Genomic DNA, 72,089 nt, shown 5'->3' on the forward strand with positions numbered 1-72,089 from the left:
TGCCTCACATATCAGCCATTTAAACAACACCAGAAAAGTTCTTTCGAGGACAAAAATACTACTCCTTTAACTATTTTTGTTCATTTTCAGCAGTACACTGCCTATAATTCTGACTTTGAATTTTCCACATTTTTTGATACAGATCAATTTGTATTTTTTCTGCATCAGAATTAAATCGGAGCATATGCGCTTTTAACAGAACAGTTGATTTTACAGCGGGGACTGAGAAACCCTCCTAAACTCTTCTAAACCAGGGTCACTCCATATATTAGACCGCCACCCGCACTTCCAAGTCCTGCCGAGGGATGACGCTAGAATCAAAAAGACAAAAATCATAATTGGGGGGTCTCCAGCTCTGCCTGTGTCACATGGAAGCACAGTAGCTGAGTCGAGGGGATGCGAGCAGAGATGGAGGGGGCTTGAGGAACTGTGGAGGAGAAACCTGGCCCTTGGAGATAATAGTGGAGATACAGCCGCGGCAGCAGAAAGGAAGGTTAACACTTCCCAGCCTCCCTTCTGGCTGGGGAGCAGAGGAGCACGGACAGGGCGCACGAGGGGGTCAGCGGGCGCTCGAAGGATGCCACATGCAATATGGTGCATTCCTGTTTTGTGAAACCCAGGAAAGCCAAGTTATCGCCTTTGATTGATTATGCTCGCGGGGAGCGACCGGTCCGAGGGGAAGCAGACACTGAAGGAAGCGACCAGGGTTGACGCTGCGCCTCCCAAAATCTCTGAGCTGAGTGAGTACAGGGATGCTATAGCGCAATGCTCTGTGCCCGTGGCTGTGTGACAGGCTGGAGGGAGGAGGGAGAGAGTGAACGGAGGGGGTCATTGATATGTGCCTATACATTCAGCTCGATAAGCTGCACACGTACTCAACATCCTTAATTCATCCAGGGTCTGTAGCCTGTGCAGCTTTGCTTGTTTTTCTTTGTGCCCGACCTGCCGTTTCTTCATTTCCCCTGGTCATACATTTAACACAGAGACACGTGTGCACCCACCTCAGCGTTACTGCGCTGTCTTGCGTGATTTAAACCCCGAAATTAAGGGATTCATCAGAGAACTTAGTAGTGATTTGACGAGAGAGGGGCACAGGAAACCTCCGATCGCGTTTTTCTCTGACTGTAAAGCGTAAAAGATCATTAACGTTAGACCTGCCCTTAACATTTGCAGCCCTCCCCCCCGTCTCCCTCCCTTCTAGCACTCATAAATTGGGGAGCTGGGGGTTGGGGCGGTTGTGGTGGTGGGGACAGGCTTTGTCGTGTAAGTTACCACCTGACCTCAGGGACACAACATCCTTTACCATCCTCACTTTGATCTGGAATTAATCGGAAACGCTTTGATGATTAGAAGAGAAGAAAAGGGAGGGAAAAATGTGTCGAGCTACAGGCTTAATGAAACCACGATAAAAGCACACTGCATCAGCCTGACATTTTTCATTTTCTATAACCGCCTATAGCATCTACCTGCACGGGCAACCTTTCCTTTCTTTTCTTTTTTAACCCCCTCCTCCACCTCACCTCCCACCCTAAATAATCCCCGTTCACACCCTGCATGGTTTTCGGTCTCAGGCGGCTTCATTTGAGTCGTGGTCTGTAACCTGTTGTCACCAGCATCACTGCAGTTTGCCAGAGCCGGAGGCGCGGCGAGCCGGGCAGCCAGCAGCCGAACCGTCACCCAGTGTGTGATTGATGCCTGCTGAGTGGGTGCCATCATGAGCCACATACATACAACCTCCCCTGAGACACACACGCACGCACGCAAGCCCTTCGTGGAGGGCTATCATTGAGTGTGAACACACCATTTCTCCAGCATCTCACTTCGGATAGGATGGCAGTCATATGATCTCAAGAAATTATATTTATTCTGATTTGATTTAGATAGGTAAGTGTCACATGGTGTCAGAGGCAGGGGCAGCCACGGATAAAGACGGAGCCTCTTCCACACGGGCTTCAGCGTTCTTCCTCACAGGGGCATGGTTAGTCGTTGTTGCAAGCAAACATTTGACCTAATTCACATTCTCACACAATAGCAGACTCCTCTCCCTCCCTCCCTCTCCCTCACACACACACACACACACACACACACACACACACACACACACACACACACACACACTGCTGTTATTTGTGTCACACAGAGGGTGAGGTTTTTTTTTTTGCTCCACATGAACTCCCAGGTGGTTTATCAAAACCTGAGCAGATTGGTGGAGAGGCCACTGTTGGCTGGCTGGGCTTGTTTGAAAGGAGCTCCAGGATTATTAATAATGAACAAACATGTGAATGCAGTGCATGTGCATGTTCCTAGAAAATTAAAGGCCTACTAGTATGACTTGCTGCTAGCGTTAAATGTAATTCTGAAGATGCATTTCTGTGGGTTTTACACCATAATTCTGTATTTTATCCCCATGGCCTTGTTTTATGCCACACATAGAGAAAATGAGCATGTTATTTTTTGAAATCATGTACATGTTAAAAAAAAAAAGTGACATTTTATGGTTATAGAGTATGAGTCCACATCAGTCCTGTAAACCATCCCTCTTCTTCTGCAGCCATTCTGATCAGGTCCAAGTCAACAGGTGACCTGCAGCTATCGACCGCTTTTCTGATTCACGCTGTGGTCCGTAAAACATCGGAGATCAGTGCAAAATCTCCTGTTTTCTCAAATATTTTTGCGTCATCTGATAAACACTCTAAATTTTTGCCAACCAGTTTGTCATAAGGTGGAAATTGCAGGAATGCAATAAAAACACAGCAAAATATTTCACTATTTTTATTAAAACATGCCACCAGTTTGACTCACCAGAGTCACCGCTTCATGACTCCTCATAGTGGTGCTTATCAAATGAATGAAGGTGAAGCTGAAGTCAGCTTGTGGTGAAAAGAAGAAACTGTTTTAGATATACTGTTACATAATGAGGTCAGTGCATTTCTAATCTCTGTGAGATGAAAGTTCAAACGGTTCTACACACTGTTTCAAACTGTTTTTTTCTACTCTTGACTCTGGATGATGTCACTGAGAGCAGATATTCCTGATAGGGTAATCACAGGCACCGATCTGGCTGTGAGAACAGAAGCTCCACCCACATGCTGTTTAAACTTTCTGCATATGAGGGGCAGCCAATCAGAAGAAAGTTGCCTGAAAGAGGGAGCTAAAACAGCTTGTTTCAGATACATGATGAGTTGAGCCCCAGAGGAAGAGAAACAGGGTTTGTTTTGAAAGCGGAACTATGCAAAGTTTGCCAATTAGACTCCAAGAATTAAAATATGGAAATGAAAATGAGCATAATGAGTCAGTCAAAAAATACAATATTTTCTTCTTTATTTACACAGTAATTGTAATGCATCACAAATGAACAGCTTGCATGTGTTGTAGAATTACTGTATTGTGATGCCATCATTATTGTGGTGAATGTATGATATTGCATTGTAGTAATATCGCACTGTCACTTTTACTCTTTCCTTAGACCAAACATAACAAATCCTCTCTGTGTAAAATTCAACTCTTAGTCAGTCATCAAATAAATTTTCTGTGAGTCAGTTAACTGAATAATCGCTGCATTCCCACAGCCAATGCGTTATGACCATGTGATCAATTCATGTTTTAAAAATATTTTGAACAAAACAGGTTATTTATTGACATCAATGAAACGGTGTCAGATATTTTTAACTGTTTTTTGTCTTTATCGGCTGACTGCTGCGGCGCTTGCAGCCTTTTTTCCCCTGATGCGTGCAGAGATGAAGATATACAAAATATGAAGACAAAACTGGATCCAAAACCTTACTTTCTAGCCTTGGGAGCTTTTAACCACATCAATAGCATTTTGTTACTCCCAAAAGTCAAGATCGTGCTCCCATGTGATATTTTGAATCATCAAAGAACCACATTTGTCAAAACCAATACTGATCAATGATGTTCCAGTTTCCTGGTCACATACGGTCTCATCTCATTTGTGATAAACAGTCAGGGCAACACCTGGCAAATCCACACCTGCAGGTATTGAAGGGTAGAGCCCGTGGTTTGTAACGAGCACACTAAGCATCACCGACAGGAGGGAGGGTGGGCTTTGTGTAGCATAAAGGCAGCCAGTGGAGGGCCATTTCTTGCTCTGAGCACTACGTCCAATTGGTTGGCTCATACGAAGCAGCTCTAGGGCCAGAGATTACACTGCAGTGCTGAGGCGTCACTCTGGCTCAACACCGCAGGCGGAGGCAAGGGGATAGAGAGAAAGAAGAATGGCCAGGGAGGTGTGGACACACTCACTGACACAGGGGAGCAAGAGGGAAGGAAGGAAGGCCGGGAAACCTTGTTAGGAAATGTGACAGCCTCTTTTCATCATCTGCTTTCAGTGTCTTCAAAAACACCTGCCACAAGACTCCCACACATGTCTTCCTCCCTCCTCTCTCTCCTTTCTATTCCTCCACACCTACATCTTTTCCCTTTCTTTTCTCTAATTATCTTCTCCCGCTCCATATCCACTCCTCTGCTCTGTTGTCAAATCTGCACACATATAATTACTCTATGAATTAACTGGTCATTGCCTCCTAGGTGACTATGGTTCTTTAAATCCAACATGATGTTTCAGACTACTTGCTCTGGAAGTTGTTCAGCTAAGGCGTAGCACCGGTAGATGATTAAGAGGCATTAAAAGCAGGTCACAGTCAGAATAGTTTTGACAGATGTGCTGTGAAACCAGATTCCTGAGACACACTCAGAGAATTTAAAAATGGCATTTTACCCACTGTGGGAAAATGTGACATGGATCTTACTAATAACAATCACTGAAGAAAACAAAGCTCGTTAGTGTAGCGCTCTGGTTAGATCACACTGAACTTGCAATAGAAAAATGAACCAGAGCGCATAAAAACCGATCAACACGACCGTGTAGGAAGTTTGGTGCAAATTAGATTTGATGGTGGGAACAGTTGAGTTCATCTCTGGATTTCTACTGGAACAAATGCAAACTAGCAAAAGTCAGCAAAACTCCTACAATACCATAGAGACATTCAAAAATGCCATATGTTTGTACTCTATGTGATTAACTGAGTTAAACGATATGTTCTGAGCAATCGATTGCAGGAAAGACTAAGAAAGCAAGACCTAAAATAAATGTTAAAAGCCTTTTTCTGACATTATGTCTGCCTTTAAAACTTGGGTCACTTTTATTTAAATCTTCTTCATAGCTTCAAATGCACATTCCCCCAACATGGAGACACATGCTCATGCTTTGTTAAGGGCTGTGGGAGAGATGAAGGTACATCAGATAACATGAAATGTGAGAGATTAGACTTTTGTTTTTTTGTTAACTTGGGATAAACGTCAGCATGAGCCACGAGAATCAATAATAGTCATTGTATTCAAGTATTGTGGGTTTACTGCAGCGACAATTGATATAAAAGCGAGAAGAATCCCACCATTCTCTGAGTTGTGCAGTTTCTCAGGCGACTTTAGAAACATTTGACTGTTTTTTTTTTTGTTTTTTTTAAACTCAACACTTCACGCAGCTTTTTTCATGTGGCTAATACTCAGTCAACATTTCCTTCAGTACAACTCCACTGGAGAACAACAAAGACTTTTATTGTGAAGAGGCCCCAGCAGGTTTTTTTAATTGCAAATAAATATCTGATAGTGACAGCCATCAAATTTGGTAAGATTTTCATGATATTCCCAAAGTATACATTCTACTGGTGATTCCCTCACTTTTCATTCATTATTGAGTAAAACAGATCAATATTCACTGAAAGCTGGTTTATGTTTAAAGTTTTTAGTTTCCACTTATTACAGTATATAGCCGCACTCAATGGATGTATTGCCATAAATTTGGTAGTGGTAATTATAATTCCCAGAAGGCAAATTTTGTCTGGCGATTCTCCTGTAGGGCCATCAGAAGGTCAAAGTTTTCATTATCAAGTGAAATCTACCAACATTTAACAAAAGATTTGACAAACCATTTCAGGTTCTCATTTAGGGTTTTAAACAAAGTGTCTTCATCCCCAGTCAGGATGAATTGCAATAACTGTTTTGTTTATAGGGATCTATCCATCCGTGTTCTTCCATTTATCCAATTCAGGATCACAGGGAGCTGGAGCCTAGCCCAGGTGTCATGAGGCGAGAGGCACACCGTGGACAGGTTGCCAGTCAGAGAGACATGCAACCATTCACACTCACATTCACACCTTTGGGCAATTTAGTCTCACCAATTAACCTATCCCCACTAGAGTAATCTGGAGTACCCTAGAAGACACAGGGAGAACATACAAATCCCGCACAGAAAGGCCCTAGCCAGATGGTGAATTCAAACCCAGGACCTTCTTGCTGGGAGGCAACAGCAACCTTCCCACAGGGAGACACAGGAGACCAAAATTCAGAACTTTTAACTGGTTATATACAGATGTTTAGTCAGACAGTGGAAACAAATCTATTAAGATAGGCAAATGCTCAAAAAAGGCATGAATTACAAATAAAACAAACAAAAACATTCATAAGTCGCCAAAATAGGGGACCATAAGAAATGGCACGAAATCCTGAATGGTGATAACAAATCGGGCAATCAGTCAACTCGGAGGAGTTATGTAGGAGTTGCGGCATGAAAAGGGCGGGTAAAGAAAGGTGGGAATTTGGAGTAACTCAAGTTCATAACAAACATAGATTTCAAAATAAAACAGGAAGTGACTAAACAGTAACTCGACATCATGAGAACTGTTATTATTAATTAGCTGCTTCCCTCCACTATCCTGGACTGAAGATGATGATGGTAGTCCTCCTTCTGTTCTGGAGATCTGTTGTAAGCTGGACTGGCCTCTAAAAGCTGAACCTGTGGAAGGTGGATAACTGGTTCTGGTTCATGCACAGTGATCCTAACAAGGAACAAGGACTACCTTATCCTCTGTAGTCTAAGACTTGATGAGCTGGATGAGAGACTGATTAGTAATTTATTTGTTACCAGGTACTTGGTACATAAAATATTTGTGGACAGAATCACCAGAAATACAGTTCAAATCTATGACTGTCCCAAAGAAAAATGAATCCCAAACTGTATTCAACCAAATCACAAGGTGACAGTGAATGTGCACAGGTAGAAGGAAGAATGAAGAAGAGTATAACAGCAATTCACACTTGATCTGAATCCTTATTAGGCCTCACACTCAGAATGCAGTGCGAGGGCCAAATTACCGGAGCCGCTTCAGGCTGATGTGTTTGTTTCTGAAAAACCCAGTGGTAATGTGGTAGTTCCTCCTAAAAACAGCCCGAAGGTGTTCAAGGCTTTGGTTAACCTTCAGAGAGGATACATGTTGCTCACAAGACTCCAGACAAATTGGTAAAGTAATTCAGTCTGTGGTGATTAAATCTTGAATAGAAGGAAATTGTCTGCGTGGAATCCAAAACTAAATTACGTTGTTTAAAGAGGATGCACATACGCAAACCTTACAAAGAGTCTGTCTAAAAGGACACAGTCCAATAGATTGTGTTGCTTAAAAAGAAATCCGTAGCTTTAAACTGAATAAACAGATAAGAATCAGATACATGCAAATTCAGTATGTTTCTTGCAGTCTGCAGCGTTTTTGTTGATACACAAGTGACAAACACGCATTAACACACATGAAAAGATGTTGTCACAGTAGACAGATGGCATAATTTGACAGAGATTAGGCTTGTTTGTTTGGTCTTTTTGTTATAGCTCCGTGTTTTTTATTGTTTACTTGAAACATATTATGCTGCCAAATGTGAAAATTGTCTGCCAAGCACCAAGCAGCAGAGAAGAAGAGGGAGATATGTGTGTGTCTGCTCGCTCCGCTTTCACACTTGTCTCCTTCGGTGTTTCAGGTCACTCTGCCTGCTGGCATGTTCGGCATGCTGTGACTCATTGTACCTCCTCAATATGGAAGTTTGTTCATGGCAGAACAAGCAAAACAGGGAAATTTACATTAACCATTTAGAGCAACCTGAGAAATAGCACGGTATCTCACAAAACTGCTCAGATTTAATTTTTTTTAGTTAGAACAGTGTATTCAGTGACATTAACGGGGGCCTATTATGTTTGTTTCAAACTTTATGTTTGCATTCTTGGACTTTACTAGAGTAGTTTTGTATAATTCATGGTTCTAAATAGTTTATCTTATTCTGGGTCTTGTTGCAGTCTGTCAGTTCATCGACTTTCTTTAAAAAAGGCTTCCTTCTCCTTCCTTTTATAACATTCTTCTAATTGGCTGGCCCTCACAATTTAAAGATTAAAACAGCAATTGGGTGGACATTTAGTGCTAACAGCCATAAGTTTTTGGGCTGAGATGCCATGTTAGGGATATCTGCTCTGTTTTTTTCCATCATACAGAGTCAAGAGCAGAAAACAAGTGTTTGAAATTGAGTGTTCAGAGAAGTGTGTAGCCTGAGATTTACCCACTCAAGTACTGCAATCTTTTTGAAAATCTGGCTATACATCCTTTTTCTGCTGTGTATCCAAGTCTGGGTGACCAGAGCAGCAGTCTAAAGCTGAGATACCCAGACCTCCCTCTCCCCAGCCACCTGCTCCAGCTCTTCAAGAAGAGAACACTTATTCATTCCCAAGCCAGCCAAGACACATAATCTCGCCAACGTGTCCTGGGTCTTCCCCGGGGTTTCCTCCCAGTTGGACAGTGGAGGCACCCAGTAGGCATCCCAATCAGATGATCGAACTACCTCAACTTTCTCCTTTGGTGCAGAGAAGTAGAGACTCTCTCTGCCAGAAGTCCTCCCACATTGCCAAATACTCTTCACCCTTATGGCTGAGCCCCGACAGCCTTTGATGGAAGCTCATTTTTGCCGCTCATATCCACCATCTTGTTCTTACAATCACTACTCACAGATCTTGGGCAATGACTGAAAGGTAGCAGTTGAAGGCAGGAGCTTGTTGTTCTGTTCCTTGGCTGCTCAAATTGGTTTAGGGACAACTTTGGTTGAGTTTTACATGTACTCACTGCTGAAAAGTAAAAAAAAAGTTTAAAAAAATTGTAGGTCCCGTTTAAATGTATTGTTGGATCGGTGTGGTAACGTTTAGACATAGATGCTATGCTGCCGAGCAGGTATGCTGTTGATGTCTATGTAGGTGTGACACAAAGCTCGGTAATCCCTCAAACAAGGTAAAGCAGCAGCACATGCCTGAGGCATAATGTCTGTTCACTTCAGTGCTTCATCCTGGATGGGAATTCACTCTCTCTTCAAACTGCTACTCTCCTTCTGCACCATGAATATAATATTTTGGCTCCGCTGCTTTGTTAACGTACTTAATGTTTCGTAAAGGTTAGATCACTTTGTAATTAAGCACTGCTCTGTGCCTTCTCCCTGCAGATCCCAGTGAGACCGTGGCACTTCCCGGCGTGCATGAGTGTAAGGGTGTGAGTGTGAGTGTGTGTGAGAGCAAGTGAGCGCCAGCGCTCCCACATGGCCTCCATGCAGGACGGGCTGAACTTCACGGCTCCTCCCTACGGCAAGGTCCTGCTGCTGGGTGCTATCGCTGCTGCCTCAGCCTTTGTAGTTACGATCCTCATTGTGGTGCTCTGCGTGGGCTGCCAGAGGTGAGCGCTGTGCACGCATGAATGACCGTACACACATGTTCAGAATCAGGATGTTCATTTTTAAGATCTGTATATTGGTTGCTCTTGGCCTTTTTGAATGATATTGGTATATTGGTGGATAAGTTGGGATTTATGGATGCCAGTTACTGATATTTGTCAGTTATCGCAGCTAAAGACTGTGTGATACGAGCAGAAAGACTTTTAAACAAGTCAGATATTGCTTTAGAAAGATTATTTTGCTAGAATCAAAGAAGAATTAAACAACAAAAACAAAATATAAAGACTAAAATCAAATTGGTATTGGCAGCATCTTTAGACCAAATTGTGATTCCCCGTGAGTCACAATCAATGAATCCTTATTTCAAACCTTTTAAATAAGCTTCAGCAGAAGCGCCAGTAAAATAAAGTAGAAGCTCTATTCCACTGGCAAAATGCAAGCTGGAACTACTTTTACCTACTTGAGTGGTTTAATCCTGTGGTTTCAAGCATACGTATCAGGCCCCCTGCAAAGGGTCAAAAGGTAGATGTGAGGGTTTATAACACGATTAATGACAAAAAAAAATGTTTTAAACTTTGAATTTCTTCTAATCTTTATTTTTGATGCAAAACTGATTTGAAGAGGAAAGAAGCAAAAAGGTTGACATGCCCGGTTTGAAGTTTAACAACTTGCTGTTTAAAAAAATGCATATTAATCTGAAATCTGGTTAAATGTGGTCGAAGGGCTCTTATAATCTAGTAGAGAACATCAAACCTGCACTACAGTGCTCGAGTGCTCAGTAATTCTCCACCACTGGTATGCACATGTGCAAATGTACTTTGAATGTCTCTCTCGCATATGCACAGTCATAGGATGACTCAGCCGCACACAAACAAGGCTCACACACACACACACACAGTGTTGAATCGTGTATGACAGAGTGGTTGTGTTTGTCACAGGAAGGGGAAGACACACAATGTCCCCGGCGAGGGTGGAAAACACCGCCTCATGGACATGGTAGGTATCAGACAACATGCTCCTCAGTGTTTTGTTTGTATTGTAGCAGAGGTAGCTGAATAAACTCAATTCAGCAGGGCGCACTATCATTCAGAGGGCACCTCTTCAGTCTTAATTAGTGTTTAACTGGCCCCTGTGTTTGTCTGTTTGTGTGCGTTTGTGTTGTCAGGGTATACTCAGGCAGTCGAAGCTGCGGTCCATCAGTAAATCAGACACTGAGATGAACAAGATGAACTGCAATGGCAAAAGTGAGTGCATCTTTTACATACTAATCCTGACCTGGGCTTTTTATATGGTACGCCGCTGGTGTCAGACGACAACCTTGCATCACCATGATATCAGCTCTTTAGGAGCCGACCAGCTGCATGACAAAGCACTTTTGATATTATGCAGGGGTGTTTGGGGGGAATTTTCAGAGGGATGGGGTATTTCATTTTTTCCTTAGACACATTAGAAGCTTGTAATTGTTTTGTTAATTTAAATCCATGTCGATCACCAAAGCTGGAGATACACTAGAGCGAGAACAAATTTGTGCATGAAATGGTAAAACAGAAAATAATTTGAAAAATGTAACAGCCAATTAACAGCATAACAAGTACAAGTACTATAAATAAAATGTAACCACTATCTGTTCTGCTTTGGCTTATGTAACTTTATAGTTATTATTTATACATTTTGCTTGACCATGAAAACATGTGGGAAAATATCCAGTTTTGTAATCATGTATTGGTAAAGAAACCCTTGGAAAACTGCTGGACACAAGTCTGGGTCAACTCCAAAAGTCAGTCAGATTTTAAGAAACCTTCAAAAGCAAAACACTTGAAAGGACTTTAATGGATTTTTTTTTAATACATATATATATTTATCTGTTTACTCATTTTATCCTCATTTTCAGCCTCCAGGTCACAGTCTGACTCAAATAGTCGTCTGAGACTGAAAATTCCCTCCCTCCTGAGACTTGTTTGTGATATTGTTTTGAGGTCATCACGACGATATCTCCAGATTTTTCTTATTTCAATCTGAAATGTATTTGTGAAGCTATGATGTGAAAATGTCCAATTTTGCCCTATCTGGTAAAGAATCCTCCCAAACTTCCTGGATGAAGAGCTGGATCTGGATTGACTTCAAAAGTTAATCATCTCTGGTAAAATTTTCATGCACATCCATCCGTAACCTTTAGAGTAATCCTGCTAACGAACAAACAAAGTAAAAAGAAAGAAAAGAAAGAAAGGAAAAAAGAAATAAACCAATGACATAACTTCCTTGGCGGTGATAAAAAAAAATATAATGTTAGTATTGCAAATAAGTGCAACATTTTTTCTCCACATCCGTACTATCTGATCTGGCCCTAAATCCACAAATCTTCTTTTCTGAAAAGATTTGAGGACATATTCGCGGAGAAATTTACCCTGAAACAGAATTCACATTACATTTACAACTCAGCCTTATTCCACTAGACGGTTCAGTCTTGATTTATGAACGTGCATCTCTCTCTCGCTCTCAAAGACACAAATCACAGTGCCAAGATAAATCCTGGAGCTCCATCGCTGACAGTCAACAGGGGAACTGTGTTTGTGGGCACTGTGACAGTAGCCTCAGAGAGTTTGAAGAAATATAAGCATATGTCCTGCTTCATACTTGTCCTGCTTCCACTGCAGTGGAATGAAGCCAATTTGGATGCATATTCTCAAACATCTATGTCAGTTCCCAGTTTACTGTCAGCTTCAGATTTCCTCTTACCAGTGAGAGATTTATTCATGTTCACAAATGTTTGCTGAACCTTCCGGTAAAAGAGGAGTATAGTGTGTGAGTTCTGCTCCCTAGGGGGGTATCGGCTGCACGGACGGTAGAACAGCAGGCTGTATGTGCCTTGCAGAGGCATCTAAAAAGAAAAGGCTAGCCAGCACGGACCTTCTGCTGCTGCCCAGCTGCCGGTCTAACTCTGACCTTCGTTCTCAAGGCAGGCAGCTTCCCCAGATCCCCTCTGGGACTGGAGAGGACGGCGAGCACACTTACTCTGAAGTGGGCCGGCGCTCCTCCACTTCACGTACTGATGATGCCCTCTACGCCATGGTAGGCAGGGCCGGGCAGACAGACACTCCGGCCCCTCCGGCCGTCCCTGCCAACACCCCGGCGCCCCCAGACCCTGATGGCGATGTGGAAGGAGGGCTCCCCGAACCTGAGGCCCAGGTCATGTCACCCCCTCACCCTCCGGAGACGGCCGAGTACGCCTGCGTCAGGAAGCTGAGGAAAGCAGATAAGGCGCCTCAAAAGAGGGACAGCGGGACGGATATGGGAGAACCACCGGCACCGCCTCCAAGACACGCCCCGCCTTCACATCCAGCTCCTCCTCCACCACACCCTCACAGCACCAAGTTGCCCCGTAGAAACGTCGAGGCCTTCAATGTCCCATCCTTCCCAAAGGTTGGTAGGGTTAAATGTTTTGCATGTTGAAAACGTAATCTTTATGATCTGATAGGAAGAGTTTGACATTTTAGATTAGAAGTTACCGTGTTTGGATCAGAAGTTGGAGTAATCAGTTGGTTAGTAAGATGCATTTGTAGACTGTATAAAGCCAAGTTGCAACAAACCTCAAAAAAAGATTGATGCAGCAGAAATGGGTAGCTATAACAAATAAGTCATAGAGAATAATTACCAGTATACTTTCCATGAAGGAGGAAATTTGCTAGATTGACCTAACCCATATTTTTTTGTAAAAATGGGCATTTTAACATTAAATTCTAAGCTTATTGACTCACTTTTGAATTCGGCTTCAAATGACCAAAAGAGGAACTGCAGTTTTTTGGCATTTCTACGCTGAGATTGCCTTTATTTAGACTTTAGACTTTATTTCATTCCCATTAAACTCCCTCCTGAGGTAAAAGAGAAAATATACAACAAACAAAACATAGGGTTATATAATACATATCATCAATAATCATCGTTAACAAAAAAGATCTGTCAACAAATCACCCACATCCAAATACAGATACAATTTCTTTACTAATTTTTGCAAGTTTAGGCAGTAATCTATCCGAAGTATTAAACAACTATTCCAAACCTTTGGTCTCAACCTAAAATACACAGGCAGATATTTTTGACTACATTCAAATAATGATACTCATCTCCAAGTTTTTCCAAGCTACAAAGTTCACATAAATGTTTAATATGTTCAACTCCATAAAATCTGCCCATATCTACTGGGAAACCACTAACATGCTAAATAACACCGACTACAATGATCTAAAATACACAAATAATTTTCCAGTTGGAGCTCTCGCTTAAATATTCTCTAATTTATACAAAGACTATTATTAAACATTTCAGAATTCCGATTTTGTCTCACAATATCAAATATCCTCATCTCAATTACTGCCTTTATATACCTGTCATTCACCACTCAGGTATGTTCCCATAAATGAGAAAGGCTTGCTTTAACGCCAATATTCACCACAACTTAAAAGCACCTTTATTATATTGATTTTTCAAAAAACTAAACATGAGAAATGATCATTAATAATGATTAATAATAATTTGCTTTAATAAACCTTCAGTTGTTTTTAAAGTCAAACCGAACTCCACTTATGAGAAAATAAATCAGCTGAACAGTTTCAAAAAGCAAATTGCTTTTTCCTGCAGGTCAGGATAAAAACCAAGCCATAAAGTTCAAGTAACTTTGTAGACTTCCATGATAAAAATGTGGTGAGGTCTAGATCAACACCATTTCTAAAGCTTCGATTCAATAATTTTGAGAAGGAGGAAGTTTTTGCCACTAAAATCAGCCAGAACGAATGGGATCAGCTGTCCAAATCCAGGTGTACAAAGCCTGCAGAGACTTACCTAAGACGATTCAATGCTCTAAAGGATGCCAGAGGGGCTTTAAAAAGCATTGAACTGAGGGTCAGAACACTTTTATAAATAAGCTTTCAATTTTTGATCTTAATAAGTTTGCAACAAAAATCTAAAGATCTATTTTCACTTTATAATTTTTCCCTTTCAAATGGAATCTACAACACAATAATAATGGATTGCATTTATATAGCGCTTTTCAAGACCCTCAAAGCGCTTTACAATTCCACTATTCATTCACTCTCACATTCACACACTGGTGGAGGCAAGCTACAGTTGTAGCCACAGCTGCCCTGGGGCAGACTGACAGAAGCGAGGCTGCCATATCACGCCATCGGCCCCTCTGGCCAGCACCAGTAGGCGGTAGGTGAAGTGTCTTGCCCAAGGACACAACGACCAAGACAGACAGAGCTGGGGATCAAACCGGCAACCTTCCGGTTACAAAATGAGCTTCCCAACCCCTAATAAGATGCGCAAACAGCTTTTGAGTACTTTCTGAGGTAATTACACATTCAAGTTTAGAAAAATAAAACTTTCTCAGGCACATTATAAAAATGCTAACACCTGAACAGCTGGTGTTTGCACCTGGAACTAGAGAACTGATTTGAAAAAGAGCAATTTACAACAGAAGGAAAGAAATAGAAATTTAATTCCCGATAAAACCATTCTTTTTCTCCTGCTGTTCAGTTTTATCAGTTTTAAGTGGGAATTTATCAAACTAGATCAAACAAATTAATTAGTGAGCCCTGATAATAGGATATTGTTACTTGTGGACAGAGCTAAGCTTCAGATTTCCCTTAGAGACATGAAAGCAGCAGAAATCTTATCATCTAACTCTTGGCATGAAAATAAGCATGGGTTGTTTCCCCAGATGTCAAACTATTCATTTAAAACTTGTCACAGGTGTGATTTATACTTGATGCTGACTCCACATGACTTTTAGACATGGTTTTTATACAACACATGTTTTTCAGTGCTCATTTTCATGAAAAGAGGAGAGATACTTTAAAAATTCAATTTAATCGAGATAATTCTTAAAAATAACTCCTCAGGGACAATGTAGTGAAATTTGCCCCCTTCTGATTTCTTATTTTTTCATGTTTTATATCATTGGACAAATTCTAATATTAGATAAATATAATCCGAGTAAATACAAAAGCAGTTTTTAAATCATGATTTCATTTATTAAGGGAATCAAATCATCCAAACCTATCTGATCCTGTGTGAAAAAGTAATTGCCCCCTAAACCAAATAACCCTGCAAGAGAACTGCAAGTTTTTTAGGGGCATTCAGTGGTGGACTCAATGATGTGGTTTGGATCATTGTCCTGCTGCATAGCTCGAGTGTGCTTGAACTTCTGGGCATGAACTGATAACCAGTGGTAATACACCAGCGGTAAAGGAACACAGACTTTCCAAAAAGTTCAGCTTTTGTCTCATCAGTCCACAGAATATGTTCCCATTAGCCTTGTGGGTCATCAAGGTTTTTGGCAAATGTGGGACGAGCATTTGTGTTCTTTTCACTCATCTGTGTTTATTTTTCTCCTTCGAACTCGCTCATGATGCCATTTTAGCCCAGTCTCTTTCTAATTGTTGAAACACGAACCCTGACCTTAACTGAAGCAAGCGAGGCCTGCCGCTCTTTAGATGTTGTTCTGGGTTCTTTTCCGACCTGGATGAATCATTGATGCGCTCTTGGTGCAATTTTGGTAGGCCAGCCACTTCTGGGAAGGTTTCATCACTGTTCCAAGTTTTCTCCATTTGTGGATAATGGCTCTCACTGTGGTTCACTGGGGTCTAAAAGCCTTAGAAATGGCTTTATAATGCTCTCCAGACTGATGAAAGTCCATGATTTTGTGTCTCAGTAGTTCTTGATTTTCTTTAGATTGTGGCACGATGTGTTGTTTTTCTAAATATTTTAAATCATTTTATCCAAAAGGATCTGTTCGAGTAATTTCTTGATTCAACAGGTCTGGCAATAATCAGGCCTTAGCGTGGCTAGTGAAATTATACTTAGCTTTCCAAAACATGCGGTTAATTACCTTTTCTCATATGATAGCATTGTCACATTTTGCAGCTGGGTGGCAAAACTTAGCAGCACTTTGCTGAGATGCACACGAGAAATGAGAGGACAAAGATTGACGGATATGCCCCTCTCCAAATCATCACGATACTTAGGAAAACATGTAATATTTATCATTTAAGCAATAAATGCAAAGTGATTCCTAAATAAATAAAACCCAAAGTAATGTTGATGCCTGACAGCTACATATTTCCTTTGCAATAAGCCACAGAAACACAGCATCACCTTAAGTGGTCGGTTTTATGAACTGAAGGAAGTTAAGGAGGATGACTAGAGGGAGAGAAAAAATTATCTGCTGAGTTTTTAGTGTCTTGTGCAGATCGGCCTTGGATTTTTTTCCACTCCCTACACTGGAGCTTGGTGCAGTATTTCAGGTCATCCACTTTCTGAAACAAGCAGTTTCAGTCCCTCCTGCTTTAAGCCCCTTTCTTCTGATTGGCTATTCCTCTAAACCAGAAGGTTAGACCAAGATGTGGGTGGGGTTTCTGTGCTCACAGCCAGAGCTGTGTGCCTGAGATGTCCACATTAGTGATATCTATTCTCTGACACTGAACAGAGCCGTGAGAAAAAAAATCAACTGTCTGAAACTGATCGTTTAGAGCAGTCTGAAGCCATGTATGAGCATCCACTATTGTACATATAGACATGACAGAAGCCAAGTAAACGGATAACAAGTTTCCATAGAATGTGTGGCCATCAGTTTCTGTTTGGACAGAAATGTCAGAAATGTCACTGTGATCATTATTTCATTCTGTTATTCTCTGTCAGCAGCAGTACGACGCATAAATATGCAGTTTGTGGTGCTGTGATCAGGATCTGCAGAGTATTTCTTTCACAGTTCCTGTTGATACTGCAGAGGATCTGCTCGGTTGTAATTGTGCCAGTGTTGCAGTTTCCAGAGCACTTGGCTACATCATGCATGGTGCTGTGATATGTTAGAATTTCTTTGAAGTCCAGGCACTGAGCGGTGTTTATTTGTTGAAGAGTTTTTGGTGATAGTGTGGTATTTCTGCTCTCAGCAGTGTCACCTCCTCCATATGTTCACAGCAGCAGGAGTGTAGGCAGACTGTCTGCTATTACTGTGGATGTAAGGCTTTATGCACCCCTCCAGGTAACAGTGGGAAACCATTTGCTGCCCCGCGTGAGGTCAGGCGGGTCGCTCTATCTGCTGTGACCTGAGTTCAACAGCACGCACAGTTCACAGGCTTACATGTGTAAGCAGTTTGCTCACAGGCCTGTTCACTGCTGATTTTCCTGTGGATGACGCAAGGTGTTGAAATTGAGTCATCCAGAATATAAGCAGGCTCCACCTTCCAGGGAAAATCTATTCACCCCTGTATGAAATCCATCCAGTATGTTTTTATGTGCTGCAGGATTCTTTAGAGGGGTTAATTTGCCGTGCATCCGCCCTGTTGCGTCTGTTTTGTAAAATCCGCTTTTTAAATTCATGAATGCTCATTTTTTTTCAGTGCAGATTCACGCATGACCATGTGACCAGCTCTGCCCCAAATGTGATTTATTGTTCTGTTGACAGGAAGTGATGTTTATGGGCAACGGAGAGCAGTACATCTGGAAGCCTCCAGAGGATGATGACATGCTCATGCTCCAAAATAAAGCCCTGGGCCCGCTGAGTGCTCACACAGTGGAGAATATACAGCCGTCTGCTGCTGCGGTAAGCTGGGCTTTCTATTTTTTCCGTCTATGGATCATCCCATTTAGAGCTCCCCATTCCCTCTTAAATGAATGCTTAACAAGATGTTTCATGCACATTCTTTAATTGATTTAATCATTTAAAAACTGGGTTTTCCTTAGAAGTTAGGAAAGGTGATCTCCCCCTATATGGGTTACTAGGTCTAGCCTTGGAAAAAAGAGTTGTCAAACCTCGCATTTAATGACATATACTGAGGTTTCAAAACTCATCATTAAGGGTAGAGGGGAGGTTGTCTTTATGGGGTAAAGAGGTAAAGGAGCCATCCAACTCTTTGGCTTTCTTACCAAGGGAGTTACGAGAGAATACCTCATATCTGCAGGACCAGGAGACACATAACTGAGCATAAATGACAGCAAGCAGCTTGCCTGGATCTGTGTGCATCCTGACTCCCCCAATGTACAGATAAGAAACTTAATTGATTAGTCTGTTGAAAAATAAAACTGTGTAAATAATAAACTGCCGTATGACCAGGACTACTTCTTGTCTGGGAGCAGTGATTTTTTACAACCCAAAACTCATACTCTTTTCTTTGGGTTTCTGTAAGGTTTAATAAATGATGTAAAAAAAAATAAATGGTGAGCTTTAGACGTACTAACTTCTTACCTGTAGTGGCTCTAGAATATGGGCTGTTTTTCCTTTATCCATTACCAAACATCATCCTGTTGAAACACCCATTTCTGTCCAAGTTTCAACCATGTAACTGTTAAATTGATGCTCTACTGGACCGGGAGTAAAATAACCCAAGAGCATGATGCTATCACCACCATGCTTGACAGCTGGTACAGTGTTCTTAGGTTTGAAAGTCTCACCTGAACTGCTCCAAACATACATCTTGTCACTGTGGCCAAACAGCTCCATCTTTGTCTGACTGTAAAATATTTCTCCAGAAGGCGTTTGGTTTGTCATGACGGCAACTTCAAATTTCAGCGGAGCCTTAAGGTGTCAAATTTGTTGCAGGGGCTTTTTACTTGGTCAGCACCCTCTTAGTCCATGATGATGTAAAACTCATTTCACTGTGGACAGTAATGCTGATGTTCCAGAAATTTCCACTTCATGCCAGGCTTGAGCCTTGATGGTTCCTGAATATCCTTACCAAATTCCTCTCATCTGAGAGTGACAGCTTGGCTCTTGAAGGTCTTGAAAAAGTGGTGACACATCTTAATAATGTGTATTTATCACAATATTTTGAAATGATGATCTTGGATTTGGCAGTTTTTTTATAAGTGGCTCCAAGAGACCTTCTCAAGTTGTGAAAATCTATAGTTCTCCTTCTTAGAGCTTCACTGAATTCCTTGGACTTCCTCACTGTTCCAAATATTGTTTAATCCAACAAGCGCTCTCTAACAAATCCTGCTGGCAAAGAGTGCTGGAGTCACTCATGATCACTAATGACAAGTTATTAAGCCTTGGCCTTGTCAAGACAATGTAGAAGTGCTAACAAAGAATTTCAGTCATCAAAACTGAAAAACTAATGTGTTTGACAGGCTCTACCACTCAGAAAAGCACATTATTTATCAGATGACTGCAGATTAAAAGCTTCCAAAGGTCAACAATATGTGTGAGAAGTACAAATGCAGGGACTCAAATTGGTAAAGGTGAAGTCTTGCAGAGATTATAAGGTTTTGGGTGCTCCTTGCTGGCTTTATTCTTCAGCTCTGGAGGTTTATGCAGCTTGCCTAACACAACTCTTAGCTATAGTGTGAATAAAATGGCAGGTTGAGTGAGTTATTTAAAGTCCTTTTTACAGAAGATAATCTCTGAACTTGTTTAATTGCAGGTGGCTGAGATGTACTCTAAGGTGTGTAAACCAGGAAAGAAGAAGAGAGCTGTGCCGGGGTCTCCCCCAGCCAACCCCGGCTTCCGGACCTTGGGTCGAGGTGACCGGGACCGAGACCGGGATGGGGGGTTTAGTGTAGTGGTCAAACCCCAGACGTGGGCACCTCAGGAGGGCAAAGCAGTTGGCGGGCCCCTTGACGACCACTGCTACGAGTCCATTGGGACAGAGGAGTGTGATCTGGCCTATGAGAACATGGAAGGTGGAGGCGCCTGGAAGCGAGAGAGACCCCCTAACATGTGTGCCACCCTGCGGCCAAGGAGGAAGAAAGCCCAGCAGCCCTTGCAGCAGCAGCAGCCCCCTCCACCGCCACCAACGCAGCAGACACCCAAGTTACAGCACCTGCCTGCCAAAGCCCTTCTGCTGCCGGGGGAGAACCTGTACGAGAGCATCGGCGACCTGAAGCAGGGCTCTGCCACCTCCAGCACCACCACCATCTTCACCTTCAACGATGGCATGGAGATGTATGTAACAGGGCTCTGAGGCAGCAGCTGCACTGTGACCCCCTATCCTTCCAACACAAGGAGCTGAGCTAATGCCACAAGGAGTGACGGCTGAGCCCCTGTCATGCTCACCCACACATACTGTTTACATTTAAGTCATAACGTCAAGCCTTTCACAGGCTCCAGAGGCCTTGAGGTAGTAAAGTTGCTCTGTTATGACCTGGGCTGAATAAAAAGTCCAATTTATTATCCTTATAAGGAATCCAAAGGTAGTGAAAAATAAATGAGCACAAAACCATTGCAGAGCAATCTGTAGGTAACAGTAGCACTTCTATTTTACTGATACATATGTGCAAAGCACAATAAAGTAAAAAGCCTAAATTCTTCCTCAATTCTAGCGGGTAAAAAAAGTCGTATATGTAGTCCGAGTAGGACTCCTATTTGGGGAAAAAAGGCAAAGCGTTGTGTGAAATATTTTGGTAGCACTTAGTCTGTTGTGAACAGACCTTCCCTGTAGTTGGTCAAGACGTGATTCAGGACGGAATTTAAAGGATATAAATGAACGAATTACTAATCAAAATACTTGAAAGCTCAGGGACCAAGAGAAACAATTATGAGAGTATTATAAATTAAATAAAAAATTTGCACATATTTTGCATTCCTCCTAAAAGCTTTGACTAATTTCGACCGTTTTCACATTTTAAAAAGCCGACCAGATTCTTCCCCTCCGTCATGTTGTTTCATTATACATGGACTGAACACTGTCTCCACTGCCGTCTGTAAATGAAGTGTTTTACTTTGTTGATCCTGTTTCTGCACTTTGCCTGCTACAAGTTGCATGCTAAAAAAAAAAAAAAAAAAAAAAACATGAAAAAAAATCAAGCACTGTCATGTGGTACCTCTATATGAATGTTTTTTTTTTTCTATTGTCGTTGGTTGTTTATTTTTTGTTAGTGTGTTGCTTTATTTCTCTGTAGAGCTCAAAGCCAGATAGAATAAGGATGTCTTTGGCTCAGTGGGACTCTGTGCAGCAGAGGGGAGGATTATTTTTCTCTCCTGTACCTGAAAGAGACACAGTACAGATGTAACAAGACTGAGGAGAACTGCTCGAGTCCTAAAGGTGGAGACAGTCCACTCAACCCCACCCCACACATACGCACACAGAAACACATACACACAATCCTCCCGTCTGTTCAGTCCTCACTCATGTCTGTGGACTGTTCATCTACATAGTACCCTCCTCGTGGTCATACGAGTCTGCTTTGGTTTCATCATAGTGCAGTATGGAAAGCTCCACTAGAACTGATGTGTATTAGCAAAACGTCATGTCTCATCATCACCCCATCGACGAACTCTCTCTCTCTCTCTCCGTTATCAGTGTTAAAAATATTGCAGAAATGTGAAGCAAATGGTTGGCTAAGCAGCCGAGCATCACCCCGAGGACACCGCACAGAAATTGCATACAAAGCCTGGACACCAATGACAAATTCATTTGACCAAATATCCCCAGCAAACAATGTGATTATACTGTATGTTGATGCAATGTGTATGTACATGACAAAAGAGAAAGAATAATAAATATATCATCAGTGTCAAGAAATCTATCTTTTTCTATTATGTTCAGTTGTGTTTTTGGAATGACTTTATCTTGTGACACAAACTGCAAAAACAGCTGCAATGTAAATTTCAGTGTATTCTGTTTGTTGTTTTTTCGAAGCCGTGGAGCTACGGTGTGTTCTTGGAAAGCCCTGCTAAGTTAAATGTGGCAGCTAATGTTGTGTGTTTGCTATTCAGACTACAGGGTCTTGTACTCAAAAGCGTGTAATTAAGTGCTAAGTGCAAAAGATTGTAATGTTTTATATCAAGATTACTATTCATGAAATGTCAGTCAAGTTTATACTTTTGTAATAAAGTGGCACTTTAAAAAAAATATGCTTTATCTCATAGTCTCGGTTATTAAAACAGAAAGAAAGCAGAATTTGCCAAGCACTGCTGATGATGATGGATTTCTCTAACAGTTGCCATCTTGTGATCTTAAAAGCTGCCTGTAGATTCAAGTATTTAGGCCTAGGAAGGAAAGAAGAAATATCTCTAGAAATGCATCCTAATAATTGTAATGGCCCTTTAGGGAAATGATTTATAAACACATAATGTTTTCCCACTGATTTAAATCTAAAGCTGTGCATTTTGTCCTTTGCTTCTTCTGTGCACAACCTTGCAGACCTCATTGAGGAGCATGTATGTGCATGTGTGTGAGGAGCATTCCCATGTTTTTTTCTTTTTATTTGTATGCATGTCTGTGTGCACGTGCACATGTGCCAGAGTAGCGGGGTCTGCGTCTGAGTGGCTGTGAAGTGTTGGGGAGGGAGGGGGAGGAAAAAAAAAATAGGTCACCCCTTAAAACAAAAAGCTTGCAGTCAACATCGCAACCGTCTGCTGAATTTTCATTGGTGGGCTTGTCTCCATGGTAACAGGTTAACCTTGAGGCAGTAGTCACATGGCTGAACGAGTCTTCTGCTGTCTTGGAGAATACAGCGTGCGTCGTATGACATCCGTGATCACAGTGTCACCCACTCGGCGAAGAGCTATCACAGGAAGAAAAAAAGGAAAACAGCCCAAAACAAACGAGTAGGAGATTCTGTAGGTGTGAAGATGATACCATGTTCACAGCTTATGTGATGTGATAATCTCGCTGTGAGGAGCATGAATGACTGAATAAACATGAATGAATGAGGCCGTCAGACGCAGTCAAAGTGCATGATGGTGAAAAAACAGAGGATCAGAGAGAGACAGAGGAGAGATAACACTCAGCATAAGGTCACAAAGTGGCTGGGGAGTCAGTTTTTCTCCAGAAGGATCAAGAGACGCGAACACGACAGGAAGGTGATCTTTTACTGCTCATTTTTAGCCCTGAAACATTATTATTTACATGTTCACAAGTGAGCATTAACACACCGCATCCAGCAACAGATCAGTCAGTTAAACTGAGAAGCACAAGGATGTTTCCAGCTGCTCACCTCAAACCTCTAACTTGTGATTCAGGTGAGTCCGTGTGCATTTCCTGTGCTGTAAAATAACACATTTCTCAAAGGTAATAAACACACTATAAATCATACTTGAAGAAGCTTAATGTGAGCTATACTGACCCCTTCAGGCCTTAAAGTGCATTGCAGAGAGGAACCAGGCGGCCTGTGCGTGAACCCTGAGAGTCAGAGGAGCTTTTAAAGTATTCAAGCATGAGCATGTGACCGTCCGTGACCCGGCACCTCACAGACACGCAATGTCAAACTCCAGCAGTAACTTGGAGTGGTGGATGTGAGAGCTGAAAACTGAACCTGTATCAAAATCTCATGTTTTTCATACCCTGAATACAAGATTTATATGTTTTACATTTTAATCCTTATCTAATCCCTCCTCTTATGTGTCTTTACTATAAATTTAAAACAACAGCTCTGCTTCAGACATAAGTTTATCCCATTTCATACAGAAAAATCCTTCTAGAGCAGCATAAAGTGTGAAAGTTCACTGAACACTTTCTTGTTGCACCAGCTATTCATAAACTCAGACTTGTTTCCTTTGTAACTATGTATTTCCAGTAAATTGTAATGCTTTAATTTGATTTATAAGACTCAATAAACCCGTCTGGATAAAAAGTGCTCACATTATTTACTTTTTGCTCTTTTTTTATGATGAGGACAAAAGAAAACTCTTTCAGTTGAAAAACAGTAGTGATCTACAACAATGTTATTTTCAATATTTAATTCAGTTCAGTGTATAGTAATAAATCACAGTAGTATTATTCTGTAAGACGTCAAACCCTACAGTATTCTGGAGGAAGTGACTCCTTATGACTCCTTCTCACTGTTGCACTTTGCAACAGTGAGAAGGAAAACCCCCCTTTAAACATGAAGAAGGTGTTGAGGGGCAATTTTCATGTAAAATATCTTTTTTTGCCTGTGCTGAAAAAAATAAAATTTTTAACTCTAATTGAATTCAAATTTACTTTTAAGAAATGCACGGGAGCACACGGCTGCGGAGGTTAGCATTGTTGCTACATAGCAAAAGGGGCATTGGTTCAAATTCACTGGCCAACTGGAACCCTTCCTCTGCCTGCGTGGGGTCCCTCCAGCACCCACGGCTTCCTCTCACAATCCAAAGACTTGCATGTTAGGTTCTGCATTGGCTGTAGATGGTTGTCTGTGTCTCTTAGCCTGTGAAAGACTGGTGACTTGCCAGGGTGTATCACACCTCTCACCCCATGACAACTGAAATAGGCCGCAGCCCCACTATGATCCTATGAATTGGATATGTGGAAGAAAGGGGATTGATGGAAAATCAAATGCTGTGTAAGTGTAATTACACTGTGTTTATGCCATTACTTTTATATGTTCCCAGTTCCTTTATTCATATTTCTCTCTTAATGCTGTTTTTACCTTCCATGTATTCCTCTATGTTTTGTTAATCCACCTGCCTGGACTGGAAAGCACTTTGGGTCCAAGCCAGTTGTTTTTAAATGTGCTATAAAAATACAAGTGACTCAACAACTACGTGTAAATGAACATATCCCCAATTTATAACAGGCTTCACCACACTAACATTTATAGCCTGTAAATCCTATACATCACTGCTGCGTTCTATGTGAACCAAATACCCAGACTATAATATTAGCCTGAGCCGTTTAGATGAGTGCAAAAGAGTTAATTGGTTTTAGTTTGCTGCTATGAAAATATGGTTGAATTACATTATAACAGTAAAGGTCTGAAATTATGCTCACAAAATGGTCAAACTAATGACCAAACACATGACCTATAATGGTGGTAGGGTTCATGCAATCAGACGTTTCACACTCAATCTAAATTGTGTGAAATGTCTTTCTTCTTAACCAACATTTCTCCAATGGAGCATAGTCAGAGCTATGTTTAGACACAACTGGTTTTATCGATAGAGATCAGTTCATCTGCAACTTCAAGAATCACACAAATACCTTAAAAATTGTCTGTTGTGCTGTTCACCCCCAAAAAGAAGCACCTCTAACTTTTCATCTAGCACCACCATGAGGATGAAATTTATGGGTTTTTGTTTGTTTTTTTTAATGTGAAACTTCCAAACAATTATAAGATGAATTACATGTATTCATTAATGTCCAGTAATGAAGAAAAATTTAATTATTTAACCACTTTGGCAAATGATCACCAGCGAGAGCCTTCTACAGCCACAGACAAGCTCACCAATCACCAGTTAACCTGACACATGTGTCTTAGAACTGCGAGAGGAAACTGGAGGAAAGCCCACATGTCTGTGCAGGCTCTCAGTCATCCAGGTCATGGTAGTCTTAAGAGCTTCAAAAGAAGGCGACTGGACTTCAAGTTCTTAAGAGGAAAGCCCACACGCGCACAGGGAGACAGCCTAGCAATCAGCAGAAATCGAGCCTAGAAACTTCTTACTGTTGGTGATCTCCTATGAATTTTTATTCAAATAATATCATATGTGAGCTTTTCTTTGGTCCAATCTGCTGTACTTTGGCTTGGTAATATGTAAAACTGAGACTGTGAACAAGGCAAACATTACCTGCTACTGTGGGCATGTTTCCATACTGATGCTGCCTCACGGTGCTGCTGTATTGAACTGGAACTCCCTATATGCATGACAGATTTACACATTACTACAGTCAAAACTACTGAAGACATTCACTATATTTTAATTGCCCAACTAAATTTAGTACATTACTCTTTGAACTTACTCTTTTACTCTTTGGCTCTTACTAAGTTCTGGATTTAAGAACAGCTGGTGCAACCTGGACCCATTTAATAACATTATTGCATTATTGCTTTACTGCACCTCAAAGGCAATGGCACTGCTTTACTGTTCAGTATTAAAATATTTAAGATGAATACTCGAGCAGAACAAAATATCCCTCATGCACAAACCTGGACTCAGACATCATCTTCAGAGGAGTAAAAAAAAAAAAATTTACAGTACACAAAAGTGAATATAACATTTTTTTTTGCTAGTCTACACCTGAAGAGGAGGATGCACAACAGTTTTCAAGTAGTTTGTGTTTTCTTTCACAGTCTCACAAATGTTTGAGTCAGTGTGACAGCTGCTCCTGGTCCTCCTTATCACTCCAGCTGTCGAAGCCATCAGTCCCAAAGTACCGGTCCCCAAAGTCCCCTAAAAAACACACAGCAGCGCACTCAGAGCGGGGCAGAGGTCGCCCCCGAAGCCAGGCAAGAGAAATATGTAACGATAAAAGAAAAGAAGACACACTGAAAAACACAGTGTGAAGAGGTAGTAAAGCTAAATAGCTGCAAAGGTTGAATGAAAGTTTAAACTGAATTTCTGCTTTTGATATAGATCTCCCTCTCTCTTTTTTCTTTTTTTCTTTTTTTTACAAGCAATGGCTCAATAAGAGAAAGCTATTTTTCCACTGGTATTTTTCAAGGACGTTAAATTGATTTTATGTTCACTTTTCACTTTCTAATTAAACTCAACTCGCTTCCTACCTGCTTGAATCTAAACAACAACTGCTTGGACAGACATCAGTTTACACACACAACGCTCAAACATTCAAGAGACTCTCAACTTCCAAATATGTGCTCGGTTACAGTGATCAAATGAAGAATTTCTGGTAAAAACTCTGTGCTTCTACAGATATTCTGTTATCAGTTAGATAAACAATAAATCTTCCTACAATACACAAATGCTACAGAATATCTGTCTGTATGTTTGTTTCTTTGTCCAAAAACCGCTCCTAGGTCGTCAGGAGTTCAGCAACCAAACTTGGCGCACACATACATCGTAGGTCTCGGTAGGTTCTTATTTGCATCAGATATTACAACATCATCATGTTGTCTAGCAACCGCCTTGCAACAGGTTAAAATGATTTGGGGTTTTTTTTGCATTTATGCACCTTTAGCACCTTATGAAAGCATCCTGTTGTTTTAATTTTATGACCTTAACATCTAATTTATATCCACAAAAGTTGAATTACACGTGATATATTATGACACCATCATGCTGCCTAGCAACCGCCTACCCACGGGCTTTAATGACCCATTTTGAGCATATAAAAACATCAACTACCCCTATTTTTTTGTCTCAGTGTGATCAAAAATATCAGTTTGCATAAACACACAGACACAATACTCTATGTATATAAATACATATGAAGTTGCACTACTTGATTGAACCTTATTATGCAGCCCCAAGACTTGTTTCTTTCAAACTATACACATTTGACCCACAGTTCATAACGAGTCTAAATTGATAGGTAGAGATTTATGTTACATCTACAGATTTGACTGAATGTTCACAACTACCAGCCTGCACAAGACTATCTGTTTTTTCCCCCCCAGTAAGTATAACATTTATAAACTTGTGCATTTCCCTGTTTGCATTTTCTTGCATGTGCTTTGACCTTAGAGGCTGTCATATGTTTTAATTCTTGTTTTTTCTCATTGAAAGAAAAAGTGCAGACCAAATTGTTCTTTAACTTCCCTTTTTTATTTAACAGCTAAACAATATCTCCTCCTGCAACTCTTTTGGACTCACTGCAGTCAAGCGTTTGGTCCTCAGCAAAGCTGAACAGAGACACTCCTGATTTTGGCTAAGCTGAATGGTGGGATCTCTGATATGTCCGCGTTCGGCACTGCTGTCCCTAACTGCATTTTCACACATGAACTTCAAACAGCATTGCTACGATCAGGCTGTGATCAGGTTTCCACAGCTATCTTTTCTGTTGTGCATGCTTCAGGAAATAGTCAGCTTCAAACACACTGTCACTACTAGAAATACTCTGTGTGGATTAGGTGGGGTGCTGCCAGGATGGCGCAACTGGAGGCAGGACAAAGGATGACCACTCATTAGCAGCAAATGTACTAGACGATTAGCTACACCATTCACACATTGGTGCAATCTGATACCAAATGGATCCTGTACTAGGCAGCAGGCAGATTAAAGACCGGCTAAAATGCAATGTGAGTGCATCGGACATTTGTGTTAACACTTGTCCCTTTATCAGGTAAGTGTGAGAAAAGTTCAGGACTGCAATGCCTATAAGCAAATGACTTTTATGAGATTTCAGGTATAATCTTATACTTCCTATACCTGCAAAAATGTTTGTGCCATCATGTGCACCTCAAAAAACAGCTGCAGTATTTTCACTTGTATTCTCTGCAGGACAAGTTACATAATCATATGTAAGTACTTCTGTTTGTAAAGCTAAGAGTGGGCCATCTGATGTTCATGTTGCTCACTCACTCAGTAGTGACAGAAAGAGAGGCTTGCTTCAAATCTAACATGACACAATCATAATATTACAAATTGCTGGTACAAGAAATTAAATTTGTCAACTAGAGAAACAGATGCTTATTATCTTTTTGTCTGCTGCTTTTTATTTCCTGCACAAAGCTAAAATCATGAACCCAACACCTGCACACTGAAGGCGGTGTGGTAAGCTAATGAAGATTTATGAACTTGCATTAAATTTTTATTTTTGTACGTCAGCTATAATTCAAAAGTTTTCTCCTGCTGACTTCAAACTGAAAAAAAAATACTTCAGGTAAAATGTGTGCACAGGTAGGAACACAGGCCATCTGAATTTACAAGACAGTACGTGAAAGAATGAAAAGATGCATGGAAGTGCTTACCGATACCAGGAATTACATGTAAAAAATCATCCAGGCCCTTGTCCACAGCAGTGGTGATGATTTTGACCTTTGGGAAGGCATAGGCCACAGAGTGCACCCCGAGCTCTGCCATCAGCAGCGACACCAACATGATCTTATCCTCCTGCACCTCATGATCCTGCTCAGCCACACACATCACAGCAACAACAGTTAGTGGCTTCTTGATCACTTTAAGAAGCTCAGTAAGTGGAAAGGATTCATTTGGGGTTTCCTTGCAGGAATAATACAACTCAAACTGCACCAGAGAAAAAGAATAACATCTACTCAATGCCCACACAGATGGGTAATAAAACACATGTGACTGCCCAAGAGGAGAGGGTCCCTACTGTTGCCTTACTGCAGGGTAATGATGCTAATTTCCACCCACCAATAGGACTCGAACTGCCATCATGGCAGCAGCGCCGGTGGAGACTGTGCTGTCCATTAGGATGACATGATCTTCACTGATGTCTTTGGGCAGACGCAGGTAATGCAGCTGGTGAGGCCAGAGAGGAGGAGACCAGTTACCATGGTTACAAAAGCAGGAAGGGTAGTTACCACGGAGACACACATCATGTGGAAGGGAAAAAAATTAAAAAACAATCAAAACATTTTCATCTTTTGTTTGATGTGATTTTTGAGACACACCCAGGAGCGCGTGAAGTCTTGAAAGCAAAGCACGCACATGGATTTGATGGTAAATGACTCATATTTTTCTACCTCTGGCTCGCCTGAGTCGAGGTTGGTCTGGATGAGGATCTTGCCGATGCGGACGTCCTTGCACACGGCCCTCAGGGCGGGCTCCATGGTCTCTCCTGCACGCAGGATCGACACACCGGTGATCTGAGGAGACGAGGCAGCGGAGTGAGCATGATGACAGAAACCCTGAGGTCATATTCGACTGGAAGCTAACGAGACCTTGTAAAACAAGAACATCACTTACCCCTTTACCGTTGTAACTGCAGCCCTCGTACTCATGGCCCTGTGGGGTCTGAACTGAACACGGCTGCAAAGGCAGAAGAAGAAATGAAGTTTTATTACACACCAAACACCCCACAAACAAACACACTGACATAAAAAAGTGGCACTAAATAAAAAATATACAAATATAAACCTGATCTTTAGCACAAACACTACATTTGCACTAAAGTAGAGTACTCAGATTATTATTTTTTGCTGTAATGAGTATCATAGTGATTTATTTAGTTACTTTTTCAGTAGGTAATCCCTAATCCCTAGAAATCCCTAACATGATCATCTCATGCACACAGCTCTGGCTAGCAAGAAGCTTTGGTCTGCACAGAAGCCACGCCCACCTGATATAAAATATTTTGTTCACAAGGGGCAGCCAAACAGAAGAAAGTTGGCTTAAATGTAATGGAACCTAAAAGGAGAGTAGCTTTGAAGATTTGAGCTGCACCTAGGCTCTTCAATCCCTTAAAAAAAAAGTTTATTTTTAAAATGTGAATTATCCAAAGCTACTCCTCAGAAATCCAAATATAAAAACCAGGAGGTGCAAATGGGCATAATGGGGCCACTTCAAGTTTTATCATATTTCCGTGTTACTTTCTTTGCCAAAAAAAAGAAAAAGAAAAAAAAAAGAAAATCCCCGGTGAAATTAATTGTTACTGTTTTATGTGACTGAGGAGAAGCTGATAATATCAGCTCATTATGCAGAAAGGTAAAGTCAGCAGATTTAGAATGTGAAGTATGAAACATGCCCTCTGGATAATATGACTAACATGCACGAGCTAACTGTGAAGGCAGCTCTAATGAGATGCTTTACTCAGTAAGCCTAACAAGTTTTATTACAAGAGTTCACATCAAAAAGGGCAGCTTTGCACTCCTCAATTCAACATAAATAGTGTTCACTTAGCTTTAACACAAGTACATTTTCAGAGAAATACAGAGAAATAATTATATGTTCTGTTAAGTGGTTTTGGTTGTTAACCGCTAGGCAAACAGTAGAAGGATGAAAAAAGTGAAAACAGGGTTGTCTGCAGTTCAGTGAATCAAAGATGTAATAAAAAAATCTTAAGAAAGAAAAATAATCGCAAAAAGCTTTACAGCTGTTTTGTCATGATAGAATATGACGATGAAGTGGTTTTCATACACAGTATGTAGAACATAACGCTATAGTTACAGAAAAAACTTCTTGTTTGGATGACAGTGACAGGCATCACTGAAATTTGGGAGCCGATAGGGTTCACCATGGCTCATTTTACTTTTTTAATTGATACAGCCGATTTACGAAACATGAAATGTAAAATTAGGATTATTTTTTAATACTTGCTCATACTTAGTTTGACTATTTAAAGGAACACGTGTATTGCACTTTCATACATCCAGCAGGCACATTGCAACTTTGTTGTTGTTGCTGTGTTTGTGTCCGTGTCCATCGAGGGGTGCAAAACACTGCAGTTCCTTTAGTGACCACTTGAGGCTGGGTGCTAAACGAGTAAATCCCCATATACTCCCATTTTAAAATGTCCAACTTTACAGCTTTAAAAAAAGCTTTTTGGGCTCTACGGATAGTTTTGACTCTTCCAAAAACTCTGAGACAGGTGACTTTTGTATAAGTCACCCACCAGGATGATTGAGTAAAAGATGTGGCTGCGCTGATTTACATGCAGCCAAACGGTATCTGCTCGGACTCATCACAACACTTCACTTCACTGTGTGTGCCGTTGGAGCATTTTGATTGATAACCTGACTAATGTTATGGCTTGCTGTGTAGTCAAGAACATCCCAGTAGTTTGTTATTCAGTTTTGGTGAGTGTATTTAGCATTAATTATCTGGTATGTTGTTTCTCAAGCCCTTTTATCCATGCAAGGTAACTTGTAGCTCTAAAAAAGAAACAACACGGTGGGGGCCAAAACGCTATTGTTAAAGCTTCAAAATGCAGTCAGCTTGAAACCAAAACTATGAATTAAAATATGAGAAACTCAATAGATTTGGAGGGAATTAATTACTGTTTTTTTGTTTATTTGTTTGTTTTAATCACTATGAGCAACTCTTTTCATGTAAGGGTAATCATATTAATAAAAAGTAATGATTCTAGATATTCAAACCAAGTTTACTCACCTGAGATGGTAGAAATGTTAGAGCATGCTCTATGAGAAGCCGCATTAACCTCTTTGAGTAGAAGATAAACTCGTCTCGGCTGGTTTCTTTGTTCCTGCGGCGGAGGGAATCAAAAAGTTTTTAAATTTCAAATTATAGGACTGCAGGAAGGACATCATGATCACATGTCACTACCTGATGATGGTGTGCAGGCCTCTGACCTGCGGCGTACTCTCGAGGACACTGAGCGTCTGGGGCAACGGCTGCGTCTGCTGGGCAGAGGCCAGGAGTGCCCTGAGACAAAGCAGATCAGATCGAAAGATTTAACTTTGTTAGTCCGACACACTATCAGAGAAAAGAGATTCTGAGGCGGCAGGGAGTTTTCAGAGAGGGCAGATGGGGCACAGTGTGGAAGCCATAGAGGACACAGTTTGAATATAAAATTTCCAATTAAAATAAGCGGACCAAAGTCACAGAAGTGAAAATATGTATCAGCATACCTGACACTGAGTTCACGCTGCATAAAGGGAGGACAGAGAGAGACGATAAATGAAAATAATAGTAGAGAAAAAATATGTTTTAGAAGATAAGGATGGTGATGCTGTTTTTCCTATTTAAAAAAAAAAACTTTTAGTATCCTGCCCTGACACTGCCAATGCAGCAAAAGCACACTTGGATAGAAAAACCAAAATAAAACACTTTCAGTCCTGGATCGGCCTCCCCACAGCCAGGACCTCAACATTACCGAAGCAGTGTGGAGTCATCATGACACAGAACAAAACAAAAGGCTGCCAAAATCCAATGAAGAGTTTTGAATGTCCCTCAAGAAGCTTTGAAAACTATTCCTAAAGAAAAAGCTTGCCTTACAGTTCAGGCTGTGCGCAAGAATAAAGGTGGTCACACCAAATATTTTGCATGTGCATGCATTAGAACTGTACAAACTCTATTTCTGCCTTATATACTGTGTGTTTGCATGTTTCAATAAATCACTGCAGCTCTTTCGCATTTAAACACCAAAAAAATGAGGGACGGCTCAAGACTTTGGCAGATGTATGATTTTAGTTGGTTTTCTTCTGTCTTTGTATTTTGATAACTAAAATCGACATTCACATCTAGTCTTTGTTTTTAGTTTTAGTTACTGAGTACATTTGTTCCTGATTATTTTTTAATTGAATAGATAATTTATTAAAACAGCAGGGCACTCAGGATTTTATCATATGTGACTCAAACACATATACTGCTTTAACTGGGCACTGTTTTCACTATGAGCCACATTCGACTGACTCAGCATGTTCATCACAATAAAGGAACATGTCATCCACTCCAACTGCAGGACTCACTTTTCACTGGCTTTTGGACAACAGTAGAGGTCACATGGCTACACACTTAACACTTGTAAAATCAACAAATCGCAGGTCTTGTGTTTTTAATTCAGTTTGCTGGCAATATTTTTCAAAGTTAAAGGGTTAAAAATGTGGAAGCTTGCTCAATGTATTTTTCTTCTGATGCCACTTATCCCACAAAGAATTGGGAGTCTGCATGTTTCAGCTTTCAGACACATGGTGGCACCATGCTCTCAAGTATACAGAACGATTTGGTGACTCACCTCCTCCAGCTGGCTGTGAACATGCTGGACAATCAGATCAATGGCCACCATATTCCCACCACCTTGGAGGGAACAAAAAGCCGAGAACAGCCAGTGTTAACAAATATGTCCAAACATTTTAGTTTAGGTGGTCTTTAGGAAAGACGAGGCCTGTCTGGCTCACCTCTTGGTACAACAATATCTGCCAGCCTCATGGTTGGTTCGATGTACTGCTCAAAGGCTGGCTTCACAAACTTGTTGTATTGCTTGATTACGCCTTCAATGTCCCGTCCACGCTCTGTGATGTCTCTGCGGAGCCGGCGGACGAGCCGAATGTCTGAGTCTGCGTCCACAAAGATTTTCATATCCAGGAGCTGCAGGTGCGAAGAGCAAACAGTTCAATAATGTTCATTTCAGCCAAGCAGCTGCACAAACAATTCCTAGTGATGATTAGTCTGCTTCACTCAAGAATTCTTCAAAAGAAAGGAAATAAAAGAATGCACTGTCTTACCTGAAGAAGCTCTTTGTCTGCAAACGACATAATTCCTTCAAAAATGATCACACTGGCACCGTACACATTTTTCTGCAAGAAGAGGAGGGAAAGTCGAGTCTTTAAAGAAGAAAGCAGGGCCACAAACAGTCGTTTGAGCTTTTATAAGATTAAAGCTGCAGTGTGTCACTTTGACACATAGTTTTTAAAAATTTAAATTTCATTTAAGTTTAATACATTTTCAGCTTTGAATGCTGCCTCAACACTGGGGTTCTTTCTGGTCCATCTCATCTTTGGCATAATCAACACTGAGGTTCCTTTCAAGCAATAAAGCCAAACTCACCCAGTCTTTATGTCTCCTGTGCGTGGTGAAATCATACACTGGGATCTTCACACTCTTGCCCTGCTTCAGTTTTCTCAGGGTGGAAACCAGCAGCTCAAAGTCAAATGCTCCCGGGTGGTCAAAGTTGTAGTCGTTCTTCGCGGCCAGAGCCTGCTCCTCGGGGGATAAAACCTGAAAGACACAAAATAAAGATGAATTTCAGAGGATCTTCCTCTTTAACTTGATTAACTATTTAAAGATTTTAAATGAGGGTTTATTTTATCATTTAGATGAGCTTATTACCACAAATATGAACCATTAAACTCCTGGGCTGAAAATGCAGTTTTATTATAATGCTAACAACTGCACTTCTTCTAATGGCCAATGACTTCTTTAGGCTCTGCAAACAAGTCAGTCCTCATAGACTCCAAAGTTAAAATACGAAACTTAACAGAATTCAAATAATGTTTTAACTCTGGCACAAAACACAGCTTTGATGTTTTAAGTTAATTTACCCATTTGTGACAAGTGTAGTGAGGGTGAATTTTTCAAAAACTGATCCATTTATCCTTTGCTAACGCCCAAAGTTAGGAACGTGGACCATCTGACTGAGACTTCATTTCAGCTCAGTCAGTCACTGAGATGGACGTCTCAATTGCATTGGTGCCTTCTTATTAATGCAATTACCTGACAAAACTACAGATTGCTGTGCTGTTAATTGTAACAGCAGATTTTCTTCTGTGAAATTGTGTTATTACTTTTAGATTATATTAGTAATTAGCTGATACCTTTGTCTGTGGATGTAGAAGAGAGAAGTAAGACTTCAGCATAGCTCATTTTGTCTTAATTTACTGATCCCACTAAACATTGGACTTCAGATAGACGTTCAGATCATGTCTATATTGGGTCCGTTGGTCAACGACTAGTTCTGGACAACCACACACAACCAAACTAGGTCTACAATTTGGACGTCCAACCATGACCCAGCTTGGACGTCAACATTTGAACTTTGGACTTCATCTGGACGTCTATGATAGGTGCAGGAAATTTATATGATTAATAAATGTAAAGGTAATAATAAAGGTAATAAAGGTGTAAACAAAGATCAACTGGTAGCCTATAGAAAACATGTCCTCCACCCTCTGGACACATGGGACTAAGAAGCCTAAAGAAGCAGTGAAAAAACGGTGTATAAAATGTGTCTAAGTTTGGCGTTGAAAAGTTGTCCACAATGACCACATCGGGACTACAAATAGACTGTACACGAAGGTCCTATGGACATCAACACTACATGTTCAGTAGATGTAGAAAAAAAGACGTTGCCTGCCATTACAAAACAACTCCTTCAGTGGACCAAAATTTGACGTCCAAAATTGACACATAAAAGACGTCAATCTGATGTCACTTTGCACAGTGGGAAGATTTGATGATGAGATGAGCCTTTATTTGCCCACAACTGAGATGACAGACCTTGCCGACCGTGGCATAAAGACGGGAATCAAAGTAGTTTACTGGGCTCAAAAATCCAAATTTAATAATCAATAGCACTGATTTAATGCTGGATGGCAGGGGTGGTGGATTAGCTCAATTACCATTTGGAAAGTTAGTGGTAATTAACATTTTTATGTATTTTATTTAAGAAATAAACTAACTAACTACAATTTTTCATTTACTGATCTTTTAAACTCTACAAGACACCAAACATTTGCAGTTTCTAAAATGTTGGACTCTATCAACAAAAGATGACATTATACTTTTGATACATCTTCAATGTTCTTGGCTAAACCACATTTTAAGATGTTAAATCTGATAACAGCATATGTGATTTATTCAAAATGATTGGTTTGTGTCTCTGTGATGGTGATGAATAATTTTTTTATTATGTGGTTCTGAACACTGGGACAGAAAACATGAATATTAACATTTCTCTTTGTAATTTACTAACTTAAGATTTATTTATGTGACAAATTTAATTGAGATCAAGAGTTCCTTTGCAGCAGGGCAAATAGTTACACTCTTTCACTCAAAAAAACACCCACAATGCACAAATATAATTGGAAACATGAGCAAGATTCAAAGTCTTATAGAGGACTGAACATCTCTGCTTATAAAAAGTTGGTATGAGGAACTTGTTATGACTCTCTATCTGTAATGATTATGTTTTCCCAACTGATCTCAGCTAAAGAAGTTAAATGTATGAGTCTATGAAAACAAGCACAGATCACAGATCAGTGGGTGCTTTCTGGACTGATGACTATGTAACTCACAGCTGGTGAGAGCCGTAGCTGTCTGCAGTAATGAATAGCACGTGGCACTGTGGTAGAGCGCATCCAGTGGTTTAAGAGCATTAGCGACAGCATGAACATACAGGATAGGTCCATAATCCTGTGTAGACAGTATGGTGGATCGTATAATGACTTGTTTTGGCTTGAGCATCAGATTGGAACTTTCTGTGTTTGAACAAGATGGAGGACAATCTACTGTCTAAACAAAATATGCAATGTTTCTGCACTGTATCAGTTACATGCCAGTTTAGAGCATGGATGGAAATTTTTAATTAATCTGACATCTTTTCTGAAGATTTAACAAACAGCCTAACATGTTGGTTTCCTGCTGGTACTCAAATTGATTACCTCTACCAAGAAAGTTATGTGATTGGCTCTGTTTGTTATCAGGATTACACAAAAAGTTCTAAAACAAATTTACATGAAAATTTTATTAGTGGTGTGGCTTAGTTTCACCTAGAAATCTGGATTCAGAGTTTTGTGGATGAGACTTCTTCACACATATTAAAATAAAAACTGTGAGATATACTTTTGGATCCAGAAACTCAATTCATAAAGGCTGTGGAGGGAATTTTTAGTCTTGGTGGAAACCTCAAACTCTTTCTTGTTTAGTATACACTGGGTGATTTAAATGAAGTTTAATTGATGTTCTTACAGTGTATTTTGTTCCAGGTTCCTCCTAAACACAAATATGTTACTCCATTGTTCTCTGTTCCTTTTCCCCTGCAGGTCTCTGTAGGTTCATTTTCACTGGTGCAGCACATGAATAGTCTGTCATTCGAAGGCTGTAACTTTAAGGCAAAACCACAACCTCTTGTTAAATCAAGTGACAGCAGTACAGTGATTACTTTGAGTCTGTGATGGAAATGCTCCTAAGATTACCGAAAGATTTTCTCTGCACATAGATCATTTCTTCCTTTAACAAGCCAACAGATAATCTGTAATAATTACCAAATCGATAAAGACAAAAAGCACAAACAGGCATCACCTTGTAGAAAGAATCCATCGACAGTAGCACAACCCACGGCACATCCAGAGCCTCAATGATCTTATTGGCCACGGTGGTCTTCCCTGAGGCGCTGCCCCCACACAGCCCTGCAGATCCACACAGCATTTCAAAGGCCCATTATGTGTGTTTTTCAGAGTGTGTCTAATGTTGTCTGCTGGTATGCATGTGTGATAGCACTAAAATGTTTATGGGTATAATATGAGAGAATAGGACATTAAGGACAGCTTCTGCAGCTCAAAGCCACGACTTGGCAGTCTGGAGGACCAACAACATCATCAGCGAGTGTCGTACCAATGACAAAGGCCTCTTTTGACTGAGCTCCGTGCTCGTCATACCAGGGCGGGCGGCCAGCGGTGTAGATGGTGCGTGTGCCTGTGCGGAGCAGAGGAGGCTCTGTTTTACTCAGCGAGGTAGCGCTCTTCCTGCGAGGGGCCCCGGCCGGGGGCAGGAGGCGGTCCAACGAGTCCTCCCCGCTCCCACTGCAAAAACAGCAAACAACAGGGCAGGTCACAGCCTGAACAAACGATCCATGGAAGGAACGGGAGGGAAACTGTCACAGCTAGGCCTATAGAGTTATTATAGCAAATGATGTAGTCTGTATTCTCTGATTTCTAATGCAAATGTATATTTATTTTGAAAATACTTACTGGGCCTTTCTGCATGATGCAGCTAATTTACAGTCACACACAGTGCTAACACTAACATCACTAACAAGTATTTTTTGTGCTTATGGTCTTAAGAGTTAAAGGTTAGCTAAAACTTATGGTGTCTTCAATACAGATAGATAGATGGATTGAATTGATTTGGTCTATATCTTTTGACTTATTTGAGCTAGCTTTCTAAGTCTTAATGTACTAAATAGAGGACATCCTGGGCTTTCCATTGATATCTCATGTTTTTAGGTGGCCTCTCTTAGCTCCAAAGAGGAAGGAAATGACAAAAAAAGTTCAAGTTCCTCAGTTCTCAGGAGGATATATTAACCAATTGTACAGAAGCAACTCAAATTTATGCTTGAATAGAAATGCAACTGGCCCATATACACATACATGTACATTCATACCTACATATTCATAGGAATACAAACAAACATATACAAATTAAATTATACATTTATACATATTAAAGTTAATTAGTTCTTTTCTTCCAATAATTCTGAATTTAGAAAGCATTAAATCTGTGCCATAGCCAACCATCCTTAAACATCCTGTTTAAATATTTTACTAAAAAATGTGGAGCTCACGGTCAAAAACAACAACAACAGCAAGATACAATTTCTAGAATGCCAACACCTGCTGTGCAAGCAGAAAAGAGTTTTGTCCCTTTACGCAAACACATTACTGTTTATCAGCTCTGCTGTTGATCACTGAGGATGAAAAATCTCATATAAGGGCCACATCCAATTTTTGTGTAATAGCAGTTTAAGGACATCTCCTGCACTTTTGACTGCATGACATTTTGGCACAACTTAGAAAAAAATACGACTTTCATCACAATACAAATCAAGAACATTTAAAAATGTAACCCAGAACTTTTGTCTATCTGAGCACTCTAAGCACTTCATACAACATACCTCATTCACCCGTTCTTTTCTATGTAAGTGCTTTCTATCTAACGTTCTCACACATTCATACTCAGATGGATGCATCAGAGAGGAACTTGGGGTTAGTATCTTGCCCAAGGGCTGGAGGAGAGTGGATTCTCACATTGCAAGAAATCACAGCTTTTCTTTGTATACAGTTACAGTAAATGTGAAGCTTAGAATATTCCTCAGATATAACAAGACATATTAAAGGATCCTTATCGCTTGACCCCTATAGTGAGAGGGTCTTGTGGCTCTGGGGTGTTTTGCTGGTAGGTTTTTTAGGTTTGCTTTGACTAAAAGTTCACTGTTGTGACTGCTCACCTTTATTCTTTGAGGAAAATCTATCTTGATGAGAAGGAGCTCTTTCAGTACTAAGATGATATAAATCATATGCTCTGAGATTTACAGGAACCACATTTAAACATAAGTGAGCGTTTCTGGGAGACTACACTGACAGTTTGTGCCACCATAATTAAGAAGAATGGTGTTTCATCCCTCCAGTGAAGTTCTGAGTCTTCAGGAATTACACATATGAATTACTGGAGCTTTTCTAGCATGGTGGTATGAGAACACTTTATTAACATAAAGAGATGGTGGTTTATAGTAATGTATACTTTATTGATCCCCATGGGGAAGTTCTTCTCTGCATCTAACCCATTCTCTCAGTGAAGCAGTGGGCAGCCATTGGGCGCCTGGTGAGTAGTGTGTAGGGACGGTACCTTACTCAGGGGTACCTCAGGGAAGCCGGATTCGAACCCCCAACCTTCCAATGACGGGGCCAATACTGAGCTATCCCCGTCCCTATGCAGGATGGAAATTTGCTACTACTGTTGTGCATTTTACAAATACAGAAATAAACATGCTTCAAGAAAGTATACAGCCGATTAATCCACAGTGAATACTGTTCCGGCTCCACCTCAGCAAGCTGAGAGTTTGAAAAGCTAACGTCACTGTACGCTCAAGATAGTGAATGCCAAGTTGATCCATAGGCATTTGTGCATGTAGATAAAAAGTGTGCGTGAGGGTGACTGCAGCTTGTAGTATAAAGGCATTGTGAGAGCTCAGTAGGAGTGGAGCTGTACTATTGTTATCGTAACAATGCTACAAACACATGCTGTGACTCTTTCTCTTCACTATTTTAAGTTCTGATACTGTAGCCACAAAACAAAAGCTTTAAGTTACACTGTCATTTCTTTTATGGTTATGGTGCAGTACTGGCATAAAGAATATGAATACTGCTTTACCTCTGCCTATAGTGTAGTAGTAAGACTGTAAGGTCATTTATTAGGTACGCGGCAGCTTAGATCACAGTGATTTAGATTAGGCTCACATCACCGTTAACTATGGAACATAGAAAAGTCAGCTTAGCTTTTGCGTCATGCTCTCTGGGGACTCTTTCTGGACTTCTACACTCCCACAGGCAATAATTAGAAACTAAATCGGTACCCTGCTTGTTTTGGATGTGATGCACTATTACAGCGCATGCATACTAAATGGGACAAATCTTGAATGGAAGTGAAGACTAATGAGTGTTTTGCATATTCGACTGAGGTCATTATAAATATGCAGTAATGACACATTTCAAGCAACCCAAATAAACCCAGCTCTCACACCACATCACTGCAAACTAATCCGGATACGGCACTCCCTCTGACCTGTCAACAACCCCTGGTTGCAGACTATTTATAGCACTCACACACGTATCCACAGTGTGTATGTGAGCTTTGTTAGGGGAAAACCAGCAGGGTGTCTGTGTTGAGAGAAAACAACAGCATCAACACTGCAGTCAGCCACATCTTACCTGCGGTCAGACCTCAACGACCAGCAGCCGGAGATTCTGGCTCCTGTGCAGTCCAGCAGAGTCAAATCTGCTTCGGACGACAACCTGTTACCCTCCAGCTCACCCGTCACTGTGGCAACCTCCCCAAAAACAACAGCAAGCAGCCCTCAGCACTGACCGAGGCCGTGAACGTGTTAATTACAGGTCTATTTCTAGTCTGTTTTCACTTTGTGCATTCACACGTCTGTGAAGCCTTAATCATCTGAAAAATCTGCTCTTCTCTCCGTGTCCTGCTTTCTCTCTCTCTGCGAGAGAGTGAGTGACAGAGTCTAAGAGGATCACTGTAACACTGACAGCAAAGAGCTGCTTGGCTGGTATTAATAGAGCCACCTCTAAATAAAAAGAAGCCATGATGGGTGTCTTCTGTTGATCCTTCCTCTCAGTTCACTGATCAACAGAAACACTACAAAACCAAATGGGGCAAAATGATTTCTTATGATACACGTCATGTGAGAAAACAGTGAAAACTGTCAGTCTCAGCCCTTACAGAGGGAGTTTGGCTGACCAACAACCCAAAGGACAAAGACAGAAGACAGACAGAAAACTGAAAACTGTAAAAATTCATAATTTATCATTCGTTATCTTCAATATGGCTTCACCATTCTAGTGCTTATGGTGTCTGACCACTGGGTTGAGTTTCAAGTTCTTTAATATTCGTGTTTACGATGAATCTTGTGACACTGAGTCTTTGTTGTCTGTTGTTATTTGATCGTTATTCTTGTTTGTTTTGTTTTTTTTGCGTTTTAATTTCTATTCTGTCCATTATCATGTCACGTGTTTCGCCCCGTCACAAAGCTCAAATCACCTCAAACTTGTTTCATGAACATGACCATGAGTTCACTGTACTCACAGTCACCAGATCTCAATCTAACAGGGCACCTCTGAGATGTGGTGGGACAGGAGATTTGCATCATGGATGTGCAGCTGACAAATCTGCAACAACTGTATGATGCTGTCACGTCAGTATGGAAAAAAATGTCTAGCGTGTAGTACTCTGATTACATTAATAACAGGCTAAAATAAGTTTAACGGGCGCCACCTCAAACTTCTCCAATAGAAAAAATGATTAAGGTATTACTTCCTTGCTAATGTTTGTAATAAGGCTTGAAATGCGAATTTTTATTTATGATCACAGATTGAACTCGTGACTTCAGAGACTGTGACGCACGACTGTGTCAGCATGCAGCTCACCTACTTCTGAAGCGCATTTGATGCACCTTCATCCCCCATCGTCATGATACTGATCAGTTAATAACTAACTAACAGCGACAGGGTTTAACGGAATGGTGTGGCCCGAATAAACATCTGTTTATAGGAGGTGAAGGAAGGAGGAGGAGAGGAGAAGGGGCGTCAGTGTGGTTAGCGTTATACAGGACAAAGCTGCTGCGGACTATAAAAATGTGAAAAAGAAAACTGCATTAATTATTTCAGGATTCAAAAAAATTCAAGCACAGGTAAAAAAACTGATAGCATCGTGTACCTGTCCGAGCGGGACGTCATTATTTTTACCGCACTTCGCCTCCGCTGGGATCCTGAGACCTCGGAGCCGGCAGCGGCTGGTTAGAGCCATGGGTAGTTTCTTCGTAGCTGTGCGGAGGGATTGTGGGTAATGTAGTATCTTACCCAGGCAAAGGAACTACACACCACTCAGCTCAACAGACCCTACTCACTTGCAAAAAAACGACTAAATTTTAATATTTTTATTTATTAATTTGTTTTTCTGACATTAAAAAACGTTTCAAAGAGAAGAATGAGAGGAAGAGACGGTAAGAGAGGAACAGTTAATTAATAATTAATCACAGACGGCAATAAATTGATAAATGGATTGTCATGATGCTTTTTCATCACAGTTCATAGTCAGTCTGTAAAGATGATATCAGTTTATCGTGCAGACAGGGAATGAAAAGCTGCCAACTTCCAGTTAACAGCTTTATTCTGGAGACCACAGCTCGCTGGATGCACATATCCTACAGATCTGATTCACATTTCATGTTACATGATTATATGTACTCTGACTCCGGTGTTTCCATCATCCAGCTAGGATATCCTTCCAAAGGACCCTGCAAAACACAGAACGATGAAAACTTTTCAGATATTTTTTTAAACTTTTAATAGCAAGTTTTTTAAACTTTTTTTTTTTTTTTTTTACAGGTGCAATAATAAGCTTTCACCGCTCGATCTTACAGATAAGTATAGACAAAGATTTTGTGTTGGTCCCTGCTGGTTATTGGAACAATACATCACTGCTGCCACCATATTGTTCAGTGGGAGCTGGACCGTCTAATCCATACATATCCCAACCCTCTGAATTTACAAATGATTAAACTGTTCTGGTTAGCTATAAATGTCAGAACTGTACAAAAGGCTTATTTTCTGTTGATAACTGTAATATTTCCACAACATAATTATAAAACACAATAATAACTCAATATTACAGCTCTCTGCAGATGCTTTTTTGACCGACAGGAATACTCCCATACTTGTCATGTCTTGAGTCTGTTATCTTCAGTGCTGTGGTTCATGAATGCTTTTTAACTTTATCTTTTGGGAATCTGCAGACAAAACAAGTCCATCTGAACAACACTGTGGAGGTCTGACGGTTTCTGTAGATACAAATCAGGAATATATGTCAGTTAGCTGTTACTGAGCTGTTAGTACCATGAAAAAGACTTAACAGTCAGATAATTTAGGACAACTTAACACAGTAACACAAAATGTGACAAATACCATTTTGTGTCAGGACAGTCCATGAACATTAAGTCAGTTTTAAAAACAGACTGCTTATTATGATTATTGCTTTTCCTTCACTAGAGCATAAAAAATTAGCACAAACATTTATGTTCAGTCTAAAGAGACACATGCCACAAGGCCTGATATAACATGTGTCTAAGGGATATCATCAGAAGATACCAATTCATATCACAATTCTCAAAATGTGACAATAATTGTTTAATGTTTGTTTTTAAACCTTTCTTTTCTAGAAGCTTCAGCAAGCAGAACCATGGTCTGAATGCACTGCTGTGCCAAACATATTTGATTTGCCAAGAGGATCACTATAAACTCTGTATAGGCTCCTTTTGCTGGCCAATTTCTTTTTATTTAATTATATTTATACATGTATAGTGTAATAATGCCTGAGCCGACAGCTGGAAGTAAAGAGAATACAAAAGAAAATAGAAAAGGGGACAAACAGGAGAAAAGATAAGATCACAGGTCAAAGCACAAAGAAAGCACAACATGTTATCTACTCTAGCAAAAGGACACACTGTCCCTGAAAGAGAAGAAAACAAAAAAACAGATACACAAACAAACACACACCCATCCACGTCAAGTTTGTTTTGTCCTTTTATTACATCTACCATAGACAGTATCTGTACCGAGGCTGCAGGTCTTTGGGAAGTGACAGAGGCACCATGCACCTATCCTACATGCGACTAGTGCAGCTGCCATGACGGCTCTGCCCAGACTTGTTTATTAGAAGTAAAAGTCAACATGGAACTACTTTGCATTATTATTATCATCATTGTGATATCAGCTATGTTGCATAGCCTAAATGGGAACCATCCTAACAATTCAGCCTGTGTCCTGTCAACAACTGTAATATTAACATTTTAAATAAATGGTCTGCCACCAGCATGTCAGTGATATAAAACTTTTTTTTATAAAGGGGGCTAATTTTAAATACAAGGAACATTCAGTTTGTTTGTTTGCTCGCTTTTTTGTAACCATGTTATTTAATTGAGTATCAACAACAATCATATAACTAACACTGATATTAGTACTGACTACTAAATTTCTAGTATCATAACATCCCTAACGCGTCTATATCTACATTAGACAACAACCAGCCGTTGGCATAAAGTAGCTTAGCATAAAGACAGGAATCACCTGAAAGCAGCTAGCAAAAGAAGCACCTACCAGCACTTCTAACACATAACACTGTTTAAGTGTAACACCAACAATCTGCTGTTAATTAAAAGGGTGCTGTGAGTCAAACTCTTTCTTCAGGCATCCATCCATTCCACCTAAACCCCCATAAAATAAACAAATAACCAGGACTTGCTATACTTTAGCTTTTACTTCCTTTTTTTAAAAGGCCAAAGACTGAAAAGGCACAGCCAGCCAAGAGTTTCTGATAAGTTGTTTAACTGATTGATTTTCATTTGTTCTGCCAATCATGCACAGCTAAGACGCAGCCACTTTTACTTGGCCCTCATGCTTCTAATTAGGAGAGTTTTATGAGCTGTAAGCAGCGACTGTGTGCAGGCAGAGGAAACTAATGTTTGTTGTTTAGCTTGGGGACTTCAGCCTTACTGTCTTACTTTGCTGCCTAATACAAGCATGCAAGAAAATCCTCTCTGCTATCTCTCTTAGATTTAGTTTGAACAGAATTTTGACTAAAAATGTCACTGCATGATTTACAGACATCGAAACTTTTCCATTAATCTTAAAGCCAAGTTACGTCAAACTCCACTGTTGGCTTATAACAACTGATAGCATTCAATTATTTTCAATGAGAAGTTGCAGTGCTTTTAGTGTAGTTCACAGACATGTGAACAAAAAATTGGTTTAAGAAACAAAGAAAACCACATCTTTTACTGAACCCCCGTGAGTGCTGGGCCTACAGAAGGGCTGACCCATGCACTGCTTTCAGGCTCCATCTGGCCAGTCACCATGGGCCACCAGGTGCTCTACCCCGAGCACCCCACAGGGTGGGGCCCCCGTCACAGTGTTGCTTTGTATAGTAAAACCACAGTAGTCTCATCTGAATAAAGTGAATGGAAAACATAGAAAACAGACCCGCTTATTGTGTAAGTGTTGTTTGTTTACATTGCTGTTCTCATATTTACATCACAGAGAGCCATAACACTTCCCTGACTCCAGACAGATGCAGGGCTGGTGGCGGTGGACACACAGCAGAATGCCTGCCATGTGAAAAGCCCCTTTGTTTCAGAACTGCACCCACCAAAATCTTTCCAACGTTATTCAACCAAGAAGTGAAATGTATCCTTGGCACAGATACGCATAATTACAGCAGCAGGTTTTACAAGGACAGGAGAAAACAGAGTGGAGAAATCTCACACAAGCATAGAGAGCATGCAAGTTTTAACCTGCCTGCCTGCCTGCCTGGGTTTGAACCTGGACCCTCCTGCTGTGGGACGGCAGCACAAACTATGGAGCCATCTTCAATATTTTTTTCCAGCTATCTTCATCATAAAATATGTAATTTTAGTGCTAAGCTAAACCACTGCTAGCTAAAGATTAATTTTTAATTGACAGGAATAGGAGTCAGAAATTTAAATGTGAAAAATGTCAAACTGTGTCTTCAAAGTCAAGGACTGGGAAGACTGAAAACACACACACTCTCACCTCTGCTGAGCAGCTGCAGGTTGCGTCCCTCCTCCTGCACCTGGAGCTGCAGCACTTGTTGCAGCAGCTCCTGTCGAAGTGTCTCCTGCACTAAACCCATGCGCTCCAGCTTCTCCCCATTCAGGCGCAGTAACGCTCGGCCTTTAAGGTGATGACAAAGTCATTTTTTACAATTAAGCTGTAATTCATGAATTCACTAGTGGGACTGTTTTTCTACTATCTCAGACCTGTGATGGCGTGGTGGGAGAACGCTTCTACATAGGTCAGGTAGTTGTGTGGACAGTGTTTCTTCAGCCACTTGCACACATCTTGTTGAGACCAAAGAACAACAGGACGGATCAGGCTGGGCTGTGTTGGGCTCGTGTGATATATCCCATAATTGTCACTGGAGCGGTACTGTAGATAAGCAGGCAGACAGGAAAGCATACAGATAAATGCAGAGGGTTAGTAATATAAGGGGACATTTAATGCTTTTTTTCTTATTTCTGTCATATGTGTACCATTGCAGTAGTGGACGTTCACATCCAACATGGGTAAAGCTGCACATATTGAGGTCAGAATATGTGCAAATTAACCCAGTGAAACCAAAATCTCAGGTTTAAAACGGCACTAAATACACAACTTCAGACAGTTTTTCTACTCTTGGATCCAAATGATGTCAAACAGACTGCATATACCTAATATTGTTATTACCAGGACACACACTGGCTTTGAGCACAGAAAACCATCCACCACCTTTTAAAATCATGTGTTTCTGAGGGGCAGCTAATCAGAACAGACAGGCTGGTCTTAAAGGGGAAGGTAGCTGAAGTAGCTTAACAGAAGAAAAACACAGAAGCTACAGCAATGCTCAGTCTAATATAAAAAAGGATTATTTTGAACTTTAAATCTTGAAATCTACAGCCACCAACCACAGAAGATGTAGCTGTAGCTCAGGAGGTAGAGCAGGTCATCTGTTAATTGGCAGGATGGTGGTTTGATCCCTGGCTGCTCCACTCTGCATGCCAAATATCCCTAGGAAAGATACTAACCCCAAGTTTTTCTCTGATGAATGTGTGTGATTGATAGACAGAAAGCACTTTAAAAAAGTGTTTGCATGGGTGAATGAGGCACCTCGGTTTGCAGCCATCTCCCTTGTTGCCGTGTTTAAAAATGCCAGGTTGATTCTTGTGAAGGAGTTTAACCTGGTACAAGGTACCGCCACCAAATGCAAAACCCCCAAAATGGACTAGAATCAAGCTGAGCATGTGCTAGTGAAAAAGAGGCTTAAGGAGATTTTTCAAATAGAGAGATACTAAGATAAGCAAACAGACAGCATTTTTCAGAGGTGAGATCTGTTCAACGACTCAAAGTCCTTTGCACTATTACTACACTAATCTAAAGAGCTTGGAAATAAAAGCAACTGAACTTCTTCAAGTCTCTGGAAGACATTTCGCCTCTTATCCGAGAAGCTTCTTCAGTTCAACTGAAAAGGTGAAATGGCTTCAAGAAACATAACAAAGTGCAGTTGCTTTTCTTTCCATGCTCCTTAGATAACCATGACCTGGATTACTGAGAACCTACACAGATATACTACTACACTACTTCCACTTCTTTGGGTTCAGTATTTAGGTCTAAGCCAAGCCAACAGGAGGAGCCAGGGATTGAGTTAGTGAATCATCCTTCAGTTAGCTGAAGGCCAGTTCTACCTCCCTTGTGCACACTAGAGACTTGTATCCTTTAATTTATTTCTTAAAAAAGAAAGTCTTAAACTTCACACTAACATGTTCACACAGGGGACATACTGTACTGATGTGCTTTGTGCTGAGATAGATAACCTACCACAGGCATATCTCTCATTAACTGCCAAATATATTCAGTTATCGGTGGCATTTGACTGCTAGGAGATGTCTCCCATGAAAATATATCCAGAGGAATCGCACAAAATTCAGACTCCATTTAAAACCTGAATGAACCTTAAAGCTCTTTTAATCTTTTCGCCTGCTGTTGCCGCTGTGCATCCATACAACCCACATCTATCATGCGCTGTGTACAAATCTGCACACTGTCTTTTATTCACTGTACCTAACATGTGCACACAGCCAATTAACTGAGCATCTGCTGGGAGGATTATAAGATGAATATTGAGTATCACATTTCATTTCACATGCCTTATATACATCAAAAGATGACAAGTTTGGGCCTCTACAGGGGTAGAACATGTTTCAGCCTCATTAAAGAACACAGGGGTGATCGTTGCCATATGTATAGGCAGTGTAGGCACATCTGTGTAGCTGTGAAGTTCCCTAGAAGAGTGGCGAACATGCAGCAGCAACAGCAGCAGAAAAGCACACGAAGACATGCATGAAGGCCAGTGTCATGTTGAGATTCAGCTCTTTTATCTTATAGATGTACAGGATGCAAAACTGGAGTTGTAATCAAGCTGCGCCTTTGATCAGCCAATCACTTTTTAAAAAATTTAGCAAGTTCAGCAGTTCATTTGCAAGATAAAAAAAATCACATCTGGCTGATGTGCAAGAATCAGTGGAGCAAAGGTTTTGCAGGAGGGTCTGCCTGATATGTCAGGATGCAGTGGTGTTAAAAACATTCTTATTCTCAAAATAGAATCCAAAATGATGTGTTTGATATTTTTTTGAAGCATTCAACAATGTCCATCACTTCACCAACAATTTTTTGAACCATAGGATGTCAGTAATGATTCATTTCATTAAAATATAATATTAGTAATAATAATAAGAGGAAGAAGAATGAAAGTATTCAACTTCTTTTTTTTCTTCTTTTTAGCCATCAGAATTACTGTCTGAAGGCTAAGAAAGATGTCCAACAGATTTACTTTACCAAGTGGATCATCACGGCCTTGCCATATTGGTCCATTTGATTGACCTTTTATTATTATTATTATTATTATTATTATTATTTTGTTTTCAGTTGTTACAGAGTCTTTCTATAACACAATTTCCATAACACAATGGTGATCTGCACTAAAAATCGAAATAACTAAAAAAGAAGTAGTTTGTGGAAATGTGCTTTTGGTTTTAACACCTGAGGGTAGTGCAAGAATACCGATACTGAAAGTATTCTTCTTATCAAGAATATCCATCCATTCTCCTCCTTATCAGGGTACACCCTGGACAGATCACCAGTCTGTTGCAGGGCTAACACAGAGAGACACCATTTGTACCTATGGGGAATTTAGAATCACCACTTAAGCTAACCCCACTAACTACATGTCTTTGGACTGTGGGGAGGAAGCCGGAGTACACATGCAAACACGGAGGAAACATGCAAACTACACTTGGCCAGATGGTGGATTTGAACTCAGGACCTTCAGTAGTGCTAACCAGCACACCACCATGCTGCCCTGCTTGTGTTCAAGTATCTTTTCTTGTGATCAGTAATTAATTTGTGATGAAATATACAAATGCCTTTGCTCTGGTCACAAAACTGCTACATAATGTGAGTATTCTTCAATTTATTTTTGGGGAGAATGAATAACATTTGGCTTCGAGCTGTTACACAATTTTTAAAGAAATAGAGAAGTTTTAACTGTGCATGATGACAAATGACTTTGTAATGATGTCGTCCTGTGTGGTTTACTCGCACACAGGGCGACATTTACATTCTTTCTGTCACGTGATTGTGGTTCTCAGTGTGAGCCTCACCTGGTGAGATTTTTCAGATTACACTGATTATGGTTTGTAGCTGGAATATGCTCTTCCCCAACAATAAATAAGAAGCCAGTTATTCTGTTTGTTTTTGTATTTGGCAAGGCTGAACACTCAATACAGGATTTGGGGTTTGGAGCCGAGTGAACTCAGTTTGTTTTCCCCCCCTGTGTAAATTTTGTTTAACACAAAGAACAATAATTTGTCTTGAAGTTTTCACACAATAAATCAAGCAGCTAATGATATTAAACTTTTATTTCTCCAAAAACATGCGATGTTGATCAAGAAAGTGACCTATTCTGCTTTACTTCAGAGTGTTTACTGCTTTCTGATTACAGTTTTGTCTCACTGGGAGGTTTACTGTCGAGTCTTTTTGTGAGAGGGGATGTCGGACATGATGTGCATCATTTTCACTGACATGCTGCAGCTACTGTTGCTGTGGCAATGCAGTTAATGGGGATCTAAATAACAAAGAAAGACACATTCAGAGTTTGAATCAAGTATTTTTCTGGCTCTGACTGACTTCTAATGCACCATGAATACTTTTATGGTAAGCTTTTATCTTTATACTTCCTTCTCACCCTCTGGATTTCCTTTCCTTTCTTTTGACTTGCATCTTTCATCTCAGTGCATCACTTCCATTTATGCGGCAAACACTTTTTCCTCACTTCACACCCCACCTTTTGTAAAAACTTAAACCCCCATGTTTGGCTTGTATATGAATCAATGTGGTCAGAGTGATCGCACAAAGGATTTCTACTTATTGGTATTTTTTAAACATTGTTTGATTAGGAGTGAACATTTCCCTTAATTCATTAAAAATAAAATGAGCCAGACGTCCTTCAATATGCAAAACAATCCCCCCAAATCCCAAAAAGCTCCATTTCTAATTTGGCTGCAGGTTATGATTTTTCATTATTAATCGTTTTGTGAATAAAGCGACTGTTTGTCCAGTAAAATGTCAGAATATGTGAAAATTGACCACAGTCATGTAAAGTAGGAGTTGTAAAACTTTTTGAGGCCAGAGATCCCTTAGAGGCAGAACAAGAACCATCGCAAAACCCTAGCAATGATTTACTGCTAGTTGGATAAGGGTCACTTTTCAGATTACGCTGATTATGGAGGACAAATTTAAATATACTCACTGACCACTCTGTTAGGTATGCATCTTCAACTGCTCGTTAATGCAGATATCTAATCAGCCAATCACATGGCAGCAACTTGACCTCGACGACCTGCTGAATTTCAAACTTAAAGCATGACGTGGCTGTTGGTGCCAGACAGGCTGGTCTGAATATTTCAGAAACTGTTAATCTACTGAGATTTTCTCACACACACGCGTGCATGCGCGCACACACACAAACACACACACACACACACTCGTTTCCATATCTTATTGAGGATATCTAACTGACATAATGCTTTCCCTAGCCGCTTACCCAACCTAACCATCAAAAATGAATGCTTTAACCAAACACACACAAACACACACACACACACACACACACACACACACGGAAATGCCTTGTTGATGCCAGAGGTCAGAGGAGAGTGCCCAGAGTGCTTCAAGCTAGAGTCAACAGTAGCTCAAACAACCATTCGTTAAAACCAAGGTTTGCAGATGAGCATCCCTGAATGCACAACATCTTGAAAGCACATAGACTACAGCAGCAGAAGACCACACCAGGTACCACTCCTGTCAGCTAAGAACAGGAAGCTGTAGCTGCAGTTTAAACAGGTGAGTCTTCATACCTGACCATCCTCATCCCTTTACAATGTACCCCTCTTCCGATGGGTATAACACACCATGTCACAAAGCTCAAATAATCTCAGATGCTTTCATGAACATGAGTTCATTCTACTCAGATGACCTCCGCAGTCACCAGATCTCAATCCAATAGAGCACTTTTGGGATGTGGTGCAGCAGCAGATTCACATCATTGATGTACAGCTGACATATCTGCAGCAGCTGTGTGATGCTATCACGTCAATATGGACCAAAAGTTATGTATATATATGTATAGTTATGTATATTTTTCATATTATTTATATTTTAAATTGTGTTTTAAGCTCTGGTTTCTTATTGTTTAATTTTTAGTTTAGTGAAGCCTTTATTGCAGTAGTAGTTTAATATTTTAAAACTTCAAATATGGCCGTATTTCTCATGGTCAAAACTTAAGAAGTATATCTCAGTAAACACATGCACCAAAGCCTCTTCTCACTGGTTCTATTAATAAATCTAAACAAGTTGAGGAATACTAACACTAAAGACCTTTTATTAAGGCATATAAGCGCACCAGTTTAGAATCAGAAGTTAATATATAGTTTATATTCTCACTAAAAAAAAACAAAAAACCCCACACACATAAATTATGAAGTCATTACCAAAAACATTCCAAATAATTTTCCTTTCAGCGGTTACTATATGTATTTTGCTGCTCTGAGTCCACAGCTGTGAAGTATAAAAACACTACAGAGACCATAATGAGTGTTTGGATGCCTGTGAGAGGTGGCAGAGATGCATACTGACAGAGTGAATACAAGAACAGCATGCCAAAAAAAAGTAAGTGGAAAAACTTAACAATGGAGGAAGTGAAAATACTGTAAACACATTACAATGCAGCACAGACACACAACACCGATTAAGTTCATGTGCGTCGAGACAAAAATAAACAGACCACTACTTTATGTGCATCCAAGAGGATTGAAGCAAAGACACAATGCATTGCATACAACTGTGTTATCAGCCCAGCCCAGTTCTATGTTTGCAGCTTTAGCTTCAGTTTGTAACAGCCTATTAAAGAGCCTCTTATGGGGTGAAGACAAAGGCATGGGCTCTCTGACTTGTAACCAAGAGCTTTAAATGAGGCCAGCTTACAGTATAAATGGATTGTCTCTGCTGCCCAAACTGGCTGTGTGAAGAGACAATGCTGTATCAGATAACAAAAAACTATTAATTTATACCGGAATAGAATGACTAGTGGAAGTAGATATGAGGACGTTTTCACGCGAGAAGATCTATAGAAACGGCTAACTGTTTATTATCCTGAAACAACAGGCACAGGCTGGATACTATCAGGCAGTTAGGATCAAAATAAATTCAGCTTTTCTCTGCTCTCAGTCAACAAGCACAGTGGTGGTGCAGCATAGTGCGAGCATAGGAAGACCTGTGCTATTTAAAGCTAAAAGGCTGTTAGAGCTCACCAACCCGCTGGGGAGAGAGCAACTTTCATTCTCTACTAACAAAGTGTCCATTTACAACAATAGATGGTTACCGGCTGCATTTGTCAGACTATAAGTTTTTTTAATTTCAGACTTTTCCCAGCAGAAATCTGAGAAGAGAGCTGCCAAACGGCAGCAGGGGTTTTTGCATGTGCTCATATATTGTTAATGCAACAAACACAGCAGTTTCTCATATGAGCAGTGCAACTTTTTCATGTCTGCATGCAAGAAGTCAGTGGAATGGAAAATAAAAAATAAAACCAGAAACACATAACACCACTAATTTCTTGTTATCGCCATCGGTGTAGTTTACATAAATCACAATAGTTATTTTTAGTGAAATACAACAGTGCTTAATAGCCATGGAAACTGAATGGCTATAAATGGTTATTATACTGACAAGTTATGTAGATGTGGATTACCCTCAATTTATTAAACATATTGATGCATTAGTAATTTGAAAAATCTCCCAGGCACAGGCACTGGCTCAGGTCCAGGACTGGCTTACGAAATTATGTCTTTTACTAAATACCAAACAGTGTGTATGATGTGCAGAAAACAACCAGCAGAGAGGACACACTCCAGCGTGTTCACTGCAAGGCGAGGACATGACGTTGTAAACAAGTTTAAGTATCTTGGACTCAAAATGGACTCTATTTAACCTTTAAAAATCATTCTACTAAGTTATCTAACATCATAAAATGCAATGTTAAAAGATTTTGCTACCTGGTCACTAACAGGTGGAACAACACTTTATTCAGTGCAAACACGTTTTAAAAAAGCCACTAAAAGCTTTGATTTTCAAAAAAGTAATTTTCATTTCATCCTGGTAGCATCAAGTACCAACAACAATATTTTGATCTTAGTGGATTTTTAAAAATATATAAAAACATAGGTGACTGTGAAGTAGCTCATGTCAGTAAAAAGAACTAAATATTGCCATTGCTTATTAATTGTAATAAAGCAGAATTCCTACTTTTAAGCCACATTTCAAACAGCACATTGTGGCAAACCAGTTCTATAGTCATTTTTAACTTTGGATGATGCAGGACTTGTGTGTGCTTTTGAATGCAAGCTACCCAGGGGAGGCGGATCTAAATTAATCCAGCACTTAAATAAACTATCTTATATTTTTCTGCTAATGTTCATTAACATGCACTGCCTCTGTTACATAAACATATAAAGTAAGGCTTTTAAGGAGTCCTTGTGGATGTTACATGTTATTACAACACCTGGTGATCCAGTCAGTCATCCACGGTGCGTTCAGGTGGCTATCTCCATGTAACAGAGTGAACTGTATTACAAAAATCAATGTATTTGGAATCAGATACAGAGAGAAGTGTATATATCCACACACATTTATTTTGATGCCTTCAACACAGATCAGCAAAGCCACTGGGACAAATATGATTGTAACATCATAGACATAGTGTATGGCCTACAAGAAGCTCTACATCTATGTTTATTTGGCTAAAGGTGCTGAAATGATGAGGCTTGAGTTTCTGACTGGCCCTCTTGTTTACATTTCACCACAGTCATATCTGTGACCATTAGTTTAAGCAGTCATGCCTGCAACCACCTAATCATGCCCAGATAGGTGGCTGTGTTTTCAGATAGGCGCATAGTTCACGTGAAAAACGTTAGTCATTATTTTTCTCTGCAGTATCAGAAAAAACTCTAAAATGAGTGAAAGAGTAAAGGTTTCAGTGTCTGACCTGAGAAACTATCAGCACAGGACCTTTCTCCTTTTCTTTGATTAGGTTTGCATTCTTACATTTCTTGTTAAATTTTTAGCAATGAAATTAATCTTTAACATATTGGAATTCCAAAGTAAATATATATAGTTTTCCTAAATTTCCTAATGGCAAACATCATCAAGCTTAATTAGGCAGAAAGAAACATATCACCCTGAGCTTCAAGAATAAAGAAAACCTAAGGGGATTATGACAACATGCACCAGGTGCACTTTTCGACATCTTGAAGTCATGTAGGTGCTCAGTACCTGCAGGGCCTCGGTCCCCGGCTGCTGTAGCAGCTTCACTGTTCTGCCTCCTGCTGTTTTCTGTCCACGGCCGTCATGCCAGGTCAGGTTCCCACCTGTCCGTCGACTCAGCTGGTGCTTAAAGTCCTCGGGCAGAGCCCTGTACTCCACAGCTGGCCTGCAGAAACTGAAACTGGATGCAGCTGGAGAGATAAAGGGAGGAGGTATAATGATTAGACAGGCAGACCTGCTGACAGTGTAAAAACAGCATGGGACTACTTCCCTACTCCTTCGCTCTGCATGACTTGGAAACAAAAGGCAGGGTTGAAACCATATGGACAACCTGCCATTCAGGAATGGTCTCCTTAGCAAATTCCTGCTTGGAGCTGCTCTATTGACACAGACCAGGCGTGAGTTAGTTATCTGAGCCTGGACAAGATCCTAGATAAATCCTGGAAGTCAGCGTTCAGGTACCACAATTACTTTGTGAAAAGCTTGTAGAGTTGTGAGACAAGCCACTTTCTCATCATTAGGACGAGGCCTGCAGGCAGATATCCAAACTGACTCAACAGCAGGTGGCTTCCCAACATCCAGTAATTAAAGAGTGTGCAACTACAGTAAACACGCTGTTACTGGCACAGATTCTGGCAGAAAGCCACGGGTCATTACACATTCATGTGCCAGATTGGAAGGATTTTCTTACCACGTTTGAAGCTCCGTATGCAGCTTGTGTTTGCGTGTGCGCTAATGTGCATTTTCAATATCTTAAGTTGACTAAGAGAATTTGAAAAGAGGACAGAACGAGAGAGGCTGTCAGGGGGAAACGAGGTTTTGAGGAGATGAAAGAGTGCCTTCGTTTCTCCTGCTTCGTGCTTCTCTTTTCTGTCATTCACCATCTCCCACCGAGAGCGGAGCCAGGCCGCGTCCTGCAATCATCAAGGCAAACCAGCACTATCAGGTTATTACGAATAAAACTTGGTGTGCGATTTTTGGTTTCTTTGAGGTTTTACTCGAGGCATGTACGAACCCTCCTTCAGAGTGTTACTCACCCAGGCTGCCACTGTAAACACAAATGTGCCCCTTTCATGGATGTAGTATGCATAATTAAGACTATTTGTCAGAGCCTTTTCCCTTCAAATGGAGAAAAAAACCTTCTCTTTAAAAAGTGCCAGTACTGGAAAGGAAACGCTTTCATGATCAAAATCCTTACTAAACAAATTATGAAGTGTCTGGCCTGCCTGCAATATCTTTAATCTTGTATTTTGGATGAATATACCTTAAATTAAAGCTCTTATTTGGGGTATTTAAAATTCTGACTTGGCACACATCTATACCTATCAGAAATATGCACATCAGGACTTCAGAAGCTAGCTGGCTGCTGGGAGTAAATTCAATTAAGAGCAAGCCAAGGCAGAAAAGTGACCACAGCAACAGTCACACTGATAGTGGCGATGCTGGATGCGCTGTCCATTTCAGCACTATGTCACTGACCATCAGCGACCCCCTTCTGTTCCTTTCTTATGCATAATAATCTTATAATGTCTGAATGCATGTATATGACAGAGTCTGTTTTTAATAGTTTTAATGTGGCAGGAGGCAGATTTAGCTGCACTTTATTTCAGGGGGCTCTTTCCAGCTGAGGCCACTTACGTAACAGATAAACTGGTTTAGCAAGTATTGAGTTAAAGTAATGGAATCAGCGTGCTTTAGATTTCGGCGGAATGCGAGTCGGACTATTTAGAAAAGAGTTACTGATTATTATTATTAATAATATTGAAGTGTAACCTTCCTACCGTCTACAGCCATGATGTTTTCTCGGAGACAGCCTAGTGGAAGTCTCCCATCTTCTCCGGTGACCGACACACGGGCTGCGGGTCCAGCTCTTCCCCTCTGTGTGCGCTCCGCTCACCGACAAAAGTTTCACTGAGGTCTGGCAGGAGCAGCGACGCTCCACATCCTCTGACCTGAGCTGCTGGGCTAAGTGGGGATTTTAAAAAAAACAAAACAACCACGTCTTAAAACCAGCTCACGTCGTCCTCGGTGTCACTGGCTGCTGCTGTCTGTGAAGCCGAAGTTGCAGAAGACTGGACAAGAATGTCCCCGAGCAGCTGGCTGACTGGTTCCGCGGGCTCAGGCGGGCGCGAGCATGTGCGCGCGTGTGCGTATTTGTGTGTGGTTTTCGTCTGTGTCGTGAGAATCAGATGCGCGGCTTTTTCTCAAGAGCATGCATGAGCACAGCGAGCTCAAAGTGCAGCCCCGGGCCCTGTAATTAACGCAGCCAGTGGAGACTCTGAAAAACAGCCGGATGAAAAGGCTTCTCATCGCTGCAGCATCCACCATAAGGAATTCCCCTTTGCCTTTTCTTAAAGAAAGGGAGCTCTGTGCGCGCCCGTGGGCACTGCGCCCTCCATGTGATGGACCCTCTATGTCGAGTCTGTGCAGAAGAGCTGCAGGACGGTGACTGTTCCTGCTCACACCTGCCCTTGCACTCACTTTATTGGCCACATTTGGACACATTTAGAGTAAAAGGAAGACCTCCGTAGGAGCAGAAGAGCACAAAACTTTAAGCATCCAACATAACCCAAAATACAATCAAAGCCATGCAAAAGACCTTCTTTCTGTCTGTCTGTCTTTCTTATTTTTCTCACTCAAAACAAAAGCAATACGAACAAGCGTAAACAGAAGTAAGAAAAAGCTACATTTGGTTTCATCATTGCCTTAAAGGGCTGATGAGCAAAAGGCGGAAGAAAAAGGGGCTGCTTTTTTTTTAAAGGGTAAAGTGAATGAGCTCTAATTTTAATTTCTGTGTTTTGACATAATTATCAGAACCTGTTTCACAAACTTCTATTAATGTGGTTTTGTTTCTCTCCCTTTCATCACCACTGTAGATAAGAAAGGCTTTCCATATATTGGTAATAAACAGTAACAGCCATTTACAGGATCAATATCCCCTCACCAGCTGGTACTGGGTTGAAAGTTTTAATGTCTTCCTTGTGGTATAGATTCAACAGTGTGGTCTGTACTGACATGACAGCATCACTCCTGTTCCTAATTTATCATCTAAACATATAAATATTCCTTGCACCATTACACCATCACCAGCCTGAAGACTGACAGAAGGCAGAGTTGCTCCTTGCTTTCATGCTGTTTACATCAATCATTTGAATATCGAACAATAGAAAAAATACACGATAGAAAAAACCCAGATTACTGCTGCTCACTGGATATTTTTCTCTTTTTTAGATTAGTACCTGAGTGGGATGGTTGTGTTTGAAAATCTCAATACGTCCTAATTTCTGAAATATTCAGACCAACCTGTTCGTCAGTAACAACATGCCTCATTCAAAATCACTTAAATGACCTTTCTTTTTCATTCTGATGCTCAGTATGAACTTCAGCAGGTCATATTGGCCATGTATATATGCCTGAACACATTGAGTTACTGCCATGTGATTAGTTCATCTTATCATCATTCAGTCACAAAAAAGAGAAAAAAAAAAGAAAGGTTAGGCCCCAGTTTCCCCACTCCCAGAGAGCCCAGAGAGGCGTCATTAACCACAATCAGAAACAGCAGGGTGGAGGTGGGTTGCAAAGTAGCAACCGTAGGCCGTCTAAAGCACCTTAACCAGTGCACGCTGTGTGAGATTTGCAGATAGGATGTGTAGAAGTGTTCCAGCTTAGCCATCATCTCATATAGGCTGGCACTGAGATCAACTTATCAGCCAAAATTGCAGATGAACCTGCCTTTGTGACCTGCCCAAGAGAAAACAAAAAGCCGTACCAAGAGCACCTTTAAACATATATATGACCCTCCTGAATCCCTTCACAAAATGAATGCACACATGTTGATTTCCCTTTAATGTATGCACATGCTGATGATAGATGATATAACAGCACAAAGGTTCAGTTACTCTAAATTTAATTGCACGAAAAATCTTTTATTTTGTATTTTTAACTCATCCCTCTTAATGTTAAAGATTGTTAAGTATCACACCCTTATCAGGGTTTGGTTAATATTTCTGAGTATTAATTGTGTTTAGCCTCCCTGTTGTTAGAGGATATGATGTTTGGGTTAGTTGAATTTCTTGTTCTGATTTCCATTTTAGTAGAATATGAATATGAGATTTTTAATATGCTACAAAGTCAGAGTTTTAGTTTTCATCTTATCTTTTGTTTTAGTTTGTGTCTTTTATCAATGTTAATGGTATTAGTGTTTCCCTAAAGTGCCATGTCTGTGTTAATCTCTTTAGTTTTTCTTCCCAGTTTTACTTTGAAGGTTTGTTTCCTTTTATGTCCTGTGTCGGTTTTGTTTTTTTCCAGTTCTAATTGTTTTCACCTCCTTCACCTCTCTCCTGCTTCATTCGAGTGTTTATAGTCCCTTGTCCTTTTATAGGTGTTGTGTTGTTTGTGTTGGCCTGCTACCTTACAGCTGAAATTCCCTGGTGTTTTGGTCTCCATTGTTCTTTTTGCATCTAGCTGTTTTGGATTTATGTTTTGGACTTTGACGTGCCCTTCAGTATTAAAGACTTGGTTTTTGTATAAACTCTGCCTTTTGCATCCTACACTTTGGGTCTTTTTCACCTCCACAATCACCACAGAGCTACCAAGCTGTGACACAATCAATCAATCAATCAATCAATCAATCAATCAATCAATCAATCAATCAATCAATCAATCAATCATCCATCCATCCATTTTATTTCATATTCTAACCTCAACTCCATGTATTGCAGTTCCAGACTGTGGTGTGTTCTCATAAAATATTTACATAACCCCCCAAAAGGAACTAAAAACATGAGGATAAAGTGAATCTTCTTATGCTCTGCCTTACTAGAGCTTCAGGAGATAGCTGAGGGATTGCCCCCGAAGGTCTCGACTAGAATTTCTTTTGGTTCTCATTTGTATATTTATAAATATTTTATGCTTTTATATCAGGCTGCTCTGGTTTAATAACGGTTTGGCTGAACTCTACAGAACATCAGGAAACAGCCTACTCAAAACATGACACTGTGCTCATTTGATAGCACAAACAAATACAAATGAGTGCTATCAACTTAAAAAAGCACAGATGAAACTGAGCTTTTTTTAAATTCTCTATCATAAAACATGATTGCCCTGCTGTTTCAGTGCTGTAGGTGTTTTAATGAAAGCAGATTAGAGAGCTCAAGGTAGCACAGGGGTGTGCATGGTGCTTGATCAGTGAAAGATATACCAGATATTTATCACTGGATTATCTGCATAATTAATTTACTTTACAAAGATCAGATAACATGGCATTTTTAACCTCAAAATGTTTCAAAAAGGAGAAAAAATAGGAAAATGTGACAGAAATAATAAAGAAAATTTAATCCTAGAATCTGCACACATAAAAACAAATCATTTGAGTAAGTAAAAAACTGAATAATGAAAAAAATATTGATTCCACAACAAAAAATGTGTCCTCATTAAAAAAATCGAGAACAGAGAGATAGTTTTAGTCTGGTTTAAAAGGAGAATGTTGAGCAGATGTAAGTTTGTGGAGAATTCAGATAGTGGGACAACAATCAAGGAGTGCTCCACGAGCTGGTTTTGAATTCTACAGCAAGCAGACAATTAAATGATGACCCAACTGATCTCTAGACTCATATTTTTAAGGTAAAAGATGCTGTAACACAGTAATTTCCTAACTTTGGGGATAAATAAAGTGATTTGTCTTATTTTTGTTCTAAAGATTTGGATTTTGGTCTTTTACTCGGCTGTTGTGTGTCTTGGATTCGGGTCCTCTACTCCATGTGTCTTACACATTATCAAACACCATTTCAATTCAATTTTACTTATATTGCACCAAAATTTGAAAACAGAGAGCTCAAGTAATTTTAAGATATATATACTGACAAAAGTTGGATGGACACATAAAATATGCTACAATTCTTTCTACCTGAGATTAAATTCAAAGAATGCCTTTAAAATAAAAATAAAGTTTGACATTTTGGATTTTGAGAATAAAGTTTACTCCCTTTATAGAGAGAGTGATTTCACTGCCTCCATCTCACTCTATCACAAACCCTCACCATACCCTCTTTCATTACATCCATGAATCTTTTCTGTTCTTCTTCGTTGCATCCTGCCTGACAGCTTCATATTCAGCAATCTTGGTCCAGTATATCCTCTATCCCTCCTCTGTGACTGTGTCTCCAAAATGCTAAATCTGAGCTGTCTGATGTACTCATCCTGGTCACTCCAAGTTGAAACCATAACATGTTAAACTGTGCCTCCTCCAGCTCTGCCTCAATCGAGACCTCCAAGTGTCAAAATATTGTAGTGATGTTAATGTGTTAAGTCCTGCATGCAAAAAAACAAATTCTCAGTTAATGCTGTCAGTTTTTATAAGGTCATATGATATTAATTAGGACTATTATCAGGAGACTTCTTATTCATGTTTGGTAGTTTAATCAGTATGTCTTTTTTTAATCCATTGTTTTTATTTGACAGAGATTCTTAAAGAGCTCAACTCGGCCTGTAAAGGTCTAATCCACTGAATGCATGTATTGGTTCAGAGAGCTTTCATTTCCCAATTATAGCTTCCAAAAAACGGTAGCAGTGTAGAAGGCTTTCTTCTCTGATATGTAGCGAAGTAGGGGTATTAGACTGTAAAATCTGATAAGCTGGCTTTGCTTAAAACATTATGCAAACTCGTTGCCTGAGAAAATAAGTAACATCAGCTTAAAAGGGGTGATTTATAATAATGTGTTTACTTTGAGCATGCAGTATTGGAGAAGGATAAGTCATATAAAGTTTTTATGGTACAACAAAGCAATTAATCTCTTTAATATTATGTTAAATGCATTCTTTACAACCTCAGTTTAGCATTTTTTTATTAAACGGGAAAAATCAATATGGGGTTTTGTTTTAGGAAACTTAGGATAATTTAATATTTACATTATGTGAAAGAAAGATTTCCAAAGATTTCTGTGCCCATACAAAAGCACAGTTACAGGAAATTTCTTCACATTTAAACACAAACCCTGAACATGAACATTGACTGCGAGTCACCGGTTGCTACTAATATAAAAGGTTGTTGCACAAGAATTAAGGACTAAACAATGCATAACTGAAATAATGATCAACTCTATTAAAGATTTAAAGTCAAACATTAACAGCTGCATGTGCAGAAATTTTCTTGACTGAGAAAAAGCGCTTTATGGCATTATTGTGACATCGTAGAGAGTCATATTAAAAAATTAAAAGTATGTTGTACAGCTCTCTCCTTTCTCTTTCAGATACTATATTACTCAATATGTTTCTTTTTTCAAGTTCAACTGTGACCTTGGGTGCTAACAATAAAGGTCTAGGTCAAATGTTTAACCAGCCTAGTTATTTATGCCTCACAGCCTAGTACATTGTTGTGAAGTTTGAAGATAGATAGTCGAAGGTAAACCAGTTCAAGCTGTTATTGGTATCTATCATTACACAAAATTTGAAAATGATTGAAAACTATGAAGGCTAGACAGTCAACAAACAGACAAACACACAGAACCGATTACATACACCCTTCAGGGGGAGAATGAAACATGACACACAAGTATACTGGTCAGTGTGTGGGCAAGAAGTACAGGACTCATCAGTTCCCTCTAAGCTTTCCCTCCAACACCCGACCTGTCCTGACAGATGGCCTCCTTCCCTGAGTCTGGTTCTGCCGAAGGTCTCTTTCTGTTAAATCGAAACCTTTTTCCTTCGCCCTTCATTGGGGTTCTGTCTATACTATTCCAGGGACTTTCTCTTATATTATAAAGCACCATAAAGTGCTTTGAAAAGCTGCACTGTGAAAGTAATTAAAGGACACCAAGCAATCCAGCTAAAATGAATTTAACATTTTGTACCTCACTTGCTTATTCTGTAAGTCTGACAGAGACAAGTTGTGCTTTACTTGGTGAGTTTAACAGGTGCAGCCAGCACCCATCACCTAGTTTCCACAGTTTCTGGTCTTTAAGCTAAGCTGCAATTTTTACTCATTGCCAAAATAAAATTTTAACAGTATTTCTTTAAGGCAGGGGTGTCAAACACAAGGCCCGGGTCCAGAATCGACTGATCAAGGTCTCTACACTGGGAATAAACTTTGGAATTTTAACTGTATTTTTGTTTGGCAGCTTTTCCTATTGATGACGAGCTCTCCCACTGCTAGTAATACTAGCAAAGTAATTAAGTGATAAAGAAACAATTATATGACACAACATTTCCAATTTTTTCATCACCTACAATAAAAATGTCTATTTCTTTTTTTTTTTCTTTTTTTTTTTTTTTACAATGCGTAGTTAATATGTAGTTAAACTTTCTTAGAACGATGGATTGGAGAGTTTCTTTGGTATGGCACACTTAAGATCAAAGTGAGGTGTGTGCTGTGCATGTGGCCCACAATGTAAAATGAGTTTAACATCTATTCTTTAAGGCATGGCAAAAGACATACAAGCATTTGACGCTGCATATCAAAACTGAGGATGGTTAGGTTGCTTAAGGACCCAGAGGTCCCTTCAGTATATAGGGCCCTTTATTCCTAGCTACACAGTTGTTCACAGTGACAGCTGCTCACAGTGATGAATGGTGTGACACTCTTGTGTTCTGATTTAACACGCTCTCTCCGGGTTTATTAGAATCAAAAGATGCCAAGGATGTATGTAAGGAGGAAACCCCTGCTGTTTTGTTTGCTGTTGCATCATGTGGTTGATGTTTATTTGAAATGATTGCACGCTAGATGACAACATCTGCCAGACATCCTCCCACTATCAACACAGTGTTCTTCAAATTTACTGCTGATGATTGCTGCCTGGCCTGATTTTTCAAAACCACGGTCCAAAGGAATGGCATTGTAATTTATCTAGACTATAAAACCCAGCTGACTGGTTTGAGTTTAATTGGCAGGGTGTGGACATGAGTCGTTTCTGCAGAATCTTCTGAGGAAACAGACTGCAGCATCAGTGCTCCTTTTAAACTTTAAGCATCGGCACATTTGGCCTGGTTAGAGCTCTAAAAGATGAAAGGAACCGTTTGAATTAATAGTTTCCACAGGAGAGAACATCAAAGGGCCTCAAATATTAATAATAGACATTTGAGGCTTACACTCAGCAGCCCAGCTTTGTTTTAATGTTTGACTGAGGAATTATATTTTTTGGTCATTTGAAAAAAACAAAACAAAAAAAAAAACCCCACTGGGCTCATTTTGTTTAAATAAATATCAGACTGTAACAGTAAGAGACGCAGCCAGAGCCAAAGTTTCTTATATTGTGATCATATTCCAAATTTTTTTTATCAGTTGATTGCAAAAACAGAAAATTAGAAGAAAAAGGGAGACACTGGAGTGAGGTGTAGTTAACACAAGGGGGCAGACTTAGTCTGATAACAGTGAGACACTGTGCATAGGTTGATTTTGTGAAACATGGGACAGGATTATATGAAATGTGCAACGTGAACAACACAACACACAGTAGAAATCCAACTCAGGCCACAAAATACTTAATTACCGTCATTATTATTAAACGATTCACATAGTTTAGACTTCATCAAAATGGACTGATTCTACTGACTTTTTAGCTCCATGTTTTTATTCATGGACTCTATTAAAGCTACTTTGGGTGATCCACATTTAAAAATAATTTAAAAATAAACCCTCTGGAGCTGCTTCTCATTAAAACCTCTTTTCTTCTGATTGGCTGTCCTTCACAAACACAAGGTTTGGACTTCTGGTAGGTGGGACTTCTGTGCTCACAGCGAGAGCTGTATGTCTGAGATGATCATACTCTGGATATTCACACTCTTTGAGATTCAAAAGTAGACAAAAACGGTCTGAAATTGAGCATTTAGAGCAGTTTGATGGACTCACAGGGATCACTCACACATACACTGACCTCTTTATTCAGTTTGCATGTTTTGCCCGTGTTTGCATGGGTTCTCCCCAGGCACTCAGGCTTCCTTCGACAGTCCAAAGACAGTGGGGATAGGTTAATTGGAAACAATAAATTGCCCATAAATTGCTCCGGGGACTTGGGGTCCATGAGCAGTGTGGACTACTGTTATAATTATTGCTGTTATTTTGTGAAGTGTGTGTTGTCTGCACTGCTGCTGTTCTTGCGATTCCCCATCCTTGTATGTATAGGCAAGTGGGTGTGTCTGTGAGTGTGGCTGGGTACTGGGTTTCAGGTAGGCCTGGTGGGCGTGTCCTGTCTAGAGGATGGCCACACCTGAAGCAGATGATCACACACACCTGCAGCTAATGAAGCGTCGTTGGGGAGCTTCTTAAGAGTGTGGCTGAGGGCTCCTCGGCGTGGGATTGTTGTGTGAGACTCCACGTTAGTGGCGATAAATGTCAAGTCCAGTGAGTGCATGTCTGCGGTAGTTGAGTGTCCTGACAAGTTGCCTCTTTGTTATTTTCTCCAGGAAAGAGCAGGGAAGACAAGAGCAGCGAGCACGGGGTGCGGGGACACACAGGAGCGGAAGAGCACGGAGCATGAACTTGTGGGTGAAGACACGACACGGAAGTCAAGGGGAAAACACAGGGATTTATTCTGTGAACTATTTACACCACTGTAAATAAACGCACTGCCTTCATCATTAAGTCCTGCATCTTGGGTCCTCGTTCCTCTCATCCCCACGGTCTGGCACACAGACCGTGACACATAGGTGTGGATGTCCGAGTGAATGTGAGCGCGAATGGTTGTCTCTGTGTTAGCCCTGCAACAGACTGGCGACCTGTCCAGGGTTGCCCTAAGACAGCTGGGATAGGCTTTGAAATATCATTAATCTGTAAAATCCAGCATGTTAATACAAAATAAATGACACTTTTTGTCCATCTTTCTTCTGCGTGTTGCTTTTCTAATCTGTTGAGAAGGATTGCAAAATAATGGTTTTTTTCAGTCAATCTGTTGAATAAATTTTTGATCAACAATCCAAATACATTCTTAACCTTAGCGAGACTGAAATCATCAGAAATTTGCTGATCAGTGGGTTAGATTTCTGTCAACAAGCTAACATCAGTTAACCCACTAATACCTTTAGCTCTAGGTCTAAGTGACAGTAATGGAAGAGATGGCATCTTTTCTGTTTGAATCAAATCAATGAGGAAAGCTGCAGAGTGCTAAAGGATCCCGAAAGGCCGTCCAAACAGGCATTTAATTATCCAGCTGTCTATACGTGAGTCTGTTAATATAATGAAAATATACACCGTGGAAAGAATCCAGGAAATCTTTAAACCTCATCCAGGATTTTCTCTGTTGTTCAGGTAGTGAAATGCTGAGTCAGGACTCCAGCTGAAACCTGTCTGTTTCATTCTGCTGCATTAAAGTCTTATATAATTAACTAAAAGTAAACTTAAGAGTTTTTGACAATTCAGCACCTATTGCATGTTTCATGAGATTTTTGAGTTGAACTGTTGAGCTGTTTTGTAAAAATGGCTTTGGTGCAATCCATTTAACCAGAGTGCTGCCAGAGCCTGACTGTTAAAATGATTTGCCCTTTTTTTTTTATTTATTTATTTTTTTTAGATGTAATCATATTAAACATAAAAAACAACAACTATACTCTTTTTTGATACATACATAAACACAGGTTAATAATCACTCTCTGTGGTTTGTTATTAGTATGCAGGCTGTTGAAATGTCATCTTATGGTTTTGATTGAGCAATAAAATACTTATGAATACAAACTCATGAATTAAGCAAAGGAAAAGGGTACAGAATGCAATGTATTTAAAAAAACAGTCAGTATTGTAGAATGTTTTTCAGCAATGGTTAAAAAAAAACCCCAAAACTGTTCCACACACAAACAGAAAAATAAGACTTTTTATCAGCAAGACAACAGAAAGCAGGAAGGATCACAGCGGAAAAAAAACGAGAGCTTTCTAAGCTAATTTGTGGCAAAACAGTTTTTGCATCCGTATGGAAATGTGTGTGTGTGTGAGCATGTCTGTGTGTGTGTGTGTGTGCGTGTGTGTGTCTCCAGATGTGTACACAATGCTATGAGTCTGGCACCGACAAACACACTAAACCTCTTAACAAACCTGTGAAGTGCGCCGTGACCCCTGGCTCCGCATGTGGCCACTAAATTAGGTTTGCTCAGGCCAACATTTGTATTATTTATTGACTAAATCTTTTGAGAAGGTGATGGCTCACAATCAATTCAGCATCCCAATTAAACAACTAAAACACGATGACTTAAAAATATGCCAACATGGATTCACCAAAAGCCGACGGATTTGACATGAAGAGATTAAAAAAAGCACATAAAAATGGACACACAAGCACAGGAAACAAGCTTCAAGTTTGCAAGGCACTGTTTGTTCTTTCACACAGCTGTGAATAAACAATAGTGGATTAAGACCACTATAAGAAACAAAAACAGGGCCACAAATGAAGAGGAAGCTGTAACATTTGCTACAGTTATCATGATGAATAAGTGCTGCACTGACTTTGTAGCTGTTGCTATATCATCATATAGTAGAAAGAAACAAACAGGCTGCTGAGGATTTGAAGCCAGACTCGACTCACAACACTAAGTTTACTTCAGTGCAAAAAGAAACTATAAATAATATATAGATCTTTTATACACTTTGGATTGTGCTTCAACTCAATAGTGAATTAATTTGCAAATATTATATGAGTCAGCACTGTTGGGAAAGTGCTGCAAAAGCCCCACAGTCCTGCAACACAGACTTAGCTGAAAACTTAAGGCACACACAAAGAGATTTACAGGCCAGTTCAGAATTTGGACCGTTGGTGTTAAAATTAAATAAGCACAAAAAAACAAAGAAAGGAGAAACAACAATGCAGCTCCCCATATGCTGCGAAGTTATATGGTGCTCAGTTATTCACAGGCATGCAGGACTAACACTGCGTCCACCAACAGCTCAAGTCTGACATAAGCATTATGACGGGCAGGTGAGTGGAGGCTAAAACACTTGTAACTGTGTGATGCCATTCAGGGAAACTTCAGGGTGGAGCTGAATAGAGAAGAAAGCTGCACTTGTTTTACAGCAGAGCCCAGCAGGAGCCCGGACACTGTGTGCTCTGCAACATGTTTCACGTGATACAATGAGAGCTTGTTTACAAATCAAGAGGGTTAAAGTGCTGATGGATAATATTAAATAACACACATGCTGCTGTGTATCTGTGCTGATACGGTGTTTCCAGGTAAAAGAGGTGGGACCTGGTATAAACAGGAAACAGGAAATGGGTCTGCTTCTAAAATGAGTCAATCAAAAGATCTTGGCAAAGTAATGGATATAATGTGAGTTTTGTTCAAAATTAGGTCGAATGTCACATTTTTCAGAGCCTACGGTGCAATGGTAGCATGTACATATAGACATCAGCAGGAGGAAAATAAGAAACTCCAGATCAAATAAGTCTGTCAGTATTCGCTAGATGATAATTGTAAAATGTTAAAACTAAAAACCATATTCTGCACTCATGTGCAACACATAGCACACGATGAGGTTATTAAGGAAGCTGGATTTTACTTTTGTACAACATATGGCCCCTGAGGGGCTGAAACATGAAGTGCCAAAAACTAAAGTTCCTCTAATGGGAGCTTGCGTCTAGCTCCAAAAGCGAGTCTGTCCCCACAGACACCCATGTTAAAATGCTCAGCTTTACAGCAGAAACAAACATGTTTACACCCTGGAAAGAAAAGCTTTGATTTTATATTTTCCCAAAACTCTGACAACTGGGAAAAAGATTGATTCACTATTATACTGCAATATTTTGTGTAGTGATACTGTATCGATACAGGGACAGGGATTGTATTAAATAAATTAAAATACTCATGATGGGAGATAACCACTCTGCAATCATCCGCAGTCTGACTTGGACTGACTGCAATCACTCAGAGAGCGTGCTATCTAATTTATAAATGCAGACATGTTGCCATCAGTCTGAATGAGTCTTCTTCCATGCATGCAGGTCATGGGAACTTGACTCAACTGGCCACCAGCTGATTTAATTCTGGTTAGGCTTCTAAGTGCAAATGTAATAGTTAGCTGTGGACTTCCATGATTCCAAATATTCAGCCAGAATTATGCCAGAAGCTTGTCGATGGCTACCAAAAGTGTCTGGTTGAGGTGCAACTTGCTAAGTGCCATTTAACCAAATATAGAGCCTGTATGTACACTTTTGACTCCATGTGCATTATAAAAATATAAAATAAAATCAAACTTGGGAACCCAATTCTAGTTTTTTTAAGTCATTAAAGATGTATGCTGCACAGTTAATTCACTCTGAAAAAACAAACAAACAAACAAAAAATTGATCAAATAAATCATTAAAAGCCCGAAATAATCATTCACGCTCATGATGAGTGTATGTATACTTTTGACCACAACTGTAACAAAAATAGCACTCAAAGACGCATCATCTGCCAACAACACCACGGTTTTAAAAATAGATGAATCCTGAATCACGACCAGAACTTAATGAGGTCATGTTTTGCCCATGACTCATCTTTTCATTCATTTTATGAAAGTTATCCTGGTAGTTCTTGTATAATTTTGCCAACAAACAGCAGTAAAAACATAAGAAAAAGTTACATTTTTTTCTTTGTAAATGAATGAGGTATGAAGCTAATACTGCAAAGTGGCAGAACTGAAATACGAGCCTAAAAAAATACTTAGTTTACCTCCAATGTTTGTACAATACTTTCCATGTTATATGGCTTTATGCAACTAAAATTTTGCTTCATATAACCAGAAAGTGGAAAGTGTCCTAGCTGTGGTGCAATGGAGCTACCAGGCGTGTTTCCGTACTCAGGGCGGTGAACTTAAACTGGACAAGAGCCGTGTTGTGCATGAATGTGTGGAATTGTGGGGCTCAGCACTCAGCCATGGGTGTGTACTGTCACAGCCTTTAACACAGGGCATTTGTTTCTGTTTGTTCCCCTTTCTGGAGGTTTGCTGTTAAATGAAGGCTCAGACTGTGTCAACGTGTATGTGTGAAGTCAGGGAGGCCAAGATGTGTCACCTCATATACTGTCAGGTCGTCACATAACCTCAACACTATCATCACAGCTCGGCTGTTCTAGTGAGAAAATGTGTGTGCCATCCCATTCGGGGCTCATAAAATATTGATAGCACGTATTTAAGATTAATTTTTTATGTTAGCATCAAGCTAAAAGGTCAAACATTTCCTGGTTTCAGCCTCTGAATGTGAGAATTTTCTACTTCATTACTTCTACTTCATGTCACACTGTGTTATATATTATGACAAATTACTTACTAACTAACTGGATTTACTTGAATGTTTTCATATTATCTAACATTGCTGTATGCTGAATGCAAAGATTATATCTGATATATTCTTCAAATAGCTAGTGATACTGGTGTTGTCAGCTCATATCAGGCTATTGGCAAATAGGATGACATTTACTGATATCAGAAGCTGATTTTTAATTTTTGTGTCACATCAATTTTACACTGGCTAAAAGAGCAAAGAAAATGAAAGAAAGGGCTAACTCTCTGGTGTGATGTAAAGAAATAACTGCAAAAAATTAGATAAATACAGGAAAAAATGTTGTTATTGGCATCTATGATCACATGATATACAATCAAATTTTACATTTATCAAAAATCTATAAATCAAATCTATAGCAATAGTTATACATCAAATCAAATCCATTCAAAAACCTTCGTCTGTCTCTTGAGTGCTTCTTACTTACAGCAGTGAAGGCATGTTTTGTTATTTAGTTTTTATATTAAAACAAGGCTTTTACCCTGAACATGGTGTTCTTGTTTTGTTTTTTCTACATATAATGTTTATGCATGTCTTTTTTTACTTTATATTCTAAAGGGTGAATGAACAACCTTCCCATTTTGGGACAAAGCTGGGTACTATACTCGTTGGAGGTGATGCAGCGTTTCGTCTCTGGTTTGCCGTGATGTCACTAAAGGAAAAAAGCTACTGAGAGCTCAGCTGCAGTTCTGGTTGGTGAAAGCAGCTTCCAGAATTGTCATATATTAAAATTATATAGATGACGACCACAAAGGTGTCACAGGTAGGACATTAACCGGGGAGATGATGGGTTTTTCCCTCCTGTGTTGTCAATAGGGTGTTACTTTGAGGAGGCTGAGTGGGAGGAGATATGCAGATGGAGCCGGTGGAGCCTTTTTAGTGGCATCTGTAGTCCTCCCCAAACACACAGTGGACTTTTGTCACGGGAGTCCACTACAACTACAGCCAGCATCAGCACTCACAGGGTGGCATTGTGCTGTATAACCCAGGCAAAGGAGAAGCTAAACTGCAGAAATTCAAGTCTTTTTACTAGCAAGTGGAGAATATTTGAATATTTGTGGCCTTTGCTGTCCCTTGATAAAGGAATACTTTTTTCTGTTTTCAGTTTGAAGAGTTTTTTCACTCAGCTTTTCACTGGACACGTGAATGCTCAGGATGCTTTTCTCAGGCGTTATGAGCCTTTTTGTCTTCATGGCCCTATTTTCATCACTTGTTGAAACCAAGTTATACAGACCATTTGAATTTCACCAGTATAAACCTGGACTCGGTCAACACTACAGCCAAGGAAAACCCACCAGCAGGCAC

The 72,089-nt window shown here is 40.1% G+C and overlaps 4 protein-coding genes across 6 annotated transcripts in view; 2 read left to right on the forward strand and 2 right to left on the reverse strand.

Moving 5' to 3' along the window:
* The first annotated feature begins 378 nt into the window (after positions 1-378).
* On the forward strand, positions 379-22,395 carry si:dkey-70p6.1 (uncharacterized protein LOC570575 homolog). Of its 2 annotated transcripts, none has more exons than XM_063465250.1 (7): positions 379-740; positions 9,322-9,548; positions 10,485-10,542; positions 10,712-10,790; positions 12,503-12,966; positions 18,008-18,145; positions 19,962-22,395. In XM_063465250.1, exons 2-7 carry the CDS (start codon positions 9,415-9,417, stop codon positions 20,499-20,501), a joined length of 1,413 nt encoding a protein of 470 aa, XP_063321320.1. In that variant the 5' UTR covers positions 379-740; positions 9,322-9,414; the 3' UTR covers positions 20,502-22,395. The 2 variants fall into 2 exon arrangements, with proteins under 2 accessions (XP_063321320.1, XP_063321321.1); XM_063465251.1 differs by having other exon boundaries at positions 12,620-12,966.
* A 937-nt stretch (positions 22,396-23,332) lies between these two features.
* On the reverse strand, positions 23,333-42,874 carry uckl1a (uridine-cytidine kinase 1-like 1a). The gene is given in 16 exon segments (XM_063465248.1): positions 23,333-26,632; positions 29,110-29,266; positions 29,516-29,623; positions 29,848-29,970; positions 30,071-30,133; positions 32,213-32,306; positions 32,387-32,485; positions 32,692-32,708; positions 33,798-33,859; positions 33,961-34,150; positions 34,288-34,359; positions 34,610-34,780; positions 37,862-37,968; positions 38,174-38,361; positions 42,785-42,810; positions 42,812-42,874. Coding segments are annotated over 16 exon segments (1,623 nt in total). The 3' UTR covers positions 23,333-26,549.
* A 158-nt stretch (positions 42,875-43,032) lies between these two features.
* On the reverse strand, positions 43,033-57,819 carry samd10a (sterile alpha motif domain containing 10a). 2 transcript variants are annotated; one of them, XM_063465256.1, is made up of 6 exons: positions 57,336-57,819; positions 55,564-55,745; positions 46,902-47,070; positions 46,675-46,815; positions 43,785-43,907; positions 43,033-43,364 (listed from the first exon to the last, which is right to left on the reverse strand). In XM_063465256.1, exons 1-5 carry the CDS (start codon positions 57,346-57,348, stop codon positions 43,810-43,812), a joined length of 603 nt encoding a protein of 200 aa, XP_063321326.1. In that variant the 5' UTR covers positions 57,349-57,819; the 3' UTR covers positions 43,033-43,364; positions 43,785-43,809. The 2 variants fall into 2 exon arrangements, with proteins under 2 accessions (XP_063321326.1, XP_063321327.1); XM_063465257.1 differs by lacking the exon at positions 43,785-43,907.
* Positions 57,820-71,957: 14,138 nt separating this feature from the next.
* emilin3a (elastin microfibril interfacer 3a) overlaps positions 71,958-72,089 on the forward strand; it is a 3,182-nt gene continuing 3,050 nt past the window's right edge. Inside the window, exon 1 of the mRNA XM_063463825.1 lies at positions 71,958-72,089. This exon is cut by the window's right edge and continues 2 nt beyond it. Within this exon, the coding sequence (XP_063319895.1) occupies positions 71,958-72,089 (132 nt within the window).

The sequence above is a fragment of the Pelmatolapia mariae genome, linkage group LG20 (genome assembly GCF_036321145.2).
Source record: "Pelmatolapia mariae isolate MD_Pm_ZW linkage group LG20, Pm_UMD_F_2, whole genome shotgun sequence".
NCBI classification, from domain to species: domain Eukaryota; kingdom Metazoa; phylum Chordata; class Actinopteri; order Cichliformes; family Cichlidae; genus Pelmatolapia; species Pelmatolapia mariae.

What these genes read in the sequence shown, in the direction of transcription:
- samd10a (XM_063465256.1), bottom strand. An exon ending in CGGGGACCGAGGCCCTGCAG is followed by an intron (nt 47,071 to 55,563) that starts GTACTGAGCACC and finishes GCTTATCTACAG; the next exon opens with TACCGCTCCAGTGACAATTA. An exon ending in CTCCCACCACGCCATCACAG is followed by an intron (nt 46,816 to 46,901) that starts GTCTGAGATAGT and finishes ATCACCTTAAAG; the next exon opens with GCCGAGCGTTACTGCGCCTG.
- si:dkey-70p6.1 (XM_063465250.1), top strand. Translation starts at nt 9,415, where the DNA reads ATGGCCTCCATGCAGGACGGGCTGAACTTCACGGCTCCTCCCTACGGC. An exon ending in CTCTGCGTGGGCTGCCAGAG is followed by an intron (nt 9,549 to 10,484) that starts GTGAGCGCTGTG and finishes TGTTTGTCACAG; the next exon opens with GAAGGGGAAGACACACAATG. An exon ending in TACAGCCGTCTGCTGCTGCG is followed by an intron (nt 18,146 to 19,961) that starts GTAAGCTGGGCT and finishes GTTTAATTGCAG; the next exon opens with GTGGCTGAGATGTACTCTAA.